The following is a 72,089-nucleotide window of genomic DNA, read 5'->3' as shown; positions in this document are numbered from 1 at the left end:
CATTCAATTAAAAATACTAAAACAAATATTTCTTATATTATAGAATCATTTGAAAAAAATTATTATTATAAAAAATATTATAATTTATTTGTAATATAATAATATCACATGATATATATGTAATAAAGCACACACGCACATATCAAAAATTATAATAATAAATAATATATAAATTTAAATTATAATTAATATCATTATAAAAAATATAAATATATAATATTTTTATTAATTAAAATATTTTTAAAACTATAATAAATTTATTAATGGGCTGGTTATTTGGTAACTGTAAGATGATATCTTTATTGTTCTAAGGATAGTTCTGTTCTATCTTAAAGATGGTTAGACAAAATTGGATATTAGGATTAGTAATACTAATTGCGATTCTTCACAATGGTTAGTGTAGACAATAATTTGATAATGTTTTCTTTGTATGGTGGTAGCAATTTTATTTTCGGGATACTTAATTTGAGATTCTCTAAAATTTAGTTGTTTGGAGATTTGGATTCATTCGTTATCCTATATTTATTTCATTTTGATTACACAGTTAAAACACAAATTTGGCTTTCCATTGTTCCTCTAAATGTTATGGATTGAGATGCATTCGGGGATTCAGGATGGGTAGTTACTTTTTAGAACTATTTTAGTATCTTCGGTTTCTATGGATTGGTATGTTCTAATTTTGGTAGATTTTTAAATATATGGATTTTTAGGGTTGTACCTTTCCATCATAGTGGAGAGGTTCACTTTCCTGAGTTTAGTTTGAAATCTAGACTCTTCTCATGACTGCGCACTCTGAAGGTGGCCGTACTGTTCCATAGTCTTGGACTCGTTCTCACCATGCATTCAATTATATATATCGAAGTAAAAGATGGTATTTTAAACTAAATCATTTACAACCTGCCATGGTTTTATCTTTACTAAATTCCAAAACTATCTAAAAGTGATAGAATGGAGGTTTAATCCTATGAAATACCACCTTTCTTAAACTTCACTTGTTTATCAGAAAACCACGAAAGTTTTGTCATCTGGAAACCATTGTTTACATAAGATTCGTTCTTTATGAGGAGATAAGATTGATTCTAGAAGAAATTCAACATACCATTGCATTAACGGTTCTAAGAAGTTGGATAAATAACGTGTAGAAATTTACAATTATGATACTTATCGACTCTTTTGAACACTTCAAAATTAAATAATGGATGCCGACATCCAAAAAGCAGCCGTGGCTCTTGACTAGGTATTTTAAATCAAATTTATTCAGTGCCTTCCCCGTTAATCTAGCGCGAAAAATGACACGTGGCTTCATTTCTTCAATAGTTGTAAAATGCTGCGTTGTCCGTCGTGAGGATTCAAGTTCAGTTTTACTCAGTCGTTTCTTCAAGTAGAAGATTAGTCCCTGTGGCAGCAATACAAGAACAAGATTCCCTGGGTTTTGTAGCAAATAGTCTTGCAACTTATTTCTTACAAACATTTACGATGCTGAGAGGCAGATTGAAGAGATCCGCCGTCTGAGGGACACTCTCGGAGCAGAATGGATTAACATCGATGTTGGAACGAGAACCGTAACGGTTGAGCACGATCAAACCGTTACGGTCACCATGATAGGTGTGTAATCATGTTATGGTTGCTCTCTGTATTTTTGTTCAGTTTTTGTGAAAGCCGAGCCTACTTATAGATTGTAATGGATACCATCAGTTTTTGTTTTTTTGGGGTTTAATTTAGTGTATTATGACGGTGGATTGTTTAAACATCATATATATTAATGTAGTCTAGAAGTGTTAAATAGTACAATTGACTTTCTTTTTTCAAAATTTATTTTTCTCTTAATGTATGATGTTTAATAGTGACCTCTTTAGTTTCAGTCCAATTATTATTTTTTGATCGGTCGAATAGATTGAACCCAAGGCTCACAATTTACCATTGTGTTGTAGGTTCTTGCTTATCGCTTTCAGCCCAATTTATCCTGTACATCCAAACATGGCCCTCTAGAGAAATTTTATTGATGGTTTAGGTTTTCAATTGACTTTCATCAATCAAGTCTTTTGGGTTTTTGATAAAATAAGAGGTATATTTGAGGTGATAGAAATATCTAGATCGTGGTTTAAGTTGTGTAAGATTTTCTTATACTAAATATTTTATCATGGAGAAAGAGAAAAATGATGATTGGGAGTGTGGATTTCTTTTAAATGAAATTAAATATAAGAGATGAGATAGAAGGAAGAGATTAAATTCTGATATAAATTAAACCAAATAAAGTGTTGGGAAAAATAATTATCTAAACATATTTTTTCTTGTTTTCTTTCATTTTATCCACTATGAAAATATCTTATTGTAATCCAACGATTGATTTTGTTATGTTGATTATTTCTAAAACGAAAAATGCTCTACGAAATCTGCGCTTGAATCCTTCCCACCGCTCGACTGTAGAAATGTAATTTACTAGTGGGTGCCTTGGACGATGGTTAGTCATTTACTCTAACACTTCCTTTTGTTTAACACATTAAATTTGTATAGTCAATAGTGGTTTCAAAATTCAATTGCGAAGGACTAGGGTTTTAAACATGAATGTTTAAGAAAATATTTTCTATTGATTGTCAGAATTTAGGTTCTGGTCACCTATCTGATATAAATTTATAAAATAATTTTGGACTATTAATTTTGCAGGAAGGAAGGAATCTGTGATGAACGTGGTTCAAACTTTAAAAAAATATTTTAGCCCTTGGATGACATGCCATAAATAAAATGGGGCAGTTTTTTTTTCTTGTTATTACCTATATAAATTTATTTTTGTTATTCTTAGAGATTAAGATTTTTGAAATGCTGGTCCGACTTGTGGATAAGTATTTGATGCAATGAAATATTTAAAATTTATTTTAAGAGAGCCATCTGCCATACAGTGGTGAATTAGCATGGTTTTCTTTCGAAAGGTCGATGGTTGAAATCTCGCATTGTCAATAGAAAAAAACCGAAAAAAAGAGAGTTTATTTTAGAAACAGAAGCACACAAGAAATCGTATAATGTATGATATTCGTATGGTAATATACCATTCGACCAACAAACATTCACATATTTCATTCTCATTAAATAAATTGCACTGTATTTTCAAAAGGAGGAGAGGATATTCTAACGAAATCCACGTGATGTAGAAAGACGGGTAGCAATTCATATAATATTTTTAATTTTATACTCTTTGACCGGGAAGAAAAATCAATTAATTGAAGGATTCCGTTAATGTGGAGCATAGTTATGAATGATTGATTATTTACAGTCATCAATATTGATTGTAGTGAATGATTATTTCCAGTAGAAAATTATTAAAACAATTAGACTGACTTCATTGTTTATGGGGAAGTGTTTAAAATATTTTAAAAGCGATGTAAATTATGGAAGGTTTTCTTATTTGTTTTTATTCTTCAAATATTTAAGAAGTTTAATAAAATCTTAGTTAAATATTTTATCTATTAAAAAGCTTATTAGTATTCTAAAGTATTCTAAAATTTGAATGTAAATCTATTGTCAAATAATTGATTAATGTTACAAGTAGGCTATGTTGGGTGATGCGACGTGCTCCCCTGGCCCACAGGTGGTTAATTATGTGGTGTTCCATGTTCACTAACAGTCATGGCTTTTGGTGCAACGACAAATGGGCCCCACAATTGGTATCAGAGCCTGGTTTTGGCTTGGTCATGGGTTCAAATCTCCCCGGTGCCTTCCCGACCCGCATAAGCACCTGGTATGCACGTCGAGGGGGAGATTGTTGGGTGATGCGACGCGCTCCCTTGCCCACAGGTCGTTAATTATGTGGTGTTCCATGTTCACTAACAGTCATGGCTTTTGGTGTAACGGCAAATGGGCCCAACAATTGGTATTAGAGCCTGGTTTTGGCCTGGTCATGGGTTCAAATCTCCCCGGTGCCTTCCCAACCCGCATACGCACCTAGTATGCGCGTCGAGGGGGAGATTGTTGGGTGATGCGACTCGCTCCCCTGCCCACAGGTGGTTAATTATGTGGTGTTCCATGTTCACTAACAGTCATGGCTTTTGGTGCAATGGCAAATGGGCCCCACAATTGGTATCAGAGCCTGGTTTTGGCTTGGTCATGGGTTCAAATCTCCCCGGTGCCTTCCCGACCCGCATAAGCACCTGGTATGCACGTCGAGGGGGAGATTGTTGGGTGATGCGACGCGCTCCCCTGCCCACAGGTGGTTAATTATGTGGTGTTTCATGTTCACTAACAGTCATGGCTTTTTGGTGCAACGGCAAATGGGCCCTAAAGGCTATTTATGAATATGTTAAAATCTTTGTATTACTTTTAAAGAATTGATAAGGTTAATAAATGTAATAGTTCTAAATAGGTCTTGTGATCATTAACAAATATACAAGAAAAATAATTAAAAATAATAAGGCATAGAAAATGGATGAGCCAAATCTAGATAACCAAAGACAACAAAATTTTAGTCAAAATATGGTTTACAAACATACCAAAAGAACATATAAAAAATAAAGACCTATTAGATAAGTAAATGCTCAAGACTTAGCTAACCAATCTTCTTATAAAACTTTTATTTTATTTTACAATTAAAATGAAAAATAATACAACTATTGAACAAACATATTAAATTTAAAAGTTGGTCTCTTATGTGAACAAGAGTGATAGATGGATCATTGACAGTGGATGTTCACATCATATGACTAGAGATAAAGGAGGTAAAGGTATCTTACTAGCTGAAATTTTTGTTGATGATATCATATTTGGAGGTCAAAATGCATTATCTAAGAAATTTGCAAATGAAATGAAGAAAAAATTTGAGATGTCTATGTTTGGAGAGATCAAGCTCTTTGTTAGTTTGCAAGTATATCAGATGAAATATGGTATATGCATCACTCAATCTATGTATGTAATGGAAATATTGAAAACTTTTGGTCTGGAGGATTCAAAAGCAATTAGTACTCCTATGGTGACAGGACATAAACTTTCAAAGACTGATGATTCTGCTAAAGTGAATCAAACATTGTACAGTTCTATGATTGGCAAGTTGCAATATGTAGTACATAGTAGACTTGACATTGCATTAGTTGATTGTTGCAAGAATTTCTTCACATCCAAAGGAGAATCCTTTGATGGCTGTTAAAAGAATAATGAGATATCTGAAAGGAGTAGAATATTATGGTCTGTACTACAAGAAAAATGAAAAATTTGAGTTAAGAGCCTATACAGATGTTGATTGGGCTAGAAACATTGATGACAGAAAGAGTATAAGTGCTGGAGCATTTTACTTAGGAAAGAGATTGGTCACTTGAACTAGTAAGAAAAAAAAATTGTATATCTCAATGTACTGTTGAAGCTGAATATGTGGTTGCTATATTAAATTACAAAAATATGGTATAGATTAAACAACTACAAGGCATGAAGGAGGAAATTAATGAACCTGTGGTATTTTATTGTGATAATACAAGTGCTATAAACATATCAGACAACCATGTGATACACACAAATACTAAGCACATTGCAATCAAGTATCATTACTTTCAAGGGAGTTGATTCAAGATAAAAAAGTGAGAATGGAATATGTGAATACAAAAGAAAAGATAACTGATATATTCAAAAAATATTTACCTAAGGATGCACATGAATATCTTAGAGGTAAACTAGGGGTGATACCCCTATCCAAAGCTACTTAAGAAGCATGAGTAATACCCTACATCAATTGAGCTAAATGTTGTATCTTACAACTTGATGCAGTGGATCTTACTTTAGGAGCTGCCTAAAGTAATGAAGGCATTGATTCAAAAGATTTATAGTCACATGCAAGGTGACAGAGGGAGAACCTAAATTGATTATATCTGCATGAAAAGATAACAAGCATTTGGCATTGTTGTCAAAGAGAGAGATATAAGAAATAGGGAGATATATAGAGAGAGATATATATGAAAGAGGGAGATAAGTATCTGATAAGGGAGATTGACAAAGCTTACATTACCCTATATAGAGGAAGGACATATACTGACAGAAAGAGAAATTTTAGAGATATTATTTTCTTTTTGGTAGTGTTGTTGGTATTGGTTTGCCATCAGTACCAAAAAGGGAGATTGTTGAAAAGAGGTTGTTTTGAAGTGTAGAACCTATAATGAAATAATCATTATTTTGTCAATGGTTTCAAACCTACTACTTTTTGGTGTAGACAATTGTTTTTTGGTTTGAACATTATCATGTGGTTGATTGATGAAGAGGATTTGAAAAGAGGTGATAATAAGAGAAACTAGAGAAAGATTGAGTTATTTGGTGTATAAAAGGAGGACTAAGACCAACTAAGACATTGATACTATAGTATATTGTTTATCTACTTAAATTCTATAATGAAAGATTACTCAAACAAATAGTGGAAGAAGATCAAGTACGAAAAGTATCTACCAAGCAGAAAATAGTAGAAGCCAACTGAAAATCAAGAGGTGTCGAGAAATGAAAAAAAATAGTACAACCATTGTAACTATCATGACAAAAGGTATAAAAAACACAACAGGACAAAATAGGAAAACCAAGTAAGAAGACTAGTTCATGTACGAATCACAAGTGATCAACTAAGCAAGAAATCAAAGTTTTAAGCTATTGCAGATAGAGAAATGACTAAAATTTTTCAAGCATAGATTAGATTTGGATTGAGTTTTAATGAGGGAGCTTAGAATAGTTCAATGTTTTTGGATAAATTTGGATAGACTCGTGAGAGGAAATGAATTCCAGGTGAGGAAATACAAACAAATAGGTGGGGAAATGCCTCTAGCAAAGCAATTTTAACAGTTTTAGGACCAAATCTCATGAAGATTCACATAGAGCTACACGAGGAAGTTCAATGAACTAGGTGGGAATTTGGAACAACAATTTTCCAAGTGTTTTCTCGTGTGGAAGTGTAGATAGAGTTGCATGAGGAAAGGTTAAATTGAGAATAAAGATAGGTTTTGACTCAAAATTTTAGTATTTTGGCAAAATTTCGTGTGAGGATTCTTAGCTTCATGCATAAGGAAATATAGAGAACCACATGAGGAAATGCAAAATTATAGTTGTAAAGGTGTTTTCTTGCACAAATTTTTGTAGAACTGCACATGAGGAAAGGACAAAATTTACAATTTAAACTGTACTTGAAGAGATTTCTAATGATTTTGGAGATTTTTGATGATTTTGGTAATTTTTGAACTAAGAGCTAATAGTATTGGTAAGTTTCAGGTAGATATGAACATCATTTTCAAATTTTGGACATCATGTTGGTTTGTAAGTAAATAGTTGTTTTTTAGACAAGGGATGCAAATAGTAGTCGTAAACAATCTGATCAATGACAAAGCAACTCAGAAGAATGGGGGAGTCTTGACCTTTTTTTATTTGGATGATTTGGAAAGTTTGCAGACTAGAAAAAGACACTCTTTTATCCCTATAACTAGAAATGGTAGAGGCAGAAAAATCTTTGTCTCACAACTTATGCGCATGCATTAACCTCACATAGCCATGTCACCCCACTAGAGACCGCCCCTATTTTTGGTGTATTCCAAGGAATCAATAACATATATGCTCAATGAGCATCCTTGTGGTAGGGGTCAAGGATGTTACCACCTTCCAACATCCAGGTACATGCCTATTGTGAGGATCTATAGGAGAGATTCTTCTACCTCCTTGCACAAAGATTATGCCCCCTTTCAGAGGTGAACCATGCAGCAACTATCTAATTTTTTTTTACTTAGCTTCCATTCACATTAACCCATGGTGGCTTTGTGAATGAAGTTGTGGCCAACATTCCACACCAGCATGTATAAGTGTGCACACTTGACTAGAAAGCATGGGGGCGCTGCCACACAATGCAATAGACAAAGCCTCTTCTTGATATGCAATATCAAAATGAAGAAGAGGAAATTAAAATGGCTTTGGATTCTTTCTCTCTACAAAGATTCTTTATTAGAGTGAGTTGGAATCAATGGCGAAAGGTGTGTGCTCACTTGGGTCATTACCTGAGGTTGGATCACTCTGGTAGGCCCTCTAAAGGTTGACTCAGACTGTAGCTTGAATTGAAGCATTAAAGTTTTTTATTTTCCAAAAGGGAAAAGTGCATACTTGTCTACCTCGTCACCTTACCCAAACACATAGAACATGTTTTTAACCGAGTTAGTTTATCAATCCTAGCATGTCTTTTTCCAAGATTTTGATTTTCCTAAAAGGAAGTTATCACCTCTTCATAAAAAAAATTTCTTGGGAGAACCACTATCATCTTCCAAAGGCATCTAGGTTTTTGATTTACTCTTGGGCATCACTTCCAAGTAGTAAAGAGCATACTCCCCTATTCCTTTGTTTAGAGTCCTACGAAGTTCACAAGCCCTATTAAACTACATGTGTATGAAAGCATTAAAAAAAACACATTATTTGAGTAGGTTTGAATATATTCTTTGAAAAGTGAATCTTTGACTGAATGTCCTACAATCAAACCATTAGTATGGTTTGTATGTTCATGATAAGGTATCTTTGACAATTGATATGCACACCACTATTAGGCTGTTTCAAAAATCAGAAATAAAAAATGCTGCAAAAACAAGTGTCAGATCAATCAACATTATGTAAAACATAATTTAAAAATTGCAATCTTCCTTTACTAGTGTTGAATTTTGCACGAGATTCTATAGAGTTCTATGCAAGAAAGTACTATGTACTACATGAGAAATTGCTTTCTGCATGCAAGAACACATTTTTTTCATGTGAGAAAGTATAAAGCTATAGGTGAAGATTCAATGTCTTTGTGCAAGGATTGATCTTATCATGCAGTAATTCTCTTAATTGTATGGATAGAAATGTCAGAATGTCAAAAAATGATTAAAAGTTGAGGCCAAAAAATTGATTTTTCTACCCCATGGTGGGTGCCTGAAATGTGAGTGTTGATTATGGGTCTCTAAACCCACACACACTTCAACATGATTATTATAAGCTAGGAACATCCCAAAATGAACATGGGATTTTTCATTGGATATGACACACCAAAGTGATTTGTTAGCTTCTAACTAGACGAGGTTTTTCTATTCACTCTCAAAATTGAGAGATCAACAACCAGACCAAACTAGTACAAAGGATTTGAAAGCACTGCAAAATGCAATCTAATCTATATTTTTGATCTTTTTCAAATGAAAAGATATTAGATTAATATAAATGAAATTAAAACTAATCTAAGAACAATTAAAAATAGAACTAGATGAATGCATTTTAAACTAAATGATGAGCATATGAAAGCAAGAGAAAATTTGAATGCAAGACACTTGAGTAATCAAATTAGCATTAATTCGATATTATTCATGTGCATCCTCCTAAAATGAGAGATCATTTTATATAGAATCATGGAATTTGATCAATGGTCAAGATTGAACTAAGTGTATTGTCCTGACTGAAGATAAGATTAAGTCCTCCATTTTTGATGGAGTTGACTAAGAGGAAATAGGAGATAAAAATGATCCATTCAAATATGTGTTCATAATTAGATTTTATAATTAATTAATTAATTAGTTTCAACAATTATGAGGACATATTTGAATTTATTAATATTATTAATTCCATTTTTCATGTGAGATGAAATAGGAAAGGGTATTGATCCATTTAAACATGTGGTCATAATTAGATTTTTCTAATTAAATAGATAATTAGTTTCAATAATCATGACACATATTTAATTAAATCAAAGTAATTTAATTCCTTCTTTATGTATATTAGCTAAAAGGGTTGATAATTAAATTAAAGTACTTAGGACTTATAATTCAATTAATTCAATTAGTAAGTTTAATTTAGCTAATTCAATTAATATTTAGGAATTAAGAAAAGAAAGTGATTAATACAGATTAATGTTTTTCTGCATTTGATACTTAGGCCAAGTAGAGATTCTCAAAATCAAAATTGCCCAGAACACTATAGGACTTTAAGATTCATAAACTGAAATTGGTTCAAAATACCAATGTGCCAATTTAGGGGTATTACAATAAGTTATGAGATGGATGTGTGGTGAAATTTTTTTATCCAGTGTGGAGGAATTATCTTTTCTGACTTTTTATCCTTTTTTTTTCTGGTGTGTTGTTTTAGTTCCTCGTGTGAGATTGTACTTCCTCAAGCAAGATTGTGGAAGTTTCATGCAAGGCCTTGCATTTCTTTGCATGGCTCCTGACACTTCCCCACATGAACTTAAACATCAGTACAATGCTTTTGGCTATTTAAACTAGCACTTCCTTAGGAGAGATGGTGTTTCCTCACATGGCTTAGTTTACTTTCTCGCACGAAGAGGTACTTACTTATGCAAGAGTGTTAGTTGTTATTCTCTCGCACGAAAAATGGGGGGCATCTCTATTTTTTGGAGAATTCAATTTGGATGTTTGAGTATCCTTTAGGAATGCTAGTGGTTCCATGCTTTGATAGATAAGAGATTTTGTGTTCTAATGTCATATTTGGTTTTGTTCTTCTGTTTGGTCATGTAAGTTAGGCAGTGGCATTTGGAGATCCATTGGTTGCTGGGATTGTTGGTGAAGTCTTCCATTGTGATCTTTGTGATCCTTGTATGATGTTGTCATGTATATTCATACTTTTTAAAAATAATTAGAAATATCTTGGCTTGTATTGAATCCTTGTTCCAAGGGTCTCTGGGCAGGGCATTACATCTGGTATTAGAGCCCATGTTCAAATATTGAGATCTCTATGTATATGTTGCCCATATGATTGATGTTGTGTTGTGTGAGTGCAAGTGTCTTGGTGATAGCTCATGATATTTGTTGCTTTGGTATCTAGTTGTGATGGATTTTCTTGTCTAGTAGATGCAACTAGAGCAATGTGAGGAGAAGGAAATAAGTTTTTCCTTGTTTTGTAGACAGAATCAATGTGCCTTGTTTGGCTGGTTGCATGTGTGACCCTTTTGGATGGAGTCGTTGATTGGTGTCCATGTGTTGGCTTTGAGTGCCTCTTTTTGTTTCTCCTTGTGGATCAAGGTGCATTGTTTCCCTATTTTCTACTATTTATAAGTAAATAAGTGAATCTTATTTGTGATTTTTTGTTATGTCAATATAGTAATAAAATGGTTCCTTTCATTGAGAAATGAGTGTTTATTGTGAATCATTACAAATGAGTAGGTTTTGCATTAGATGATTGCTTCATAAACTTATGGAAATTGTATTAAAATTGATGGATATCTAAATGTTGCATTGCATGGAAAATAAATAAGAAAATTATTGTAGTATACATATGCACGAGGTTATTGATGGTATGCTACTTGATGTGTGTGAGTGTGTTCTCTAATGTTGCTAGGATCATGTATTCATTAGCATTGTGTGGTGGTTTATCCCTCTCATATGACTGTTCTTAGTCATCACATGTAATGTGATTTTATTGATGCCTTATTTTATTTTATTGGAGGTGCTTTCCTCATGTTTTTGGGCTAGCATTGGTTTTCAATATTTTCCTTTCTTGGAATAGTCACCAAATTTTCTCTATCACTCTCTTTGTGGCTATTGTCACACTTGAATTATTGTTCAAATGAGATCTTTTGTGATTTACTACTGGAGTTGACAATTCCCCATTTGGGCTTTTTGTTTTGGTTCATGATGACTATTCTGAATGTGTTTTACTACAATCCAGTTGTGTGTTGTGACTCTATCACATTCATCTCGAACCTCTAGTAGTATGTACAAGGGATGATATCATAGAGAAAATACTAGTGTGTTTGTGATAAAGGTAAATTTATTAGTGTAATTAGATGTTTTTAATGATGATTAATAGTAATTTTATTCTTGAAAGAATTTTGAAAAGAGATGTACTTGTTGTATGGTAAGAGACTCTTGAACCCTTGCTTTGAAAACCTTTCAATTTCATTGTTCATTAATGCTTCTTTTATTTTTAAATAATAAAATTATGAAAGAGAGGTAATGATGGTTTCAGTTTGTGAATTACCTTTCATTTCATGTCTTATGTCATTTTGGACATGCATTCTCTTGGGTTATTTTGGATGTTTTGTCCATTGCTTGTCTTAGTAACCAAGACAGTTTGAGTTTTCCTTTGATATTTTATCTTGAGTGGTGATTAAAAATCTTAGGTCTTAGGACTCTCTAAGATCCATCCTATTGTGGGCCTTGTTGATATCTTTATGACTCTTTTCAAATGGAGTCAATCAAAGTCTAGACGTGAAAGTTATGGCCTTTGGAGTGAAGGCAATTATTGTGTTGCTCTAAAATCTCGCACGACAAACAAGTGATCACACATTTTCTCACTTAGATCATTAAATTATCTCACCTAGTTTGGTGATAAACCTCATGTGAGAGTGTGCTAATGCAAAATGTTTCTAGGGGAACTGCATGCACTCTTTCAAACTACAAAAGGTGCAAATTGATGTTCCAAGTGCCCTTTATCGAGTAGAGGCCAATTCAATCATGACATATTACATTTGTGGCTATTGGATAAGTTTAACCCTTCATGTTATTATTAAGGGAGGATTTAAAAAGCCTTCATAATGTACTAGGTACTTGTTGGGATTCATGCTTGGGTTGTGTGTTCCCTATAACACTGTCCCACCCTTGTGAGAAGAAGTGTGGACTGTGAGCATTCCTTGTTTGAGGTTGATGTTGCCTTGATGTTTGGGAATGAATTAGTCCTTTTGACGAGTCTAGATCCTCCTTTTAGATGATTAATTTTGGTGCATCTTTGTATCCTTGCCTCTTTGAGGAAGTAGGCTAGCGTAGTTATGCCACTAGCCCAATTAGTGTTGAATGAGTATTTTGGTGGTTGGTGGAATTGTGAGTTTCCCTAATGTGTCTTGGGCTGATATAGTACAAAGGTTAAGAGAAACTCCCTCTCAGTCCTAATATTTTGTAATCTCTACCTCTCTAAGCTTGTATCTTTAGGAGGCTTGTCTTATTCAAGTCACTAATTATAGTTGACTTGAGGCTAGAGATTGGCATAGCAGTAGGTTGGATGTAGCATTCCTAGCATATTGCTGGAGGGAGATGGTATCGTTGGACACATGTTACTATCTTATGAGTTGGTATAAAGATACTACATGAATGGGTCCATGGATGAAATTCTTGCGACCTTGTGGAAAGGTGATATCTTGTCTGGTTGGGTTATGTAAATGTAGTATCGAGTGATAGTTGAGCTTTTGTACCATAGAGACTATGTGCTCCTACACTTGGTGGTTAGTCGTGAAGAGTATCCTTTGGAGTGTGCACTTTCGTTAGTAAACTGTCATCCTCTATGTTCAAAGGGTGAGTTTACATGGATTCAAGGATGCTCATGTGTGGCATGATAGTATTCTTGGGAAATTGGGATGGTTATTCTCCATAATTCCATTTTTTTTGTAAGTGCATAGTGTTTTGACCTTGGTTTGTGGTCACTTGATTGGTGCATGTTGTAGTTGGGCACCTATTGATGAGGTAGAGTGGCTCTTTCCTTACCTTGTATTGTTGGCTATATAACTAGATGGTTATTTATAGTGCATAGGAAGTTCCTTGTTGGAGGGCCTTGTGTTAGTGTGACACCCATTATCTCGTGGTTAAGCTACTTGGGGGTTGATATGATGGTTTACGAATGTTAGAGTGATTTGGTTGGACTTGTGAAGAAGTCGGTGAGTCATTCCTATTGTTCAATTTTGATTTCATACTTGGTGTGTTTGTTATCTATTCTTGGATTGTAGGCTTCCAAGAGTAAGCCTAGTCTTTGGGGGGGATGATGTAGTGCCTCTCCCATTTGATTTCTGTAAGTCATCCTGATGGATGCAACCTTAATGATCTTTCTTGGTGAGTGATCTGATTGGGACCACGAGTGGTTTTATAATTTTAGTAATTATATTTATAAATAAACCATTGGTTAATGTTAATTACACTTAGAATGAATAGTGTACAATGAAGGGCTAGTGAATGTTGTTGAGGTAATGATTACACTTAAAATGAGTATAAAATGAATATTATGCTTTAGAGTAGGTTAATAGTTAGAAATAGGACATCAATTTTATACATAATTTAATGATCAACATATTAATGATACATCTCATGTAAAAGATTTAATATTACAAACATAAAGGTAAAGGAAAAATGTTTCAAATATTTGAGAAGAATTTGAACTAAAAAGTAAATCGTTTATTTATTATTCTAATACAGAGATGAAAGGAGAACTATATCTCCTTGTATAATTATTTAGATGAAGTAATAAGTGAAAAATTGAAAGATGTGGAATCATCATATGGACTACATGTACAGTTCTCCATAATGATGTAAGTGTAAGAATTTGGTATAACTCTGATACCATGTAATCATTTTCCTTAGGGAAAAATTCACCAAGATCAAGAAGCTCAAGTCAAAGCACAAATATGAACTAAATGAAGTTGTGAAAATTGGGATTTGCAATTTGAAATTTTTTTTAGGAATAGAGATCTCAAACATCCTACACCAATGTGTAGATCACAAAATTCTACCCCAAAACAAAAAAAAATTGCTCAAAAAAATGAGTTCGTATGAGGGAGATATTGCTGTTTGAAAATCACCTCTGTAATTATTTTTCTTGAATCACTGCCATCATGCCTCCAAAAATAAAATGACTCATAATTTCACCTCAGATCTTCAATTTGGATAAAACAAAAGTCAATTTGGGGGTTTTTTGACCTTCTGAATGTGATGCAAATATTTGATTTGCACCAGTAAGCTCCAATATTCACCTGGAAAAAATCTCTCCTACTGGCCAATGGCTAAATTTTTTCTAGAAAATAATGTAGATCAGAAAAAATGTAGAGATGAAGATGAAAAAAATGCAGATCTATAAATTAAATGTACAGATTTGAAGTGATCATACCAATTTCACAAATCGGTCCTTCGATTGCCGGTTTGCTAAAAAAATTTTGCCTCAATTTTGACTATGGCCTAGGGTAGGCAAATTTAGTCAAAATTCACCAAATCAATGCTCTGAATGCAATGGTGAGGTCTACATTGGCTCTAGACACTCCCAATGATTGTGATACTTTGGATCTGGGTCGAGGTCCTCTGAGAGGTGAAGCAAGAAAATGGTCTCCAATTGCTATATGAAGAGAAATTCCCTCAGCTTTGATACCTTGTAAGAATTTGGTATAGCTCTGATACCATATAAGAATTTTTCAGAGGGAAAAATTCACCCAATACTAAGAATCACGATAACTAGCACAAAATAGACCAACAAAGTATGACCAAAATAACAATATGATATTCAATTGATTGTATAGTACACTAGAGGTGCCTATATATAAAGGCCTCTAAGATGCATACAGAATGTCTCTAGAATGAACTAGGAGGTAAGCATGAAAACTAAGAATATGTCCTCCATTGTGCATGAATATATGTGCATCAATGAGATGATAAGTATGACAAGGTGTCTCTCGTGTAGAGATGTTGTAGACACCATGTGCTAAATTAGAGTTTCTTACTCTTGTGTTGTCAACATGACAACTCATATGAGTACGCAAACTCCTAGGTGTCTAACCTAATAAATAATAAAATAATGCATTTTTAAACCTAAGTAAACTTAAGTAAAGTGTAAATAATAATTATTTGCACCAACAGTACATCACATATTCTTCAGAAATTAAGATTATATTACAACCTTTGTTCATAATATGATCATCATAGACCTCTTTCATCATGGGCGGAAATGCATATACTTTTGCAGATGTGTTGCATACATATTCCATCTCCATTATCCCTATCTCTTGTACATGATCAATTCATAAAGGTGTATTTTCAAGTGCTTTTACCATAGTTGTACAACATTGTTTAATTATTCATACAGCCTTCTAAAATTCTATCTCAAAGAAATGATTTGATCCTAGAGAAGAAGTTGGGCTCATGTCGACAATGCTTAACTATCTATCAGAGGCTACCATGCCTGAAACAAATCATGGAAAATAATTTAGAGAGCATTAGCACCAATAAAAAAGAAGAAAAAATGTATACTTAATTAGAGAGACATAAATTTTAAATTAATAATGGTTTTAAAAAAACAAAATAGGTCACTTAGTATAATCAAGTGTGGAGAAAATGAATATAGAAACCAAATTGTATTAAAATTTGTAATGAAATTTTCAGTATGGAAACATCATAATATTATGACCATTCATAGATAGTGAAGAATAGATAAACATACTATTTAAATATTGAGTAGCAATGTATTGGTTTAAAGTCATGAAGCACAATCATTATGATTTATTTCAATTGAAGAAGGTCTTCATAATTTGAATTAATGTTATAGCTACCTTAAATTGAGGAACCAATTGATGATCATAGTTAAATTTACAAATTAGAAAATTAGTATAATGAAATTTCAGCCTAATGGTACTTGCAACCATTAAAATGTGCAAATAATAAGGTTATAATGTTGCATTGAGCATATCCAATTATAGTTGCATTAACTGTGGAATATGAACTATCAATGTACATAATAATAATAAAAACATAATAGTTCATGATGATGATCACATAATGTAGTACAAAAAAAATATATTTATTATTAAATAATATGTTTGAAAACATCAATAATTTTCAAGACTTCTCAATCTACATTCTTCTACTTCTCTCTTTGAAAGATGTTTCCCACTTTTCATTTTCTCATAATGGTCATATTTAAATGGTGGCATTAACCTAAACCCTTCTAGTGACTTAACATGAGATACAACAAAAAGTGTCAATCCTACTCTTTCTCTTGGACCTATGTCAATTGTGGCTTTTGAAAGAGTTAGCCCTTGAGATTTGTGAATAGTCAACGCCCATGCCAACCTTAATGGTAGTTGGAAGGTCCTACCCCTTTGCAATGGTGCTATTGGTATTATGTTTGGATGATGATGATCAAATGGTACTCTAGAGTAATTATCAAATTCAATTGTAACATATGATGGTGCCTCAGGTAGAGTAGTTCCTGGTTTGTACACAATATTTCTAATATATTCCAACGATCCATTCACAAGACCATCTTCTTTCCTTAAATTTGTAGTCAGCATTACTCTTGCATTGTGATTGATCAATAACTTAGTATCAAGTTCTTCGCTTGATAAATCTTCATTTCTATTACCATTCCTTGACTTGGTTGCAAGGCTACGTGCAACTGGATGTCTTAAAGAATACAACATCCTCATGTTATGGTTATGAACACTGTCATTTGTAGAGAATAAATGCATTATCTTATCAAACTAATCATTGCTTACAACATCTAATCTTATAGGTGTTCTTTTCATTAGCAAGTTTTAGTCATCTATTGCTGGATTCACATCTCCCACATTTGTGAGAAGCTAAAAAAATCTTTTTTGTTGGATATTTTCTCCATCTTGCCTAAATACTTTATCTAGTGTAACCACTATCTTGAATTCCTGCCATAATAACTTTTCCCACTTATTTCTATCATATGCTGGTCTATCATTAATAGGAGGTAATTGTCCCAAATCACCAACTAAACTAATAGATACACCTAAAAGATAGTCATAACATTTTATGTTATGAACATAAAGTAAAATCAAAAGATATGCCTTCTATATGACCAATGTTAACAAGAATTAGGAGACATTAATAGCACCATATGTTGCAAGGAGAGAGATACTCCAAAGCTTCTGTCTATTTTATGTGGGAAGGCTTTTCTAAGTTGACTATCTATATTTTCTAACATATTCTGGCCAATGAAGCTCATTTTATCAATCAAAAGATATTTGATATTTTCCATCTCTTGTTGAAAGCTTGTAAGTCTTGTCCCTTGTAGTTGGGAAAAATCTATAATTGGAATCCACAACTTTGAATGAATGATAGATGCTCCTATATTGCAAGTTGCAAGTCTAGTTGGTACAAGCAATAGAAGTGAAGAAGGATTTTTCATTGATGCCATCTGAAGAGATTGATTGATGGCACCAATTAGATAAGGCTTTCCCATTCCAAATGTTCCTTGAATTATCTTAAATAAAGGATTTTCCACTTCATTTCTATAGTAGTGTTTCAAAATAATGTCGACTTCCTATTGTTGCTTGTGACTGACAGTTGTAAAGTTGATGGACTATGGAATGTCATCATACATAAGACATCCACACTTTTTCATTTCAGGTATGAATTTTATTGCTTGGATTGTCTCTTCTTTAGTCTGATATTCACTGTACCAATTTGTATTTCTACCAATATCTCTTCTTCCTAACATGTCAATTTCAGAAACTGGCATATGTTGACCATAGTGTAACCCATATATTATTTCCCACTCATGTTTTGTAGTATTTTCATGAATGGTTCCCTTATCTTCTATCTCTAGATCACTTGTAGGCTCATCATTTTGTGCATGTTCTTGCCTTTGGACATGCCAAAGATTATAGTTGAATGAGTTCCAATTTGCTACTATAGTATTATCATCATGACCAATATCTCTCTCAACATTATGAAAATTTTTGTATAGTATTAACTCAGACAAACAAAAGTCCACCCACTTATCAGAATCTCACAGAGTAATAGTTAATTACCTAGGAAAAACTCTGACAATAGTTTCTTTCTTTCTTGGGACCCATTTGTTATCTCCTCTTCTTTTAGGATTATACATCCAGGACCTTGCTACATCAATCAAATAGATACCTTCCATACAAAGTGGTCTTGTTTTATAACCATCAATAAAAGATTTTGTGAGTTCTTCCTCATTTCCATCATCATTGATTACCATTGGTTTGAAAACTTCATGTGAGACATTTAGATTAAAAAACTCTCTGCTACACTTCACCAACAAAAGTTCTAATAACATATGACATGTTTCTTAAGCTCCAATATCTCTTTCTATAACTAGCTCTATTAAAAGCTTTCTATATGCCTATGATCCTAAATCATCAGGATTTTCAAGATTTGAAAGACAAATCAACATTTATTGATATGTTTCAGAGCTTCTATTTGCTTTTGTTGCATACTTTGTAATATATTTGATAACTGCATGTCTTGAAAGGATAGGTTGCCAATCAAAATTGGCCCTCCAAAATTGTAGTATGTACTAATTGTGTGTATTAACTCTATCACCATTTCTTGTTGGTTCAAATTTTTTCTCACCTGAATTTGCATCAGCGTATAACTTTGACCCCTCCAAATTTAATTGCCAAGGAGCATTATACCTGAAACATTGGTGAATTCATATCTTATTAACCCAACTTGTTGAAAAACGTGAAATAGATAACTTCTAAGACATATTTTTTTTCAATTTGATTAACCTAAAAACCATTAGTCCTCTTTTTTAATGAAGGCCTACTCGCTCCTTAAAGACAATGTGTCTTTCAACATAATTGAGTATCTATTCATAATCTTGATCTATATCCATCTCAGCGGGTTGTGTTGTATTCTTGAGGCATGGATGCTGACCAAAATTATGGAAGACCTAAAAATGATAATTCAAATATTATCCTATTGGATAGAAGTGAACAACACATATTAATATTTATCTCATTTATAATAAGAAACTTACATGTATATTTCTTTGATGCGGATCAAGTCTAGGATTCCATGCATGAATAATGGAGTCAAAATATCTCTTTGTACTTTTTTTGTTCATCCTCATTTCACCAATTAATAGTGTCCATATTTGGTGCCACATTGAGCCATAAGAAGCTATGAACATGACGTGAACCATGATGTTGCCACTCATAGCTACACCAAAAGTCCTTTATTTTCATACCTCTTTTCAAGTATTTCTTTCCTAAACATTGTATTCCTTAAGTGCATGTCATAAGTGACTATATGTGGGTAGTTGATGATATTTTGCGTTATCCATTGTTGAGCCTCTTGTGGATTAGTAGGTGGTGTACCAGGCATTAGTGTATGTAAATCAAGGCATTTAATATTTTCTACAGTTAATGTGAATAAAATTGTAGGTGTGCCAAGTTGGTCAAACATGCCAATTAATTCTTCTTTAAATTTTTCCCAATATGATTGTGTTCCCTTAGACTTGTTCCAAATCCCATTAGCCTATCTACAAGATTATTATGTGGCATATTCTCCATATTTTCACACAATTCATTAACAGTAATTGGCATTTCTTGAAAGATCCTTTTTGTAAAAATAGATGCCAAATTTTGTGTGCGAAGTCTCATTACCATGTTCTGCACAAAATACCTAAACTGTGGATGTTTTCCAAAGCCATGATCTCTATATTTGATCAAATTCTTTACAAATTCATGCAAGTATACTCATTTCATTCCAGGTTCAAACCAATCACAACTTCCATTTGGAAATAATGTTGGGAAAGCCATATCCAACAAGCCAGATGTGACATACTCATTGATAGGTGATGCACCTATAGATGAACACTCAATTAAAGCAGACATAACTACATTAGGATTATTAACCCAAGCATAAATTGATTCCATTTCCCTTTAAGCATTATATCACCTTAAAGCCATAGAGTTTGTGTGCTCAATTATGTTACCTTCGTCTATCTCCATGAGAGGACTTAGGAGTACAACTTCATTTGCATCAGAATAAAACTCCATGTGCACCACCTTTCATCTATGAAAAATATTCTCATCCATATTTCTAGACTAGACATTAAGAGAACTTTCATCTATCCCGACATCTGCATTAAAATTTATCATTTTCAACTTTGTATTTCAATGCTCTATAAACATGATTCCTATTCATAGTAAAGTTATATCGTGTACTATGTTGACCTCTTCTTCAAAAAATAATGATTGGTAAATGATCAACTCTATGTGGCAAGACTTTTAATTGTTATTCAACATGATGGGGAAAACTAATGGTATCTTCTTTATACTTATATTGAACGCCAGTTGCATGTGTGATCATGATGAAAATGAAAATGTTAGAAATGCTTTAGAATAACTGAGAGGCGGGGGGGGGTGTTGGTGAATCAGTTATTCAAGGTCCAAATTTCCTAGTCAAACTTTTCACTAAGTATAGTGAACCCATTCAACCATTCATTCATCCATGCTTTAACTTATCTAATTAGAAATTTACTATAAATCAACATGCAAGCATAACACATAAGAAATCAACACATGACACAGTGATTTATGTGGAAACCCAATTTGGGAAAAACCACCAATAACATGCTACTCAATTCTCACTCTTCTAAAGTGATGCCCTGTGAAAGGCATGCCCTGTTAAAGGCTTACAACACACTGTTAAATGTGACCTTGTTAGAGGATTTATCCACCCTGTTAGAAGTGGGCCTAGTTAGAGGACTTTAGAACATTGACTTGGAATATCACCCTGTTAAAGGATTTACAAATGGCTGTTAGGCCAACCTAAGTCCATAGGATTTTCAGATCTAATACAATTGCTAGAGAGTACTAGAGAATCTTGACTTGACTAAAACATACAACTTATCTTGCTTATCTCAGATCACTTCTCAGCTCATACCCTTGCCTAGCCTTCAATCTGTACAACTCTTGAAAGCTTGCCCTCCTTTCAAGCTTAGTCTCCTTGAGTCTCCATGCTCAATGTACCAGTGCAGTCATCTCTTCATGACCACTCATAGAAGCAAAAACTCTATGCTTTCCCTTTTCCTAGATGTCTCCTCCTTGACACCCTTCTAACCACTTCATAGATTTGGCTCTTCAACAGCAACAGTATTGGCAGCTCTTTGCTTCTTGGTCTATGAATCTTTAAATAGAAGTCTTGGAGTTCCTTTTCCCGCTCAATTCTTCCATTTTTTCAATTTCAATTTGCATGGATTAGGTAGGATTCATTGCATCTAACCCATATTTTGTTTCCTTTAGAAACTTCTTGAATAATCCATTAGAATTTGCCTAAAAATAGTTTACATAGGATTTTGTGCCACCAACTCATCATCCTTATCTTCCAACTCATTCACAAAATTCAATGTAATGACTCCATCGACTTAGATTTGGCGAATCTTCATCATTTGAAATAATGTAGTAGCTTGACACTATTGAAATATCGGTGCTTGACACATACTTATTACTCAACATCCTCTATGTTTTTCCTGATGCTCGACATTTGAAGATCACTCGGCACCAACTAAGAATTTTTTAATGCTCGACACTTGTTCTATACTCGGCACTTGAAGATCACTCAACACACACTAGAATTTCCTGTTACTCAGCTCCAACTAGGATTTTTCTCAGCTTCAACTAACTTGCCTCGCACCCACTAAAGATCTTAGTTTAAACTTTGCAATCAACCTTGTTACAACTTCTTCCCCCAGTGTTTCTAAGTGTGACCATCCTCTGTATCCTTGAGTATGTTATCAATACATCATTTAACCATTGTCTTAACCGATCCTTGCACTTCATTACAACATCATAACTCAACCTTTCACTTAGGTTCTCTTGTTACTTCGTGTTGATCAAATCCTCTTCATCAATAAACTAAGTGATAGTACTTGGATCTTATAAGAAAATGTCATTCCTAAAAATAGCAGGTTTGACATCAATGACAAAACAATGATTCAAAACAACAATCTTCTTTCTTTGCAACAATCTTCCTCTTTTGATCTTCACAATGAGATTTTCAATCAAATTTCCAACAATATCCCTCTTTGGCATTGATGGAAAACCAAACTGATCAACCATCAGATTAAACTATTCAACCACAAACTAACTAGGTTAGAATAGTAAGTCAAATGCCAAAAAGTAATTGTAGCTTCATATCTCCTTCTACTATTTTGATTGCTTTATTTCAGCTTCTCCCTCTTTGCTACTTCTTTCTTTGCAACAATCTTCCTCATTTGATCTTCACAATGAGCTTTTCAATTAGATTTCCAACAATCTCTCTCTTTGGCATTGATGGCAAACCAAACTGATCAACCATCAGACTAAACTATTCAACCACAAACTAAGTAGGTTAGAACAGTAAGTCAAATGCCAAAAATTAATTGTAGCTTCATATCTCCTTCTACTATTCTGATTTCTTTATTTTAGTTTCTCCCTCTTTTGCTGCTATATCCTTGTTCTTTGTCTTTTCTCCCTCTATATTTCTCATCTTCAGCTATTCTGATCAATCCTCTAATTATTTATGTTAACTTCTCTTTCTATCTTCATTTGATTAGTATCTCACATCTTCTCCCTCATACTATTGATTAGTTTATGTTTCACTTCTCCTTCTTGATCCTGCTCCTATTGATTAGTTTCAAACATCTTCTCCCTCTTTGACAACAATGCCAAAGACATATTAGCATCTTTAATATGCAAGTGTAGCTTTGCAGGTTCATTCAATTTCTCCCTCTATCACCTTGCTTGTGACTAGTTTGGAGCTTCAACACTTCTACTACTTTAGGCATGAATCCCAAAGTAAACATCCTCTGCATCAATGTGTAATGTCTTTATGAATCAGCTCATTTGATGCAGGGCATACTTGCTTTTGCTTCAAGTGGCCTTGGCTAGGGGTATCACCCCTAATTTACCTCTAAGATACTCAAAAGAATCTTTAGGTAGTGCCTTTATGAAGATGCTAGCAATCTCTTCCTTTGAGCTAACATATTCCATCTTCACTTGTTTGTTTTCCACTAATTCTCTTACATAGTGATACTTGATTGTGATATGTTTGGTTTTAGCATGCATTACATGATTCTTTGATATAATGATAGCACTTGTATTATCACAATAAAGTATCACAAGCTTAGTTACCTCTTCCTTCATACCTTCCAACAAGTGTTTGATCCATACAATATTGGTGCAGTTTATAGTAGTTGCCACATATTCAGCTTCAATAGTGGACTATGAAGTGCGATTTTGTTTTTTGCTAGTCCATGTAATCAACCTTTTCCTTAAGAAAAGTGCTCCTCCACTAGTAATCAATGTAATCAATGTTACCTCCCCGATCTGCATCATTGTAGGCTCTTAGTTCAATTTTGTCACTCCTCTTGTAGTACAAACTAAAGTCATTAGTTCCTTTCAGGTATCTTAGTATTCTCTTCACTGCCATTAAATGATTTTCTCTTAGATTTGTAGAAAATATTGCTACTATTCCAATAGCTAATGCAATATCTGGTCTACTATTTACAACATATTGTAGTTTTCCAATCATTGATCCATACAATGTCAGATTCACTTCAATAGACTCATCATTCTTGGACAGCTTATGACTTGTTGCCATTGGTGTGCTAACTAGTTTTGATTCTTCTAACCGAAATGTTTTGAGTACTTCCTTGATGTATTTAGATTGGGTCACAAATATGCCATGCTTTAACTGATGTACTTGTAATCCAACACAGAATATGATTTCTCCAAACATTGACATCTAAAATTTATGCTTCATTTGGTCAGCAAAATCTTTACATAAAACATCTTTTCCTCCAAAAATTATGTCATCAACAAAGATTTCTGATATCAAAATGTCTTTGCCTTCTTTAGCTTTGATGTACAAGTTACTATTGTCATCTATTCTTTCAAATCCAATCTTCACAATATATTTGTGCAGTCTCTCATACCATGCTCTAGGTGCTTCCTTCAATCCATAAAGCACTTTGTGTAGTTTGCAGACCATGTCCTTGTTCTTCTCATCTAAAAATCCCTCTAGTTGTTCTATGTAGACTTCTTCTTCTAGTATACCCTTCATAAAAGCATACTTCACATCCATTTTGTAGACTTTGAAACCTTTGTATGTAGCATATGCAAGCAATGTTCTTACTCCTTCCATTCTTGCAACAGGGGCAAATGTTTCTCCATAATTAAACCCTGCTTCTTGTGCATAGCCTTTGTAAACTAGTCTGACTTTCTTTCTTGTTATCTCACCCTTTTCATAAAGTTTGTTTCTGAACACCCATTTGGTACCAATCACATTCTTATTAGCTAGTTTAGGAACTAGAGACCATGTTTTTATTTTCTCAATCTGATCTATCTCTTCTTCCATGGATTTATACTAGTCATCATCTTGTAGTGCATCTTTCACTATTTTAGGTTCAACCTTGCTTAGTAGACATGATTCACTCCTGATTCTATTCCTTGTCATTGGTCTTGCATCTTTGTCACCAATAATTTTATTTGCAGGGTGATGTCTTCTCAGATACTTGGCCAATCATGGTTCTGTCCTTCTTTCCATGTTTGATTCTTTAGCTTCAGAATCATTTTGTTCTTCTTCATCAGGTACTTCATCATTCCTTTCCTGTGTACTATTTTTAGAATTAGAATGTGTATTTTGTACATTCTGTAGCTTCGCTTCAGAATGCAGCTCGACATTCACAGGCTGAGACTTAGTAGATACTGAAGTTTGTTGTTGATTCCCAACTTGATTTGCAATATTGTCTTCAAAAATCATTCCTTCATAGAAGTATACAAAGGATCTATAATCCTCTGATTGCTTGAACTCATCAACCTGAACTTCTACATGTTCATCAAAATTTACATTTGCACTCTCTACAATCTTGTTGGTGTTAGTGTTCAAACACTTGCATGCCTTACTTCTAGTGAAGTATCCAAAGAATATGCCTTCATCACTCTTTGCATCAAACTTTCCATTTCTAGTGTCTTTGAGAATATAGCATTTACAACCAAATACTTTGAAATGTTTAATATTAGGTGACTAACCATACCATAGTTCAAAAGGTGTTGTATTTGTACCTTTCTTGATTTGAACTCTATTCAGTGTGTATACTATAGTACTTACAACTTCTCTCTAGTACTTTAGTACAACATTTTTTCTCCATCATCAAGGTTCTAGAAAAGTCAATCACTAACCTATTTCTCCTTTCAACAATACCATTCTATGGTGGAGTTCTTGGTGTTGATGTTTTTCTTTTGATACCCTTGTCGTTACAAAATATTTCAAATTATTTTGATGTAAACTCACCTCCTCTATCTGATCTTAGGCATTTCAGGTTCTTTCCTATTTCTTTCTCAACTCTGGCCAAATACCAATTAAAATTTTGAAAAACATCATATTGCTTTAAAAACATGACAGTCATCATCCTAGAATAATCATCTACAAATAGCATTATGTATCTGTCTCCTAGGTAGCTTTGTACTTCTATTAGACCACATAAGTCTGTATAGACTAATTCTAGTACTTCATTGGAAGTTTATGTTTTTCTTTTGAAACTAAACTTAGTCATCTTCCCTAGTTGACATTGTTTGCACATTGTGTTTTCAGGTTTCTTCATTTTGGGCAACCCTTTGAGCTTCTTCTTCTTGCTGATACTAACTAGATTATCAAAGTTGACATGACACAGCCTTTTATACCATGACCACACATCATCAAGTCTAACAACAAGACATGTTGCATCTTCCATATCTAGGTAAAAAAAATTGCTCCTAGTTTTTTCACCTTTTCCTATTAGATTTCCATTAGTGTCATAGATCTTGACAGTTTTATTTTCAAATTCAATTTTGCAACCTACATTGCCTATCTGTGCTACACTCAACAAGTTGTAGTTCAATCCTTCAATGTATGCATTATCACATGAAATATTTTCTATGAGCTTAATAGAACCTTTTCCTTTGATTTGACATGGGGCATCATTACCAAATCTAACATTATTTCCATCATACTGAGTAAAGGTAATGAACTTATTTTTATCTCCTATCATGTGATGTGAACATCCACTGTCTATGATTGATTTTTCATTCTTGTTCACACAAGTAACCAATGCTATTGCTTTGTCTTCATCTTTGTCTGATTCATCCTTCATGGCCACATAGACTACTTCATCATCATTCTCATCAGAATCTTCTTCAACAATGTAGCATCTCTTGCCTTTCTCCTTGTAATCTTTGTTGTCATCTTCTCTCTTATTCCTATGCTTGTTTCCTTCTTTGTAGTTCTTTTTATGTGGACATCTTGTAACAATATGACCTACTTCATTACAATTGAAACATATAATAGGGAGCTTACCTTTGAATTTACCTTTGCCTCTATGAAATCTCCTAGCCAATAGTGCTTCTAACTGTTCCACATCTTCCTCAGCTGTGTTGCTATCACTGGATGCATGTTTTCCTTTTCTTCTTTTCTTACTTGATGTTTCCTCCTCAATGTCTTTCATTGTCATCTTAGCCTTGAAAGAAAATTCAAGTTCTCAAGTCTGTAGTTATCAAAATTGGATAGCTCAAATGCAGTAAGTATTCCCACTATTCCTTCAAAGGTTAGTGTGTTCCCTTGTACACACCTAAGCTCTTCTTCCAATTGACCACCTAGACTTCTTATTGCACTTACCACTTCTTTCATTCTTGTATCATATTGGGCAACATTTTTACCTTCCTCTATTTTCATGTCATCAAACTTTCCTCTCAAGCTTTCTCTTTTTTCTCTTTGAATATTCTGATCTCCTCCATAGATTTTTGATAAGGTTTTCCACATCTTGAATGTAGTGTCATAGTCTTTGATGTCATCATATTCTGCATAGTTAAGTGCAGAGGCAATTTCTAGCATTACTTGTTGTGCTCTTTCTTTTTGTTCAAATTATCTATAGTCAAAGGTCCTGCTGGAGTTACATGTTCTATTCCAATTAAGGTTTGTGCATAGTCACCTATTGATCCAAGGTGCAATTTCATCAGACTCTGCAATGCAACAAAGTTGTCTTTTTTGAGCTTAGGAACTTTTCTCTTGGACATCTTCATCTTCCTGCTTCTAGTACCTTGAAACTAAATCAGCAGATGGCTCAGATACCAATTGATAGAAATGCTTTAGAATAATTGAGAGGCAGGGTGGCGGGGGTGTGAATCAGTTATTCAAGGTCCAAATGTCCTATTCAAACTTTTCACTAAGTATAGTGAACCCATTCAACCATTCATTCATCAATGCTTTAACTTATCTAATCAACAAGTTAATGTAAATCAACATGCAAACATAACACATAAGAAATCAACACATGACACAGTGATTTACGTGGAAACCCAATTTGGGAAAAATCACCAATAACATGCTACTCAATTCTAACTCTTTTGAAGTGATGCCTTGTGAAAGGCTTGCCCTGTTAAAATCTTACAACACACTATTAAATGTGACCTTGTTAGAGGATTTATCCACCCTGTTAGAAGTGGGCCTAGTTAGAGCACTTTAGAACATCCACTTGGAATGTCACCCTGTTAAAGAATTTACAAATGGCTGTTAGGCCAACCTAAGTCCATAGGATTTTTAGATCCAATACAATTTCTAGAGAGTATTAGAAAATCTTGACTTGACTACAACATGAAACTTATCTTGTAGATCTCAGATCACTTCTCAGCTCATACCCTTGCCCGACCTTCAATCTCTACAACTCTTAACAGCTTGCCCTCCTTTCAAGCTTAGTCTCCTTGAGTCTCCATGCTCAATGTACCAGTGCAATCATCTCTTCATGACCACTCATAGAAGTAGAGCCTCTGTGCTCTCCCTTTTCCTAGATGTCTCCTCCTTGACACCCTTCTAACCACTTCGCAGATTTGGCTCTTCAGCAGCAACAATATTAGTAGTTGTTTGCTTCTTGGTCTATGACTCCTTAAATAGAAATCTTGGAGTTCCTTTTCCTGCTCGATTCTTCCATTTTTTCAATTTCAATTTGCATGGATTAGGTAGGATTCATTGCATCCCATATTTTGTTTCCTCTAGAAACTTCTTAAATAATCCATTAGAATTTTCCCTTGGAAAAATAGTTTACATAACATTCTATGCCACCAACTCATCATCCTTATCTTCCAACTCATTCACAAAATTCAATGTAACCACTATGTCAGCTCAGATTTGGTGAATCTTCATCATTTGGAATAATGTAACAGCTCAACACTATTGAAATACTAGTGCTCGACACATACTGTGTTACTTAGCACCCTCTCCATTTTTCCTAATGCTCGGCACTTGAAGATCACTCGACACCAACTAAGAATTTTTTGATGCTCGACGCCTATTCTTTACTTGGCACCTGAAGATCACTCGACACACACTAGAATTTCCTATTATTTGGCTCCAACTCAAGACCCACTAAAGATCTTAGTTTAAGTTTTGCAATCAACCTTGTTAGAATTTCTTCCCCTAGTGTTTCTAAGTGTGACCATCCTCTGTATCCTTGAGTATGTAATCAATACATCATTTAACCATTGTCTTAACTGATCCTTGCACTTCATTACAACATCATAACTCAACCTTTCCCTCAGGTTCTCCTGTTACCTCTTGTTGATCAAATCCTCTTCATCAATCAACTAATTGATAGTACTTGGATCTTATATGAAAATGTCATTCCTACGAATAGCAGGTTTGACATCAATGAATGAACAATGATTGAAAACAACAATCTTCTTTCTTTGCAACAATCTTCCTCTTTTGATCTTCACAATGAGCTTTTGAATCAGATTTCCAACATAAAACCTATGAATTCCTATCTCTTGATGACACCTATTTCATATTGGACCCTCACTGGTGCGATATACTTTCATTCTTGCATATGAATCATGATAAAAATAGCACATATTTGGTGTTTTAAATCTATCTATCTGATATCTAAACTACATTTGGAATCTTCTAAATTCAGATATAAGCATACCATTTGGGTTGGGTATGTTTTCTCTATCATCTTGAAGAATACCATTTGGCTTGGGCATTTTCTTTATCATTTTACAATTCTAAATCAACATGTATGTCACTTCCATGTTGTGGTGGTTCTAGTACATGTTCTATGGATGGCAAGCGTACATTCTCAATATTTAGTTGATTGTTTGTATTTGGAGGATGGTCATATATGTGACTTGGTTGGGCTTGAGGATATTCAACTTGGAAACTTTGTGCATTTTCAGGAAGGACCCTCTCAAAAGTACATCACCAATGGTTTCTCTATGCATTTTCCAAATCTCAATTTTTAGTTTCCAGTTGTTCAACCATTATTGTTGCACTTCTTCTAACATATCTTCACCTACACCCTTTATTTTCTATTACTCTTTGTTATTCTCTTTCAGGTTCTATCTATTGTTCTTGTTGAAGTCTATGATATTCTCTATGATACTCTCTTTGATATTGTCTTTGTTATTTTCTCCTTTCCTCCCTTGTCTCAAAATTCAACCTAGGTCTTACCATAACTAGTAGTAAAAAAAATTAATGAAGTAACATTTATTTATATATAGATGAAAAATATTTCACCAATAAATATTATTAAATGTGAATTATTATTTTTTATATAATGTATGCTTGAATGAAGATAAATAACCTTGGAAAAGTAACATATGTTTGTATATAAATGAGAAATACAAAATGAATGAACCTTACTATTAGAATGTAGAAAAAATATGAGAGAAAGCTTATTAGATTGTTAAAAAATATATTAATAAAGAAGAAAAAAGAGCATGAAGAATGTTTTTTTTTAAATTAAAAGATTTATGGAAGTGTAGACTTTTATAATGAAATATACAACATCAAGATAAATAGTCACAAAAGATTATTACATCATGGAAATCAATAATCTTATTTATTACATCATTTTGTTAAAAAATGGATAAGTACATGATGTACCATTTTACAATACAAAATTCCAATTCCAAAAATAATAGGAAGTTCATTTTAGAAGACAGTAAATGTTCACTTTCTAATAGAGTAAACTAAGTGCCAAAACATATCTGGGTCTCCACACAAAAAGAACCAAGAGTATATTCAATACCACTACCTTAATATCCACCTTCTATTAACCCAATCGTGAGATTGATGCAAGCAAGCTCGAGAAAGGCTTCAAGAGTTTGGGTATATGGAAAGTAGATTTCAAAAAACTGTTGTTGACTTAGTGAGGACTAAAAATTGTCAACAACCATGCCAGACCACCAACAATCATTCTCAAAGACATCTACAACCAAATCTAATGGAATTTATCCTGGTAGTGAAACAATTGGTGGCGTAGGTCTAATATGATCAGAAAAAATCTCCTCTATAAGATGTTCTTGAGTCAGCTCATCTATAATAAAATGATCATATTGAATAAAAAATGTTGGCCTTTGAACATTTTCCACTCGACATATTATGGTGCTAGGGAACCATGCTCCCTAGAAGCCATCATCGCCACAACAAACTTCCACTTCCATTCCATAGTTAAAATTCATGATGTGCACCTTTAACATAAACAAAGTACATAAAATCTTTTCAATTACATGTATTTAGTTCAAAATAAGTGTATAAAGAAATAATTAGTATTGAAATATGCATTAGAAAAAATTACATTCTAATGTTTGAAAATGATGGCATTGCCTTCGAAATTTCAAACATTAAATTATTTATGCATAAAAATTACATTGTAATATTTGAAAATGACGGCATTTCCTTCCACATTTTAAACATTAAATCTATTTATTCATAAAAAATGCATTCTAATATTCTACGAAAAATTTACATTCTAATGTTTTAAAATGGTGACACTACCTTCCACATTTCAGACATTAAATTAATTTATGTCTATATACTTTCCTCAATATATCTATCAACTTTAGGATCACTATATACTTCTTTATCAGGTAGATCACCATCCCTTTCATGTACACTTATCTCAAAATCAAAATGTGCCTCAAATTTTATCCACAACTTAACTCTTGAATGCAAACCGGTTCCTGAATGTAACTTGACATCCATTGTATGTGACTTAGTAGTCATTAGTACTTCATGTTTTTGATTTACAACTTGGATTACAACACGTTCATATATAGACATAACTTCATAAAAATATACAAAAGATTTGTAGTCTTTAGGTTCCTTCATAGGTTCAAGTTCATGTACCTCTGTATATTCATCAAACTTCAAATTTGCACTTTCCACAACTTTCTTGACTTTTACTCAGTTTAGGGTATAGAGAGTTGTACTCATAGCTTCTCTCAAGTATTTCAAAGCAACATTCTTTTCCATCATGAGTGTTCTAGCATAGTCCATTATAGATCTACTCATCCTTTCAATAATCACATTTTCTAGAGGGGTCCTAAGTACAAAAGTATGTCTCTTGATTCCTCTATCATTACAGAATATCTCAAACTCAGTTGATGTAAGTTCTCCACCTCTGTCAGATCTTAGATATTTCAAACTTTTTCCTATCTCCTTTTCAACTCTAGCCAAGCACCACTTAAATATTTGAAATGCATTAGATTTTTGTTTCAGAAACACAATTGTCATCATCCTAGAATAATCATCAACAAATAGGATAATTTACTTGTCACCTTTGTAGCTTTTCACATCAATTTGTCCACACAAATCAGTATGAACCAATTCCATAATTTCTTTAGAGGAGTGAGTATTACTTTTAAAACTAGATTTTTTTCATCTTGCCTAACTGACATTGTTTTTAAATCACATTATCATGTTATTTTAGTTTAGGCAAACCTCTAATTCTTTTCATGTTACTGATACTGACTAAATTATCAAAGTCATTATGACATAAACTCTTGTGCCATAGCCACATATCATCAAATTCTACAACAAGAGAAATAGAATCATTCATGTCAAGATAAAATAGATTACATCTAATCTAATCTCCATTTCCAATAAGTTTCTCATCAGTTTCATAGATATTTTCTTTCTTGTTCTTAAATTCAACTTTGCAACCTAAACTAATTAGTTGTGACACACTCAACAAGTTATAGTTAAGTCCTTCTACATAATAAGCATTGTTACACATGATCCTTCCTTTTAGTTTGATTGATCCTTTACCTTTGATTAAACAGGGTGCATCATTACCAAATCTTACACTATTACCATTGTAATAATCAAAGGTAATGAACTTACTTTTATCTTAATTCATATGATGTGAACATCCACTATCAATGATCCATCTGTCACTCTTTTTCACATAAGATACCAGTGCAATTGCCTCATCCTCATTAGAATCATCCTTTATAGCAACATACACAACTTCATTATCATGGTCATCAAATTCATCTTAATTTTTTTCTTCAATAATGTAGCAAGAATTATTTTCTTTGTCTTTATAATATTTTTTGTTCTCATCTCTTCTACCTCTGAATTTGTCTCCACTTCTACTGTACTTCTTCTCTGGACATCTAGCAACAATATGAGAAACCTCATTACAATTAAAGCACATGATAGGTAGTTTACCATTGTATTTCCCTTTTCCTCTATGAAATCTCCTTGCCACAATGCTTCAAGCTCTTCTACATCTTTTTCATCTGTATCATTGTCACTAGAAACACGTTTGACCTTTCTATTTTTCTCTTTAGGTTCCTTTAATGACAATCTAGCTTTGAAAGAAAATTCAACATTTTTCATTTTTGAAATTATCAAAATTAGAGAGTTCAAAGGCAATGGGTCTACCCATAAATCCTTCAAGGGTCAAATTACTACCAAGAACACACCTTTTTTCTTGTATGGTAGAGAATCTAATAGCATAGATAGGAAATAGTGTTCTCAATACTTTTCTAAATATAGTCTCATCTTCAATAATACCATTAACTCCTCTGATAGAATTCACAATATCTTTGATTCTTGTGCAATATTGGATAATGGTTTCACCTTCTTGCATTCTTATGTCATCGAACTTCCCTCTTAAAATTTCATCTTTAGCTCTCAAAATATTTGTATCTCCCCCATAAATTATTTGTATAGCATCTCACATCTTCTTTGTAGTGTCACAATCTTTGATGTCATTAAACTCTGAGTATCTTAGGGAAGAGGCAATCTCCAACATTGCTTGATTGTGTTCTTTTTTTCTTTTTCAGATCATCAGTAGCTAGGGCTCCAATAGGATCAACATTCTAAATGGTAATGGTAGATTGTGCATAGTCTCCAATGCCTCCTAGATGTAGCTTCATCAAACTTCAAGTCATGCAGAAAACTTTTCCTTGTTCTGTACATCTTGATCTTTAGCTTTTAGTACCTTCAAACTATTTTCTCTCAAACACTAGTGCTTTGATACTAGTTGTTGGACTTTTTTACAATATTTTTTTGGGAGGGGGAGGGGGGGGGGGGGGGGGGGTGGGTGCGCTGAATTAGTTATCCAAGGTCCAGATGTACAAATAAACCTTCTTAGTGCTTAACGGATCCATATCCATAAAACCATAACATGCATGCATCCATTAGATCACACAATACCTTAACTTAGTAGGTTATTGTTCTAGGTCAAAATAACTTTGCGTAAATGTAGACATGAAAAGCCATAAGCACATTCACACAATTTAACACAAGGATTTTACGTGGAAATCCGATTTGGGAAAAACCACTAGTAACATGCTACCTAATTTCAGGCTTTTGAAGTGATGCCTTGTAAAAGGCCAACCCTATTAAAGGTTACAATACACACTATTAAATGTAACCTGGTTAAAGGATTTCAATCATCATGTTAGGAGTGAGCCTTGTTAGAGGACTTTATAATATTCCATTCACATGTCACCTAGTTAAAAGATTTACAAATGACTGTTAGGTCAACCTTAATCCAAAGGGTTTTATCCACATTGGTATAGATGTTAGAAAGAAACAATAGGACTTGATCTAATAAAAAATTATAGGTCACTTGAAAATTATAGATCTCTGGTTTAGTCCTCCATTCTACTTGACATTCATATTCTTTAGCTCTAATAGCTTGTTCACCCAAAGAAAATAAATAAATTTAAAAGATTATATTAAAGTTCCAAGTTTTATGTATTTATATTTATTTAACTTAATGATAATTATTTAGGAGTTTTATTTTAATAATAAACTCTAAATAATGCTATTAATTAAGTTAATAAATATATTATTAAAAATGTCTTATGAATTAATTAAATAAAAAAATGAAACTTAAAGATAAAGTTATGGTTTTAATTGTGGCATAGTTATATTTATTTAATTTAATGATAATTATTTGGGAATTTTATTTTAATAACAAACTCTAAATAATATTATTAGTAGAATTAATAATTTATTATTAAAACATCTCGTAATTAACTAGAGAGAGAAAACATAAATTTAATAAAGTTTATTTTAATTAAATTGCGTAAAGCTTATGCATGAAATTAAAATATAATAATAATAATTTTTTAAAAAGAGGGGTAAATGCTTTGACCTAGAGCTATGAACCAGTGAAGCCACAAATGGGGGACCTGATCCCCATTAGATTTGAACCTTGATGGCAAGGATAACAACTCAACAATTTAACCATCACAACATGCCACTATTGGCAAATATAATAAATTAATTAAAGAGAGAAAGAAATTATTTAATTAAGATATTTTGTAATTAAATATGTAAAAGAGTTGTGCATGAAAAGGTAAAAGGTAATAAAATAATAAAAGAAATTGATCAATGAGTTCCCTCGGGTGATTGCACAATTAGAGCCCCAAATTTAGGGGAGAACTCTTTATCAAAGATCTAGAGCTCATTATGCAATTACACAGGTTTAGAGGAGGTGATTTTCAGGAGGAGGGTTTTCTAAAGGAAGGAAATTGCTTACAAGTTTTTTATAGTTGATTGTTTAGCATCAGATCTAGGTAGGATCTTGTGGGTTTGTGTTGTAAATGCTCATTCTCTGGTTTCTCTATTTTATCTATGTTTGCAAATCTATTTTTCAGAATTGAAATGAACTTGAAACCCTTGTATGTAATTTATCGTTCTCTATTTGAGAAACCTATAGTTATGAATTGAATTTAAAACCGTTGTTTGATAAAATTAGTTTCTGTTATCAAAATTATCTGTGGTTTTTATTATTATTTTAAAAGCCCCGTGTTGGAAGTACTCTTCTTTATTTTGGAAATATCGGTGAATGGATGTAAGTTTTGATATCCTTGTTTGAATGAGTAGAATTTGGTTGTGGATTTTTTTAATCAAAATCAAGTTTGTGTTATCAATTTCGACTGTATCATTTGGGTTTCTATACCAAGGTTATATTGAAGAATTTATATATATAATAATGTAATTACACAGTAATTTGTAATTATTATGTAATTACATTATTACATATTAAAAATTGAATAGGGGGTCGGGGGCGCTATTTATATTTATCATTTTATATAAATAAAATACAAAATAAGGGAAGGGGCAATGACCTCTCCCTTGCCTCACACCTCACTTACGGCTACCACGGTAGCGTGAGCCACTATCCAACAGCCTCACCCATAGCGTGAGAGGCCTTTGGGCTTTAAATGGATTTTGTGATGTAAGTTTTAATTTTAATTTTAATTTTTAGTTTATTTTTTATCTTTATTAAATGTTAATATAAATATTAGTAGTTATTAAATGATTCAAATATATTAAATTTTATTAATTATAAAACATGAAATGTTATTTAATAATTAATTATTATTATTAGATTAATAATTATTGTATTAATAAAGTAATATAAATTATTTTACTGATAAATAAATAATAATTATTTATTAATAATATTATGATTATCAATTTATTTTTTAATAATATTTAATTAAAGGTCTTAATTAATTTATTATTGAAAGGTATGTGTGCAAGTTTATTGCAAATTGTAAATTGGGAAAAAGGTTATTTTTAGTAAATTCAAATTTTATTTGATGATTTAATTTATATATGGAAATGATTTATGAGTATTAAAATAGATTTGAAAAGTAAATTGATAATTGGAATTTGGGAAATAATTATTTTAAAGTAAACTTAGATTTTACTTGATGGTGTCTTTATGGAAATGATTTCTATTCTATTGAAAGATTGAATATATCTTTTGAAGATGGAAATTATTATGTGTATGTTTACTAAACTCATATGTTGTGATAACGAATTGAACTATGAAATAATGTTTAAATGACTTTATATGAATTATTGAATTACCTGGGATTTTAGTGAACTCAAAAACCATAGTGAATCTAGCAACTAGAGAAATGGAAATTGAAACATTGATTAAGATCAAAGACATCATGAGCTACAATACTTGAAAATGAAAATAAGAACTTGAAAACCTAGAAGTGAAAATTAAACCTTGGTGTTTTCAAAACCTTATGAATTATGAAAATGACTTTTGTGTATACTCTTTATAGCATGTGGTTTATTGATGTTGGGTTTTAGAGTAGACTTATCTTGGACCAGTCAGGATGTTTACCAGAGACTTGGGGGTTTGTTCTGTGATGTCATGATGATATTTTTTATACGATCTTTTATAACCAACCATGGTGATGTGTCATGTGTATTCTATGAAATTTTTTTTCCAGATGGACGTTATTGCTTTCTAGTATCTCTTGTGTAGAACTGAAGTGAATGGTGTGACTTTCTTGATATAACCTTTGAGTCTTTAGTTAGTTATCCTTGGATTGCTTCCTAGTTTTTTGTATAGGATAGACGTGATTATATGATTTATTGTTGGTGATGTCATGTAATGACATGGATTTGGTTTTTGTGTACACTAAATTTTGGATCAGTCCTATTAGGATGATCGTATTGGTGAAATCTATGATTATGATTAGTAATATTTTAGTGCTTTCTAGTTGCTTGTTTAAGAACTAATGTGTCATTTATAGTCATTTGAGATATTTTTCTTTTACTAAGCTTAGGGTAGGTTATCTATATGTCATGTTGGGAAGTGGCTTACAATGGAGGCCGAAGCCCTAAAGAGGTTGCCTATATAACCCATTGTAGGTTGTTTTAATAAGTGATAGCATTTCATTAAATGGGTTTAAAATAAATTTATAAGATATGGTACCATTTAAAGTCATTAGGGGGCTGAACTTTTGAGAGACTACTAGGGTAACCGTAGTGTTGACTAGTTAGTATGCCTTGTCTATACGAAAGGATATTGATGCCATATAGATGTTGGAAATATTCAAGACTAACAAGGTTACTGAGAGGGGAGGGGTGAATCAGTAACTCTGAAACTTTAATTCAACATATTTACCATTCATCCATCTAATCTACTGTATATATGAAAAGATAAATATTTGTAACACATGAACACATAGATTTGGTGACCCAAAAACCTTCCAATTAGAAAGTAAAATCGGGGTGGGGATGATGCCCACAAAACTTCAATACTATAGTATAAATTTGGCCGGATAAGGCTTAGAATGATCACTTCTGATGATCTGCCCTATTGCGAGCAACTAGGATTTCTAGATCCACCTTGTTAGAGGATTTACAAACATACAATGAAGTATGCACTCTATTAGGAGATTTACAAAAGACTGTTAAATCTACCTTGTTAAAGGATTTACAAACTGATTCACCTGTTAGAATGAAGCAGTGGATCTAATTACAACTAATTTCTGATAAGATCCTTTAAGCACTGGTCACCTGATGTGATAGATATAAATTTTTTGCATCAATGTTGACCTTGTTGAATTCTTCTGTTCTGCTACTGATTCGCTTTCCCTCTTCTCAAAATATCGCAATTCAACACAACCAATGATCATATCCAGCATCTCATTACTTCAAATGATATATACCATTCCAATATTTACACTGGCAAGGTCGGGCAAACATAAGTGAACAATCATTACTGAGTCGGCCAGATGGTAGAAAATTCAGATTCCATAAACTGATTCGGTGACCTTCTGATACTTGACATCCACTACAATACACAGCATCGTCATGCACTTGGTAAGAGTAGATGCATGGTCCATACTAATCATTCTGAGTACCTTGGAACTTGGTAACCATTGGTGACTCAGTGAATATTGTGTCACTCGGTAATAACTGAATCCATTGATAACCTTCTTTACTCGGTAAACAATGATTCCTTCATTTACCTTGTTCAATCGGTAAATACTAAATCCTCCGTTTACCTTGTTCACTCGGTAAGCACTAAATCCTTTGTTTACCTTGTTCACTCGGTAAACACTAAATCCTTCGTTTACCTTGTTCACTCAGTAAACACTAAATCCTTTGTTTACCTTGTTCACTTGGTAAACACTAAGTCTTTATTTTACCTTGTTTACTCAATAAACACTAAATCCTTCTGATGACTCAGTGAGCACTGACTGCTTGGTAAGCATTGTGAAGCTCGGTGACCACTAACTACTTGGAAAACACTATTTTGCTGAGTAACCAATGTTCTGCACGTTAACCACTGTTCTGCATGGTAACCACTGTTCTGCTTAGTAACCACTATGAACTTGGTAAATACTGCTGAACTACCCAAATGCTCAGTTTCCAAAGGAATGCTCGGTATCAACTGTTTACCTGTGAAACTTATAAGGTAACTACTGAATGCTCGGTGTGAATTGTAGATTAGGTGAGGATCTCAGTAATCATTCAGAATCGAATAAGTGTTGTAACTAATGACAAATATATCATAATTCCAACAATCTCCCCCTTTGGCATTAGTGAAAAAAACACTTATGAGCCAAAACTTATATACAATATCTGACATATTGACGACTGATTCTGCTGAATATACATGGCTTTCTTACATATGACTCCCCCATACAATATACACAAGGTATTTACATGAGTTATATGACTTTTATTTAAAGTATCTCTTTGTCCCTTTTGTACATTTATCTCACCAATAACTCTTTCTGAGTATCTCTTTCTCCCCCTTTTTGACAATAATTCCAAAGAATAAAAAATATAATGTATTTACATAGAAACACCAAAATGTGAGATAAACTCTAAATGTACCTGAAGAATGAGTTGCAGAGTCTTATCCCAATTCTCTTGCAGGATTTTGCATGTGGATAGAGCTATTTGAACTTCTGCAGAGAGTTTAATCACATGGTCTGCAACAAAGAAATTGTTGTCATGGATCAATGTTTTTCAATGAGCAATGTGCTTCTGCATTGTGTCCATGATGGGAAGGATCATATTCTAAATATCTAACAATGTAGATCGGATCCTTGACTCTTCTCTCAGCAATTTTGCTTGCTTTTCTAACAAAAATTTGATCCTGAGGTGATGAGATGAGGTTGAACTAGGGTCAAGCTTCAAGTTTTGTGCGCTTGCCTTCAGATCCTCATCTATCTTATTCAATTTCTCTCTTATTTCCTTAGTATACTCGGTAACATCAAAAAGCTTAGCAAAAAGAGATGTTACATTATTAAAAGAGTTTTCAATATTGGCCAAAACTATCGTTAATTCAACCTGTTTTATTGCTATGTGCTGAGCAATGTGCTCAAGCACATTATTATCAAATTTCTTTTCTGCCTTCTCCATCAACTTTTCTTGACCAGAGGTATCCTCATTGAATTTATTTATAGCCTCTTCTAACTGGATCAAAATGTGTTGAGTAGAATCTACTTCAACACCTATGGCCTCAGTAATTATATTTTTTACTTCATCAATAATTTTAAATTCTCTATCTCTCTCATTCCTTAGTTGTTTCTGCTTTGCTTTCAATTCTATGTGCTGATTGAGCAGTCTTAGTTCATCAACTAAAGTAGTATCCGTATCTATCTTGGGAATGACAATTTTAGTATCCATGTCTACATCCTCATCAATTTTTTTTCCTATAAGAAGAAGTTTTAATGGAGTCTTTTGTTTTTTTGCTGTTGTAACATCTTTGTCTTTGAGAACAGAGACAATGGTTGATGAGGTTGGACTGGCTATCAAAACTGGAATAGGAAGACTAAGAGAGGGGTTGAATGTGTCCAAAATTGATATACTTCCCAAAATTGATGTGCATACTAGAATATTCACAATCGAAGAACTTACTGGTGCAAAAATTTGTGCTAATGTAGCTAAAGTTGACAAAATTGGAGAGCAAACTGGAAAACTTACTGTACATACTGCGGGAGGAATAGATACTTCTGATGTAGTGGTTGCTGCAGTGGATGACTCGATAACTGAAGAAGTTGCCTGTAGCTCGGTAGATGAAGTGGTAGACACTTCTATTGATGATACTTGGAGCTAAGATGTGGCAGGTGCAGATGATATATCTGATGTAGATGTGACCAAACCTACTGAAGCTGACTCCAACCTTGATGTTGATGTTTTAGGTGTAGAGTGAGGAAGGTATGCAATAACTGCTGCTGCAATTTTCATCGGATCATCTTCCTCCTTATCTGCCTCTTTAGCTTCTTCCTCCTTGTCTTCTTCCTCTTTATTTTCCATCTGTGCATGAAGCTCTATTGGTGAGACTGTGATGGATGGAGTGCTATCAAGATCATCATCGTTGCTGATGTCATCATCTTTGATTTCTACTGGGTCTTCACTGGGCTTATGTAGATGATAGATATTTTTCCACATGTTTGTAGCATCATTTACAACATGCTCAATGTCTTTGATCAAAATCAAATAGGTGTGAAATCTAATCATCATTTTACCTTCATGGTTTTTCATTTCAATTTTTACTTCTGCTCTAGTGAGACTTGGTCGAAGATTTTTCAGAGATTGCTCATAAATATCTTTTACCATTTGGGTGGCTAACTTCCATCTCGGTTGTAATCTCTCTAGTAGTTCTTTTGAGATTTGAGGGGCAATCTGGTCTGGGGAGTATTTCCATTTACCCATCTTACTGAGTACCAGTTCCTCAATCTGCATTTTCTTAGCATCAGTTCTAGTTTCAAATTTCAATGCCTTGAAATTTGTGATGCGAGCTCCTTCCTCCAATTGTTTGAGCCTTTGCTCGAATGTGGGTGCAGGCCTAACTAGTATAGGTTCCTGCTTACCTTTCTTGATTCTTCTGGTAAACACTGCAGTAGGCTTCTTCTTAGGTTCCGTAATGATTACCTTACCTTTCTTTCTTGGCTGTTCTTCTGCATATTCTTTTTCTCCTTCTTCTTCTCCTTCTTCTTCTGCTCCTTCTTCTTCTTCTTCACCTTCTTCATCTTCACCTTTTCCTTGGTGAGCATAAGAGGACCGGTAGAAGTTTTTAATTTGGCTATTTTCCTCTTGCCCTTTCTTATGGCCTGTGGTAGCTTGATTTCAAGCTCAATTCTGGCCTTAGCTTCATCATAGGTTCCAAAAATTTATTGCCTTGGGTCTACTGGCTCATTTACCAGTGCTTCTATAATGTCTCTGGCTTTATCAATATTTACCTCATAAGGAAGAGGTTTCACCCATGCAACTCGAGGTCTGACTGCCTGAATGTATACCTTGTCACAATCAACCATGAAGCACACATCATCTTTGTAGTCCTCAACAAGCTTAGGAGGAATTTTGAATCTGTTATTCATCCTTTCTTTGAAGTCTTCAAAATAATTATCCATAATGCTATCAAAATTTTTGCCCATCTCTGCTAAAAACTCGTTTATTTAACACAAAACTGGAATATCTTTTCTCCATACAACTATACCTTTTGAAGGGAAAAAATTTTGTATATAGAAAAATAAACAAACTAAAAAAGAACCAAATTTACAAGAGTTGGTTTTTGAGGTCCTTATACTGTCCATGTTTTTATTAAGCTATTTCAGCAGCACATCTGCTAGGTCAAACTCCATGTTTTTTCTCACAACCTTATAAGCTAACTCTATAGCCTCACAGGGCACACTATTCAATCTGCTAGAACTATACATCTTATATGCAATTAAATAAATTCCAAATCTTAGCTCTGCATCAGATACATTGTTAGGTTTCAATCCTCTACCATCCCATTCGGCTAGGGTTAACTTCTGAAGTTCATCCCGTCTTAGGGTTTTAGTGGTTTTTGATTTTCTTAACATTGGCAAACCCGTGATCTTATGAATCATCTTCTTCGTTATCAGGACAGGTTGATCTAACCACAACTGACCATTATGTGCATGACTCAAAAAGTATTTTATCCATTTCATTTGAAAGTTCTTTGGCAGGTGTGGGATATGGGTCAAACCTTTGGTTTCCAGATGCTTGTGCTTGGGTTTGAGGGTTCCATCCACACACAACTTGGCTAGGGCATTATCCATATCTAGTGTCCCTATCTCTTGAATAGTGCATTTGAAATGAGTATGAATGTCATTTATAAGTAGTACCTTGGTGAAATCTTCGATTGGGCTAAATGTGGGTCGAGCGATTTAGCTATGGTGGGAACAAGCTTGAAGCTGGGTGCTTTCCATTCTATTCCCTTCACAAGCATTTCAGAACCTCTCTTTGCCTTGCTACTGTTGGTGCTTGTGGATGCCATTGCTGATCGGTGAGTGAATGATTTTTTTAAACAAATTCTTCATTCGAAAATCACTTCAAATCGCTTGAACTCACTTTCATGCTTTTGGAGATCTCTTCGCTTTGTATATTCTGAATTCACGATGAAGAATGAGATCAAATTATGCCTTTTTGATGAAAAGTTTCCCATTAATGCTTGGGTATGAAGGTAGCTAAGATGACCTAGGGTTTGTCAGATAGTCATCGACTTACTGGGTAAACCTTGCAACTCGGTAAACAAATAAAACCTTTTTACATTACCGACCTAGCTCAGTTAAGTTTGAAACCAACCTTGCTCAATAAATGCACCATAGTGAACTATGTCTTGTATCTGAAATACTGATTTGTTATTTGCACTTCTACATTCTAAAACTGCTTAGGATATTGCTTTAAATATTTAGTCCCTGGTCTTCCTTGATGAATCTTAATTAGAAATGGTGGAGTCACCCATTTCTTGAGTGACATTACCATCATTTGAACTTTTTGGCTCGGTAGACTTAGGAATCCACTGTTGTCTCATCTATTTTCAAATGTTGTCAGCTCTGGCTTTCTTTTCATCTTCAACTCTTCCTATGTTCATGCAATTTTTGGATATATGACCAAGTTCAGTACATGTATAACATCTTATACTAGTATCTTTCTTCCTTAGGTGATGCCTTGCACAGTTTATTTCGGTGTGTCCATATTCTCCACAATAGTGACATCTGCACCAAGTATTGCAGTCCCAACCAAATAATGCATTGATAATTTGCTCTACTGGATTGAATGATTTAGATCTACATTCAGATGCCTTGTGACCTTGTTTCTTGCATTTGTGACATTTGCCTTCAAACTTTGGTTTCTCTTTGCATTCATTTGCTTTGTGACCATGCTGATTGTAATTGTAGCATTTACCATTGAATTTTCCTTTACCATTACTCCAACATCTGTTAGATGTATGACCTAACTTACCACAGTGATTTCAAGTAGGTCTTTGATTCTTTTGGGTACCCTGTTTGAAAGATTCACCTTCATCATTGTATCCAAGGCCTACTTTACCTTTTTGTCTATGAAGACTCTGCTCATTTTGCTGGTTCAATTGATCCATATCTGCTTGAGATTTTATCATCCTTTCATTGACTTGTTTTTCAACATTTAAGTCATTTTCAAAACTTTCATTGATTTGTCTTTCAGATCTCAGATAACTTTGTAAGCTTGCATTGATTTGTCTTTTAGTTATTAAACCATTTCTCAAAATTTCATTCTTAGATCTTAGATTCATAATTTCTTCATTTGCATCAGATAGTTGACCTACAAGACTTTCATGCTTAAGGGATTGATTATTTCTTACCTCTAATTCTTCATTTGTCTTGTTTCTCTATTCCAAAACTTAACATAGCCTGATGGATTGGATTTATTATTCTCTTTTGAGCTTTCTTACTTCTTCCTACAGAGAACCATTCTTTGCTAGGAGTTCCTTGATTGCTTCATTAGCTTCATTTGAACTGCTTGATGGTAAAAGGTCTTCAATCCTTTCTTCAATATACTAATGATCATTCATTTGTCTTGTAAGTTCCTTCCTTCTTTTCAGAGATTGAGAAATATGCTCCTTTTCTTCGTTGAGTTGAGCCATGGCTATTTCTAGATCTAGCTTTTCATTCTCAATAGATTTGTCAAGTCTGAATATCTCCATTGTCCTAGATCTTTGCTCAAGCTATCAAACTTTATCCTGTGAACCACAATGCTCTGATACCAATTGTTGGAAATATTCAAGCCTAACAAGGTTACTGAGAGGGGAGGGGTAAATAAGTAACTCTAAAACTTTAATTCAACATATTTACAATTCATCCATCTAATCTAGTGTATATATGAAAAGATAAATATTTGTAACACATGAACACATAGATTTGGTGACCCAAAAACCTTCCAATTAGAAAGTAAAACTAGGGTGGGGATGATGCCCACAAAACTTCAATACTGCAGTATAAAGTTGGCCAGTTAAGGCTTACAATGATCACTTCTGATCATCTTCCCTGTTAGGAGCAAGTAGGATTGCTAGATCCACCTTGTTAGAGGATTTACAAACATACAATGAAGTATGCATTTTGTTAGCAGATTTACAAAAGACTGTTAAATCTACCCTGATAAAGGATTTACAAACTGATTCACCTATTAGAATAAAGCAGTGGATCTAACTACAACTAATTGCTGATAAGATCCTTTAAGCACCGATCACCTGATGTGATAGATATAACTTTTTTGCATCAATGTTAGCCTTGCTGAATTCCTCTGTTCTACTATTGATTCACTTTCCCTCTTCTCAAAATATTGCAATTCAACACAACCAACGATCATATCCAGCATCTCATTAATTCAAATGATATATACCATTCTAATATTTACACTGGCAAGGTCGGCCAAACACAAGTGAACAATCATTACTGAGTCAGCCAGATGGTAGAAAATTTGGGTTCCATAAACTGACTCAGTGACCTTCTGATACTCGACATCCACTACAACACATAGCATCATCATGCACTCGGTAAGAGTAGAGGCACGGTCCATACTAATCATTCTGAGTAGCTTGGAACTCGGTAACCATTGGTGACTCGGTGAATATTGTGTCACTCGGTAAAAACTAAATCCATTGATAACCTTCTTTACTCGGTAAACATTGATTACTTCATTTACCTTGTTCACTCGGTAAATACTAAATCCTTCGTTTACCTTGTTCATTCGGTAAACACTAAATCCTTCGTTTACCTTGGTCACTGGGTAAACACTAAATCCTTCGTTTACCTTGTTCACTCAGTAAACACTAAATCGTTCTAATGACTTGGTGAGCACTGACTGCTTGGTAAACACTGCAAAGCTCGGTGACCACTAATTGCTTGGAGAACACTGTTCTACTCGGTAACCACTGTTTTGCATGGTAACCACTGTTCTGCATGATAACCACTATTCTGCATGGTAACCATTGTTCTGCTTGGTAACCACTATGAACTTGGTAAATACTGCTGAACTGCCCAAATGCTCGGTTTCCAAAGGAATTCTTGGTATCAACTGTTTACCTATGAAACTTATAAGGTAACTGCTGAATGTTCAATGTGAACTATAGATTAGGTGAGGAGCTCGGTAATCATTCAGAATTGAATAAGTGTTGTAACTAATGACAAATATATCATAATTCCAACAATAGAGACACTAGGTGGCCGGAGTCCAAAGAGGTTGCTAGGGTAATGTTAGAGTTGGCTCATTCGATGACACTTTCCCACCTCATAGTAGATTTCCTACATGTCTTTTTTGCCTCTGGGATTAGTTGATACTTGTGTCTTGGTACCCTTTGAAATAGTTTTCTTTCGGGTGATTCCTTGAACCTAGATTGTGGTTTTGACTTTTGAGTTTGTTATCCTATTCAAGACTTGGGTTTATGTCCTCAACATAGTGGGAGTGGACCTTTTTTGGTTTCATGAGGTCAGGTGGTAGTGCATTTTTCTTTTACCATTGAGATTTGTTAGTTCGATGCCATGGCTAGAGTTTCCTATTCTGCATTTACTTTCATTTTATCTTTGTGTACTATGATGGATGGTTATTCCTATTGTATTTTATTTTATTTCATGGATCTTAAAGAGATGATGTAATCTATTTTATGATGTATATTCTTTCAGCTTTTCATACCCTGTGAATTGTATAGTGGATGATTGTGCATTCTGATTATTGCCAAGTGGCATTCAAGATAATTGTATTTTTTTTAAATGGATTTGTACTTATAGTTATTCTTTAATGTGGATGTGTTATATATTGGTTTTAGTACTAATTAAACTTGAATGTTATTCAATGTTATGGGACCCTTGAGGAATGTGATTTGTTTTATGTGTATGTTATTGCTTCCACTATATTATATTTGTTGTTATTGCTTTTGCTATTGTATCTGATGTTGTTAAGTTATTATCTTTAAGTTTAAAAAAAGTTTGACAAACTTAGTGAAACTTTATGTTAATTTATTTTAAGATTAGAAGTTCAATAACACAAAAGAAATCATATATTGTGTGCTCATTAAAAGGATTGCACTGCATTTTCAAAGTCTGACAAAATCCAGCGATGTAGAGCATACATGATTCATATACAAAAATTCCCTCTTTGGCATGTGTTCACACTGAAATGCCACTGGTTTCTAGTATAGGTTTAATATGTTCAATATTATATTCTCCCACCAGAAAATTGTTAATTATTTGAAAGATTTGGTCAAATATGCAACATATTTATGAATGGTTGATTTTTTATGTTCATCAAATTGATAGTCCTAGGAGAAGATTATATAAAATTTTATTTTTAATTATTGACTTCCATTATTTTTATGGAAAATGTTTAAAATATTATAAATGTGGTTTAAATTAGGAAATATTTTTTTATTTATTTTAATTAGTCAATTTAGGATGTCAACCAAATTTTTGGTTGATATATTTTATCTATTAAGAATTTGACTTATATAATATGATATTCTAAATTTTGAATGTATGTTTATTTTCAAATAATGATATATAAATAGGTTTAAATCTTTGAATTAATTTTTTAAAAAATTATAAGAATAAAATAATGAGTCTAATCATTTTCTATTATCTTGAATCAAATATGTAAGTAAAATAATAAGGATAGAAAATTGACTAACAAGATTTCAAATCTAATAAAGTTAAAGACAACCAAACAAATTTAAAAAGACAACCAAACAAATTTAAAATATGATACAAACTATACCAAAAGTACATATAAAACTGTCCAAGACATATTATTAGATAAAAATTTTATTTTGACATTAGTTTACACTTGATCAACCATTCATAAATTCATCCAATAAATTTCTTGATTTTTAATTTTATAAATAAAATTAAAAATAATATAAATTATTGATCAAATAAATATAAATACAGATACAGATATATAAAATTATTTAATTTTTAAAAATTAAATTTAAATTTAATAATATTTAACAAGCACTTTTGTTTTCAAATTATCAAAAACATTTGAAAATACTTTAATATATTATTTATTTAATTCTTTCTATATATAGACACTAAGAAACTACTTGACATTTTTAGTAAGTAATCAAATATAGATATAACTTAAATTTTCTACTTTTTTTTTTTTTCAGTTTCAAATGCTTATGTTTTATGAGGAAGGAAAAGAGAGTATAGTATATAATTTTTCTAAACATTCATTACAGCTTGAACTTTGATGGATGGTCTTTTATTATAAACCATCATCCTCACTAAATATATTCAACTAATGGAAATTTTCTTTTCTATTATTTATTTATACACAATATACATTACTTTTATAATGTAAAACCTAGGTTAAAATTTGGACACATAATTCTATATGGAGGGAGGGAGGGAGCCTAACCCTACTAGAATACCTCCATCCACTTCTATCCAATCTCAAAATATATTACCTAGGGGAATAAATATAAATAAATGGGTATGTGCAAGATCATGGTGTGCCAAAAAGTGACAATATGAAAAAGGTGGAGTTTTAAAACATAACATTTCAAAATCTGCTTTAACTTTTTTCCACCCATCCTGATCTACCAAAGAAAAAGGTGACACCATACCTTTTTGTGTATCTGATCCACTATCAGGTACCCAATATGGGACTAGGTACCCGAAACCTACAACCACAAAATAAAATAAAAAATATGAACACATTTTTCATTTGTTTTTTTCGTGTTTTTTAATTAATGTTTGTTGGTTACTAGGCTCCCCATGTTGGGTATATGATCCTAGATCGGGTATATGATTTAGGCAACCTTAAGTAACTACTTTTTTTTTGTTTATTTGATTGTTTTAATTTAATTATATTTTAAATTAGGTTTTTTTAAAAGAAATCATTGATTTTTTAAAATTTTAATTAAAAGCTATTAAAAAATAGTAATTTTTGGATTCTTTGCAATTCAATAGGCATGGCTGACCCAAATGATGTTGATAACATTGACCCATGAAACAATGTTCCTTGAAGCCCTCCAACAAATGATCCCCTACCCCATCAAAAAGCTTCTCAAACTAAAGATTTGATGCAAGAAAATCTTACTGAATTGAGGGATTTTCAAGCCACATATAACAATATATCTAGATTGGCTCCCTATTATCCATGTTAAACATGATAGTAGATAATATTTAGACACTTATCAATCTAAAAACTACTATTCTTCACTGGTGTGAGAAAATGCATGCCATTTCGATGAAGAGTTGGACTATGATGACGTTGTGGCCTTAAACATAAATAAGATGATATAGTTAACCCTTTTGTGAACCCAAAAACCAATAAAAGAGTAGAACACAAAAAAACCCAAATTATCAATTAAATGGTGCACAAATGAGGCTATGCATGCAAACTTTTGAGATCATTGATGGATGGTTTTTCACAAAGTTCCACACAGCAATTTGGAGGTCCCATTCTATTTCATTAAAAAAATGTATGCTAACTTTTTGTTGGGCCTCAAGGTGTACTATAGGAGCATGAGGCCCAACATGGGTGTGGGAGGAGGAGCTTCCCAGGATAGACTCTTTTCCTAGTGGAAGAAAGCTGGCACTTTTGTCCCCCATACTAATATATCCCCCCTCCTCCAGTGCAACATCCTGATATCATTGTAGAAGCTAGCTCTCAGTTATTAGAGAAATCCATAGATTGAGTTGCCTATTGGTATTCTAGACAAGGTAACTGTTGCCTCTCCATAGTACTAATGTTGGAGCAAGTTCATCATTAGCAAGATCATCACATGTTTATGTGGCCTATACTTGCATAATGTACAAGAATATTTATTTGGGTCCCATTGGTGATCATTCTGAGATCGATTTCTATTTGAGGAGGATGATATAACACACATGCCTATAGAGACTATACACCCTATCATGAGAGAGGAGGGGCATGCAAAACCATGTGATCCTTCTATGTTTTTGATTTGGAAAATAGGTTTTATAGGGATCTTGAAACCCAAAGTTTTACAGCATAAAACAACTTAAAGCATAAAACTCAGAAAAAACAAAAACAGCCTCAAAAGGCCAGAAACAAAAAGGCCCGAAGCCAGGGAAACATAGGCTAGGAACAGAGCCTAGCGGGCAGACTAGTGCCCCTTCTTCTCCATTGCCTGCAGGATTTCTGCAGTGTCACTTTCCTTCTGGATGGCCTCTTCCTCCTGGGTCGCTGGGGGGAAATGCATCTGGTCCCCCTAGCTTTCATGGATTCCAATCTCTTTCTGAGGATCGTCCTGGCTGGTTCCATGCTCTGTACTTTGCTCCACATTCCCCACAAGATCGGCATTGGTTAGATAGTCCTCCAAATTAACAATGTTTTCATTCAAGGTATGGAGGGTATCCACAATCTGTTTAGTCACAACCTGGTGGACAGAATCCAGCCTTTGGACCTTCTTTTTGAGCCGAGTAATTCTGTCCTCCTGATTGTCACTGGGGTCCTTGCTTCTGTCTTTTTCCTGGCTGCCCACCTGGTCTTTACTGCCTTTGGCCTCATGATCCTAGACTTCACCCCTGTTGTTGGTCTGGTTGGACCTGTCCTTCAGAGTATCAATTTCCTAAAAAAAGCCACTTAATGGAGTGGAAATTGTCAATCAAGCTGTTCTTTGCATTATTGATGAAGTTCAAACCTATTTCACGGGCATTGTCAGAGAGAACCAGAAGAGTCGGGTCAAGGAGCTCATCATAGTGGGTGCTACTGTTGAGATCCCCCAACAGCTGGATTTTAGCAGGTTCTCTAACGATGCCCATACTAACACTATCCATATTGAAATTTCACCAGGCTCTTCTCTTATTTTTCCTGATGGCCTCCCTGCCCTTTTTAACCATAATTTCTATCATCTCTTTTGGGGGAAAAATGGGGATCTCCAAGGGGGAGGTGGGCGCAGTGGGGCTAGGGGGCAAATCAGCGTTATCGCTGAGATGATCATGGCTGGGATCCTTCTATATTAGTATGTATATACATGTTTTTATTATGACATAGTTGATTTAAAGTTAATCTTTATAATAGAATAATTTTAACCCATACTGACTTATACATGCATGTGATCTTTATTCATGTTTAGTTGATGATTAAAGAGAAGATCAAGCATGTTGATGATGCCACACTTTTGACTATTTCATTTAGCCTTGAGGCATCTGCAGTAAATTATGTTGTAAATTCTCATTTTTTTTCTATTTGATATTAGAACATATATGGTTTCTACTCTTTCTTTTCTCTTACAAGAATCACCTTTTAGTGGGGGCAGAGTGCACGGGTGAAGCACAACCTATTGACAAGGGAAAGTTAATTAGGTATTTTTAAAGTGATTAAATATCGATGAGCATTCTTGTAGGTTGTTTATGTTAATGAAACTTAATTACATTCTTTATTATATAGGATGTGGCTACTAGTGATAAGTCTAGGCAGATTTGGCATCGCAAATCCTCTGGCATTTCCATTCGCATTGAAAGCACCATCATATGTATAACTATCATTTATTTTTTATTTTCCTTATTTTCATAAAAAAAATTAAAACTAATTTCCATGATATTAACAAATAGGCTTTTGTATCTAATACCAAACACATAGTGCATAGGAGGTTGGATGTCAGAGTTTTGTATCTTTGCTCATGTAGCCATTATTTCCAGAGGAGAGGTTGAAAGAGATATGTTTTAACTTGAAATCTTGATTGTATGTTATAAATTTAACATGCTATAAATTATAATGCTATAGTTTAAGTTCTATATCCATCCACTAACCATACTTGAACATATACATGCCACAATCAATAAGGTTTGAGTATTTTTGAGGACATATAAGAGAACTCCTAACTGCCATAGGAGGTCGATGAGAGAGGTGTTTATGATGAAAGTTTAAAACTATAAATCTTCATTTAAAAATAATGATTATGCATTTGAGTAATTCAATGCTAGATACATAGAATCATATAAATTCAATAGGCTAACTTTGGGTTTTCCTTTCTTGTTTATGTAGGAGGCATCCAATCCACCTACTTCAGTGAAGAGACTAAATTTTGATGATCCACCAACAACATAGGATAGTTTAGTTTTCATAGGATGCATCATGAGATATTTTGAGATGACATATACAACATTGAATATAGAAACCTTGATATTATACACATTTTGATGGCATGATCAGTCACCTTTAGTATATGGGTCTATGTATTTTGATATATATATTTTTGTAATTTCTCAATGGATACATGTATTTTGATATATTTTTATTTATTTATGTGCAAAAGGATATACATGATTTTAATTTATTATGGTATTGTTCAATTTATTGTGCATCATATGTATTGTTCATGTTTATCCAGAATATCATTCATTTGGATCATGTTTGTTATATTTGATTCAAATGTAGTAATTTTTGAAGAACATTTTATCTTATTTTATTATCAAATTTTAATTTTTTATTATATCATATATGTTTAATTTGAAATGATGTTTGCAGTCCCTTAAGATGTTTATGATTAGCCAAATCCATTACCAATTTGGTCTTAGGGGACGCTTCAGTATGTAGCGGTTGCAAACATTATAGGGGATTAGTGGTCAAAATCAAGGTGTCTTTAGGGTTCACCCATCCATCTAGAGCTAACAAAAAATATGATTCGATGCCATGATCAATGGTTTGAAAGTAGCGCAATGATGCACCAATGAAGTGGCATACACTGAAAGTTTTGACATCATACATGATCATTGTGCCCGCATGAGCTTTGAATTATGACCCTCAAAAGATCAATCTCTAAACATAATTAGAGCATCTTAGAGACACTTTAGTATAGGGTGGCCATGAGCATTGCATGATCTCTGTTGTTGGAACAAGGGTGTCACTAGTGTTCACCTGCCCATATGGACTTAATGGCGCTGGCATTTTGAACCACACTGCAAGTTTTTCCATCAAGCAACATCGCTATGGAAAATTCAAATGAAATATGATCTCTCCAAACTGAGAAAGGTTATTATAGACCTTATCATCCATCTTGTAGCATTTGATGTTCCATTGATAGCCCTCATAATTTTTCAGTTGCAACCCTCAGAAGATCAATCTTTAAATGCACTTGGAGCATCTTAGAGACACTTTGATATAAGGTGGCCATGAATGTTGTAGGTTCTCCATGGTCATAACAAGGGTTTCACTAAGGTTCACCCACCCATACGGAGCTAACGGACCTAATGATTCAGTGCCATGATCAATGATTTCAATGTTATGTGGTAATGCACCAATGAACTGAGCACACTGCAATTTTTGTCATCGGGCAAGATTGTTGTGCCAAATCCAAAGAGGATATGATCTCTCCAAAATGACAGAGGTTATTGTATACCTTGAAATTGTAAGGAAACTTGGCAAAAATAATATAACTGTTTCCACATAACCCATAATAAATCTGAAATAATCACGGAATTAAAATCCACATGCAAGAGAATAGAAAACATACCCACAAAATTGTGACACAAGATATAACCTAGGAAACCCTCATTGAGGGAAAAAAACCAGCCTCCAAAAGCATCCATCACCATGTATTATTCAGCAAAAAATACCATTTCCATACAACGATGGAAGCCTTCATGGCCATAGCCACAACCGAGAAAACTATGTGAACAAGCATGAATCCACACATCCCATGCCATGCTTTCAACCTTCACAAATCCTCCCTTGGCTAACCTGTCAAGCCTTGTCCCGCTCGACTCTTGCCTTTTGTCTTCTCCTTGTCACTCTTTCTTCTCTCTCACAACAACTACCCTTGTGGCTGCTTATATAGTAGCAAGTCCCACAAAACCACCAAGTGGTATTACATAAACCATGTGCTAAAACTGTGTGCTACCTTACCCACTTACCCCACATTTAATATTGGGCATTTAATTTTTTTCCCCAATATTAAATAATTACATGAAATATTATCACAATGTTACAATACAACTCATCAAGAATATTTCATGGGAATCTTTACATGTTGCACGTCCATCTAGGCACAACATTACATAATAAAAATAAAATAATAAAATAAAAATATTATGCAATGTGTGCAACACCCATTATCTCAACAATCTCCCACTTGTTGTATACATTGCATAGGGTCAATCCGTAGCCACATAAATGAACAAGGGAACAATCCCTCCCAGCACATCCACCATCATGGATCAAAAAATACCAAGTGCTCCATCCTGGTACCCACAACAAAATCAAAGTATCCAGCATCTCGAACATGAATGATCTCACCTCCTATTATGCCAATCCCACTGGACATACATAGAAGCCATCCAAAGAGAAAACCACCCAACCTGTCGCATTAGAAGATCATAAAATCCTGTACCAACTGAAATGCCAAGCACAAAAACCTGATCCAAAGGTAATCACATGTATCTGTAGTTGTTAAAATATCCATAGCTGAAATAGCACCCACAGCAAGTGTCAAACCCATCCAACTATCCATACCTCTAAGGTATAACAAGTGAATCTTATATCACCAACATATCCAATCTGCAACCTGCAATCACAAGCCTCAAGAGCAATACCTGCCACATATATATCAAGAAGCTCCCACTGGAAAAGATAATGTCAAATCTATAACCAATCCACTCACAACATCTCAAAGAGTAGTAACAAGGACTTATAAAATACATAAACTAATATCCTGCAGGAACAACTCTCATAACAAGTCTCCAATGCTCTCCCAAGTTCACCACAACCAACAGAGGAAAGAGATAAAGGAATAACCATGTCATCTCTCACATGACATACATGAGCACAAACCAGTGATCATAATCTCCAACCAATCTCAAATCCAATGTAGGCAAAAACTGAACATCCAAGAAGATAACCAAGACTGGAGAAACCATGCAAAACATGTATCATGTCCTTCTACACACACCTCTAGATGTAAACTGTGCAAGTATGATCTCCTCCATAAAACCCCAACAAGAAGCCTCAACAACACCCAAACCATACCATATAACTCATCGTGGATGTAAGTCTCTCACAAGAAGATCAAACTCAATAAAACCATTCCTAAATCAAGGAATAACAATTCCTAATCCAAGGAAAATGGCCAATATAAAACCACCTCCCAAACTCAACCAGCATAACAACATATGCACATGGAGATAACCAATGCTAAACCATCTCTCAAATGAACCCTCCAGAACTAACTCATGTACCATAGCTCAAGACCCATATCCATGAAAGAGAAGCATAAATATAATGCAACTAAGAGAAACAATGGGCTATACCTCTCAAGTAGCAAACCACTGAGTAGACCAAGAGTGGGGAATGAGAATGCTCATCAAGATATCCAAGTCTCCAACCAAGACTCATCTAAGAACAATCTCCTCTCAAGTCCATATCAGGTGACTGCCCCTCGGACTTTCTGCTGAAACCATCAATCGTCCCAACAAATACTTCTCTAATCCAAGAGAAATCAGCATCACCACTGTCTCTAAGTATCCATGAGCACCTGTAACCAATCAATCCATGCCAACTCCAAATGTAACATAGCAATATCATAAAGTATCCAGCTTATGATTAGTGTACTCAATACCAAAAAACTAAACCAAGATCAATGTCAAAGGTCCAACCATGGCCTTAGGAACATAAACATGACAACATGATCTTACCATCTCAACTAAAGAGATACCATGCTCCACATGAACACACCATAACATGTCACAACTCTAAACACGTATCAAGAGTATACCATGACATAATAATGAAACCATCCTCAAACCAAGGATGACATGTCAAATAAAAGCATAAACCTCACCTTTTCCAAGAACCCTGTGAGCCCTCAAAATGCAACCATCTCCACACACCATGAAGAAAACCATCTCCACACACCATGAAGAAAACCATCTCCACACACCATGAAGAAAACTATCTCCACACACCAGGAAGAACCATCTCCATACACCATGAAGATAACCAAGAACTCCATGATTCCTCAAGATCTAACCATCTTCAAACACCATGAAGATAACAAGTGCACCATGCAAATGTCAAAGACGCTTCTGCAGCAACAGGATCTAAGACAAACCTCCAACATCTGCAAACACTCAATAAATATATCAATGCCAACAACTCCCACTCAACTGTGGTACCAAGTCACCTATGGCATCATAAAATCCATCCTCTCCAAACCAAGAAGATATAAACCAAACCAGGAACTAATCCTGCACTATCACCTCATCACTGTCACAAGCTCCCACTAAATTGTCTATCCAAGATATCCATGACATCATGATGAAAACCCATCCTCTAACCATGAGAATCAACCAAGGCATCAAACCATCAAAGAACTCAAAGTGCACATCATGAGCTCCTCAAAAGAAACCAAATAACCATGATCCTCAACCTAGAAGATATACCACCATAACTGAATCAGAAATCCAAGCTAATGAACATCAAGGATGTACCTATATATCCAATCATGTCATGCCAAAATCCATGACACCATGATCACATCCGTGAACCGAGCATTTGGCTCTCAAAGTGTCCAACCTGTCAGCATAGTCAACCACAATCTTCCACCATGACTGTACCTGGTAACAACATCTCATCCCTTCTACATGAAGATAAAATCATAAAATCATGTGACTTAGGGCATAGAAAACCCAAATCCAAGCCACCAATCTGAATATGCATCAATAATGAAAGATCAATGGGCAAAGACAACCCATAACCAAGCTATAAATGCAACCTGTAAGTATAGACCGCTTACAACACTGCACAACTTGTAGACCCAACAAGTCATCATGCATATCCAAATCCAAACAATGATAACCATATCATCATGAGACCAATCTGAAATATGAACTGAGTATATAATGATATCAAATCTTAAATCTCCAATGCCATAAACTCACAATGTTACCATAGTCAAAATATACCTATAAACTGTTCAGATCAATATATTAACAAATAAATCATGCCAAACCTGCACCAAATCTAAACCAATGTGTAGAGCTCTCCAAGAGATTTCTGTTGACTACTTGAAGTCCAAAATTTGACTCTGTATGCCCAAGTTATGCCCCAATCCGTGCTTAAAATAAACAACATCTAACTTTAGGGCTCTTAAAACCTGACAAAATTTCAAAAGCACAAAACCAAACCTACACCATCTTGTAGTGCTCTAAATTAGCTTTCCAACGCCTATAAGAACTCTAAAATTTGATATTCTGAGAGAAAGTTATGGCCATTTTACTGAGACAATCTTTTTACCATTTTTCAGTACGATTTTTCATTTTTTATTTTTTCAGTGACGAAAATTCCGACGGGATTAAATTTGACGGCCATCATGGGCTGAAACCAAAAAACTCTTTCATTTCCTCTGAACATGGCCAAACTAGGGCATATTATATATAAAAATTTATGAAAATGTCGACTCGGATCCAATGGTGAGGTTTGTTTTTACCTAGGAGGTCATTTCTGCATGCTACCCCCAAAACCCTCATTTAAATGAAACATCCGAAAAAACTCTTTTTGTCCAAAAATTTCCCATGCCCAAATATTTTAACATCCCATCATAACAGCAAACCCAAAACCCTCAGATCTGCAATAAATCATTCATATATCTTGCCATTTTCTTTTATCCTCTCATGCATTCCCATGGATTCAATCTAGGGTTACAATAATAAAACCATACCTCTGATACCACTTGTAAGGAAACTTGGCAAAAATAATATAACCATTTCCACATAACCCATAATAAATCTAAAATAATCACAAAATTAAAATCCACATGCAAGAGAATAGAAAACATACCAACAAACTTGTGACACAATATATACCCTAGGAAACCCTCATTGAGGGAAAAAACCCAGCCTCCAAAAGCATCCATAACCATGTATTATTCAGCAAAAAATACCATTGCCATACAACCATGGAAGCCTTCATGGCCATAGCCACAACTGAGCAAACTATGTGAACAAGCATGAATCCACACATCCCATGCCATGCTTTCAACCTTCACAAATGCTCCCTTGGCTAACCTGTCAAGCCTTGTCCCGCTCGACTCTTGCCTTTTGTCTTCTCCTTGTCACTCTTTCTTCTCTCTCACAACAACTACCCTTGTGGCTGGTATTACATAAACCATGTGCTAAAACCGTGTGCTACCTAACCCACTGACCCCACATTTAATATTGGGCATTTAATTCTTTTCCCCAATATTAAATAATTACATGAAATATTATCACAATGTTAAAATACAACTCATCAAGAATATTTCATGGGAATCTTTACATGTTGCACGTCCATCTAGGCACAACATTACATAATAAAAATAAAATAATAAAATAACAATATTATGCAATGTGTGCAACACCCATTATCTCAACAGAAATCATCATCTTGTAACATCCAAGGTTTCATTGATAGCCCTCATGAGATCTCATTTATGACCCTCAGATGATTGATCTCCAAATATACTTAGATCATATTAGAGACTCTTTGGTATGGGGTGGCCGTAAATTTTGTAGGTTCTCCATGGTTAGAACAAGGGTGTCACTAGGGTTCACCCACCTATCTAGAGCTAATAAATCTATTAATTGGATGTCGTAATCAACAGTTTAAAAGTTACACAGTGATGCACGAATGACCTAAGGCACATTACAAGTTTTGACATCGAGAGAGCTCACTGTGGAAATCCAAATGGAATTTGACTTCATCGACTTGAGAGAGGTTATTGTAGACCTCAAAATCAACCTCTTGTAGTTTTTGATATTTCACTAATAGTCCTCATGATTTTTGAGTTACAATCCTCAAAAGATCAATCTCTAAATGCACTTAGAGCATCTTTGAGACACTTCAGTATGGTGTGGCCTCAAATTTTGTAGGCTCTTTGTGGTCAAAACAAGGGTGTTACTAGCATTCAATCACCCATCTAGAACTAATGAAGCTGATGATTTGATGCCACAATCAAAAATTTGAAAATTAAGTAGTGATGCACCAATGAACTGAGGCATACTTCAAGTTTTAGCAATGGGTGAGATCGTTGTGCCAAATCCAAATAGAATAACAATATCTCATGTCAATTAGTGTCCATTTCTTTGAGTTACATGTCTAATAAGTTATTTCCTCCCATGTTTAGTTGAAGACTAATCATGTCTTTTTTTTTCCCTTGAGGTCAATGTAGGATTCTCTAACATGGAAAATATTTCTAGCTAGAAATTAATCATAGGATACTTTTTAGCTCATAAGCTCTCTTCTTGATGTTGTTTTGTAAATTGGTACTCACCAAGTGTTGTCTCTAATTCATTAGGAATACAATATCATATTTGAAATATCATATCATAGTTGAGCTTAGGTTCTATATATGAGGGATTTCTATTAATGTCAGCTTGAACCATTCTCAATTGAACTTGAATCTAGGTTATTAGTATGAATAGAAAAGGTCCACTAGACACAAGAAGAATTAGGTGTCATATGTGAGAGGTTATCTATTCTGTTAGCCTAAACATGAGAGACATTCTAAACCAAGCTTGAACACTAGTAACTAGCATTACGTGGTCCACAACAATGAGGTTCTAGGTTATTAATTGTAAGAAGGTATTACAAAATAAGTTAAGACATTAGTTTCTTTGTCAAAGAGAAAAAAGAAAGGGTAAATAGATACATAAACCCACTTGCCAAGAAACAAAAGCATATAAGTAAATCCATTGTGAAAAAATTGTAAACAATGTTGGGATGCAATAATTTGAGTTCAAACATTGTGACTCAATATCTTGTGCTTTTTTTCTTGACAATACTTGATGTTATAGATAGCCTTTAATAAAATGCAAAACATTTAAATAGTGATTAAGCTCAATTTAATGTATACTCGTAAATCTTGGATGAGTTTATATATACCCTTTTGTGTATAGGCTTGAACCATACTATTATAGTTTTTAAAAAGTGCTAGACTCAAACATTTGAGATATAGGCTACCCTTTTCTAAGATGAAATTTGATTTAATCCTAGTTTTAGGAATGTTTTCCCCTCTCACACCAAACCTATTGAAAAGAGACTATTTTGAAGTGTATAACTTCTAATGGAAGAATCATTATTTTGTCAATGATGTCAAACCTGTTACTTGCTAGCGAGACAATTGTTTTTTCGGTCTGAATGCTATCACGTGCTTGATTGATGAAAAGGATTCGAAAAGAGGAGATAACTAGTAGTTGCATTTTTGTGTACATGCAACAATAAGCTGATAGAAATATATACATGTCACACCCTAAAAATTGTTAAATAATAAATAGAATATTAATAAGCTCAACAAAAAATTCTATGATTTGTCATTAATAATTATTTTCTATTAAGAATAATATTTTATTTTATTTTTTTTGGCATAAATGTTTAACTAAAATAGTAATAAAATTATTAACATTTTAAAAAATAAGGTAGAATTCAATATCTAGCTTATATAAATATGTTGGTTGTAACTTAAGAATTGAAATTGGATCATCTAAGAAGAAAACATTCATTTGTTGTATATTACTTATTATACATATTTAAAAATAATAATATTTTTATTAGAATTAGAGGTTTAGTAAATACATTAGAGATAAAAAAAAGGTGGTTTTTATTTATTTAAATATTTTTTTATAATCAAATTCTTTATCCAATCTTATGTTCTATTAAAGTTCTACTAAAGTTTTGGTAATAAGTTCTATTAATTTTTTAGGAAATAAATATGTATAAAATGTGTTGTTAAATTTTTTTTATAACAAAAGAAAAATAATATATGCATATCATGTATAATTTAATTTAGATAGAAATTTAATTTATATTAAATTTTGATTTATGAATATTTTAAAACAATTTTCCTTACCTTATCAATTAATTCATTTATATTCTTTACTTTTGAAAATAATTAAAATAATAATGTGAATAACTATATATGTTCCCTACCAATTTTTATTTATTTATATTTTTTCAGTATTCTTAAACTTGGATCTCAAATGATTATGTTATTATAACATTGTGATACATGTTTTCAAATAGAACACCCTTCAAATAGAACACAATATAACTTATATAGATATGTCGGTTGTAATTTAAGAGTTGAATTTAGATGAAAACCGTCATTTTCTTACTATATTTGTTTTTTAAAATTTATTTTTATCATAATTAGAGGTTTAGTAAATATATTAGAAATGAAAAATAAGATTAGAAAAAAAGAGTATAATTAGTAAGTATTTTTTTATATATTTAAGTTTTGTTTTATTCTATGTTGTACTAAATTTTACGTAATAAATTCTATTACCTTTTAAGAAATAAATATGGATGTAATGTTTTGTTAAAATTTTGTATAATAGTCCTAAAATAATTCATTATGTGTTTGCAATATTTATTTATCTCTTTAATTTCCATGGTAAAAGTTAAATTGAGAAAAATATGTAAAATACTTACAAAAGATGTCAAACCTAATTCTTGATTAAAGCACAACATTTTGAAGGAAACAATTTTTTTTTTATAAATAAAAGTTGTAGTGCCTGCCCCTAGTTCGCATTTCTATTATTTTTGTCGAACTCTTTTAGGCTAATTTTATGTTTAATGATTAGTAGTATTGTTTGGTGATTATCAAATATTGTCTTAGATTCAGTTGATTTTTACTCTATATTTCATATATGCATGATGATTATACACTATTTTCAGATATTGATGGTTTATTATCACATGTGTTTTCTGATGGATACTTACCCCATACTTGCTGTGTATGGTGTGCGTGTTTATTTTTTTTTATGTATGGCTTTTCTCATCTAGTTAAGGGAGTCGTAGTCACCTACTAGTCGGGATCTACATGATGCACCACTTCCTGCCATTGCCTGTTTAGCTTAGAATATTGTGTCTATACATGCGTGAATTTTATGCAGGTTGTAGGTACTGGGTATCGACTTCCCTAATTGCCAGGATGAGCGTACCCTATCGCATTATCTCAATGGTAAGAGAGGGGAGATAAATTCTTAAGTCCAAATCCCATACCTTTAAGCCATTTGTCCTGATTGACAATTAGAACAAGTATCTGAGTTAGTACCCTCCGAATGCATCAAATGACATTAATTCGTGATTATAACCCTTTTGTTTCATTTGGCATGTGTTTTTCTATGATGGGTTTTCATATGTTGTTTTATGAGTCTTTGAGGTGTTTTCTATTAATTAAGTCTAATTAAAAGATTAATTAATGATTTAATTTAATGGAAAATTATTATGATATTTTAATATTTAATTTAATTTAATTAATTGAGAAATTAATTAAACAAAAAGAATTATATTTTTGAGATAAAAGTTTTAAATATAAATTTAGAATATGATAATATTTAGTTAATTTAATAATAATATATTTAGAGTTCATTTTTAAGTAAATGCTAAATATTATTATTATTTGAGTTAATAAGTATTTCACCAATTAAGTTTCTAAAATAATTTAAAAAGTGAAAATATAATTATTTAATAAAAAGATTCTAGATCATATGATTGCATGGATGAGATTAAGATATTAGAAATTAATTAAAAAGATAAAACAAGTATATTTAATAAAGATATTTCAATTAATAAAGTGTGCATGAGATTAAAGTAATAAGTTAATTAAAAATAGAAGTTAAGTGAAAATTAAATAAAGTTATTTAATAATCCACTTAATGTGCATGAAAAGATAAAACAAAGATTAATAAAAGCTAATTTTAGAGTTGAGTCTTGTTAGCACGAAGTTCTCTCGGGTGAACTCATAGTTAGTTTTCTGATTTAAGGAAAGGGAACTCCTTATTGACAATTGAAGGTTCATTTTGATGACATGAATTTTTGGACATGAGTTTTAGACATAAATTTTGGAGACATGAATTTCAAGAGAGGAATTTGGGTGTGAGATCTGACCAAATTCTGGGAACAAATTTGGAAGCGAACCTTCCTACAATTTTTGGGTGGTTGCGCATTAGCATCAGGATCAGGTAGGGTCTTGTGTTTTAATCCACTAATTGATCCATGAAATTCAATATGTTATGTCTACTTCGTGCTTGTAGGAAATTGTTTTCTCAGATCTTGATGCATGAATCTTGTGCTAAATGATTTCATCTGTAAATCTAGTTTGAAAAACTATTTAGGAAAAACCTTATTCTTCAACTGAAGAAAAAAAAATCAGAATTAAATCGGGTTTAGGGTTTGAATTAAAACAAAATCGAGAAATTTAAATTTGGAAAGGGTTTAAATTTTGGAGATGAAAATCCTAGATCGAAAATTGATTAGTTCATCTTAATTTTCCTATCAGATTACAATTGCAATCACTTAAAAAAATAAAAAAATAAATTACATATATTTATCATTGAAGATTTGTTTTATTTAAATTTTATAATTTACAAAATTTAATAAAATAAATTTAATTAAAATTGATTATATCTATATAAGAGAAGGCATGGATTTTTTAAAAGGATTTAAAAATAATAATATATATATATCTCATTTATGAAATTGAGGAAAAACATTATATAAAGTTTTTAAATAAATAAATAAATAAATAAATATATATATATATATATATATATATATATATATATATATATATATATATATATATATATAACTTAACTTTACTCCGCTTATCTATTCCCATTGTTGGGCACATGTGAGTACCTGCGATAACCACAGGCAACAATAATGTCACCACACGGCTTTTTAATGGGTGCCGAAAGTTTAATTAAAAACTTTATTAAGTTTTATTTTTTAATAAAAAACTTTATCAACTTGCAAACAGCGATATGAAAATTGCTTTAAAATGTATTTAAATGAAAACTTATTACATGCCCCTTTTTAATATAATATAAGTTGGTATTCGCTTTTTTTTTGCGTTATGTGATAAAAGTTTTGTTTAATATTATAAATTTTGTATTTAATTTTTAATTTAATAAAGAACTTAACATAGTTTTCTTTTAAGAGTTTTAGAATTGTATTACGTGTAATTTAGTGAAATTTTAATTTAAGTTAGTTTGAGTTAATTAAAAGATTTGTTTTTTTAAGATCCCATTTATATATTTATTAATATAGTTATATGGTAAAATATTAATATTTGATAAATGATTTACAAGAATTATTATTAATACATAGTTATAAACGATTAATTGAACGGATATTATATCTCTATTATTTATTAATAAAATATTAGTTGTTTTATTAAATAATTTCAAAATGAGTTATTAAAGGAGACAATGATAATTAATTAAAAAGTATTAATTAATTATTATCAAAATATTTTTGGGAGTAAAATTAAATATTGTAAATTAATAATATTTAATTAGAACACTTAATTAAGTTATTATTAAAATAAACGGGAATCGTAAGTTGTGCAATAATATGAATATGTTATATAATTATTAATTAAGTATGATTTAATTAAGATTAATTAATAATGAAGGACATTTAATTTAAGTTCTAAATGTATTTAATTTTATTAATATCGATTTTAATAAAATTATAGGCTTCTATTTCTAAGATCAATAAACATTATAATTTGAATAAATAATTACTTTTGATTATTTTGAAAGAATTGACTTAAAAGCGAATAGAGGTTATTGTGCAATCTATAGGTATGTAAGAATGGGTTAAATTATAAGGGTAGTTCTGAAAATCTTATTTACTTGAAAACACACATTGAACTAGAACTTTTCCTTTAACTCAACTGTATGTTTTCAAATCAAAACCAATTGTGAGACTATGATGTTTTCTATATATTGTTTATGCTTTGAGTGTTATGGGGTTGGCTTAACGTTGACCAGTCTTAGGTTGTTACCAGAGGCTTGGGGATTATGTGTATGTGATGTTATGATGATTTGTTCTCGATCTCTCTAATCCCAACCATGGCAATGTGTTGATATGGTCTATGATGTTTGTATTTACTGGTTGTTATTGCTTTCCAGATTCCTTATGTGAAGTTGAGGTGTATGTATATGAGATACCTGAATTAACTATTTACGAGTCTTGATTAGTTATATTTGATAACCATTTTTGATTCATCGATCAGTTATACTTGATTTGTTTTCCAATTGCTTTGAGAGGACTGAAGTGTTTGTTTTGATCTTGATGATGTCATTGTGTGACATGTTTTGACTTGACCATTTTGGAGTCTTTGGTCAGTATTGTGAGTTATTATTGGGATAATTTTTTTGGTTGCTCGTTGGAGAACCGTTGGATATTGTGAATTATCATTGATGCCTTCAGCTGCTGATAGAGATCTGTTGTGATCATTATGATTATTATTTGATGCTTTCTAGTTGCTCGTGGAGAACTGATGTGATTATTGTGGATTATCCTTATGATGCTTTCCAATCACTTGTGTATATGACTGAGGTGATTTTACTATGATTTTTTGATTTGTGATTCATGAGCTTAGGGTAGGTAATCTATATGTAGTGTCGAGAAGTGGCTTGCAATGGGGGCCAGGGCCCTAAGTGGCTGCCAGGGTAACTCATTGTAAGTTGTTTTAATAAGTGATAACATTTACACTAAATGAGAGTAAAATAAACCTAACAAGATTAATTGTATGTTCTCACCCATGCCTTGAGTGCTAGTATAGACTAGGATGGGGTAGAGAGAACACTTGGTTATGACCTTGCATTCCGTAGTACGCCTAGTCAATATGTGAGGATACTAGTGGCCGCAGAGATCACTAGGGCCCCGAGATTCCTAAGGGATTTCTCAGATAACTTCTACGTGACTTTTGCGATGACACTCTCCCGCTTATATAGTAGATTTTCTACATGTCTTTGTGGTCCCTCTAGGTCTAGATGTTGATGTATGTGTTGAAACTTTGAGTTAGTATACTTTTAGGATTTCTTGGACTTAGAGAGTATTTCTGATTATGCATTTTGATATTCTGTTTGGGACTTGAGACTATCTCCTCAGCGTGGTGGGAGTGGACCATTCAAGTTTCATGTGGTCGGGTGGTAGTGCTTTTCACTCTTACCATTTGAGATCCGTTCGTTGCTACTGTGGCTGGAGCTTCTTAGGATGCTTGTTCATAATGGTTAGGTGATGTTATCTACTTTGGAGGATCATCTTATGCTTTATTCTTGCATGTTAACTTTCTTTATGCGTATGTGGTAGCATGTAAGATTTCTTTATGCATATGATGTAGTATGTTTTAGGAGTGATGTCCCTATTACTATAGTACCGATGATCTCTTCGGTGATTTGGGATGTTATGCGTGGGGGATGGCTAGGACCCATGATGGTCTAATGATGCTATTGACGGTTGGGAGGAACTATGCACCTAGATTAGTTGTGTTTTATGATTGATGGATAGTTGTATTTCATGTTGGATGTTTATATCTTTATGGTAAATAGATGTATCGTTTATGTTATTAGATTCATTTACCTTATTTTGCTTGTATCATGGATTCGATGAGGATGATGTATCTTTATTATTTCTACATATGTATATTCTCTTAGCCTTTCATACCTTGTGACATGTACAGTGGATGATTGAGCATTCCAAATTAATTTGCCAAGAGGCATTTGGAACAAATGTATAATATGGACTTCGGACTTTTCATTATTCTTTCATGTGGATGTGGTAGTTGTTAGAGATAGTATTAATTAAATTTAAATGTGACTCAACATCTTGGGATCGTTAAGGAATGTAACCTAAATTAGGTATGTTTGTCGATGATTACATGTTATTGCTTCCGCTACTATTGTGTTTGATGTGCATGTTATACTTTAAAAAAAAAAAAAAAAAATGTTTGGCAAACTTAGTAAAACTTTAGGTTAATTCTTTTGGATCCCTTGGCGGGGCGTTACAAAAGCTAATTAAAATCCATGAAACTAGGAGAAAAAAAATTGGAAACAAAACTAGAAATATAGAGTATAGTGTGACATTTAAAAAATGGAAAACAAAATAATAAGTTTTATTATCAGCAAACATATTGGAAAAATGTAAAAAACGAGAAGGGCTAAAAATTTACAAAAACCAGAGCAAAGCTTTGCCCACATATAAGCCTATCAGCTTAACAAGAAAACTTAGAGAAAGATATATTTATCTATCTCAAAGTAAATTATGCTCAATAAATTTACTGTTTGCTAATTTTCCCCGCTCTGAATATTTACAGCCTGCCATAGCTTTTGCACGTATACACATTTATAATATGGAAAGAAAAAATAGCTATTCTGGACATATGGAGGGGAGGTTTAATCTTATCAAATACCACCTTCCTTAAATGCAGCTTGTTTGCTAGATAACCACCAAAGTATCATCATCTAAGAAATGGTTTGTTTTAAAACAAAATTCAGGTTGCGTGCCATCTTTTTCTGAAGATAAGATTGATTCTAGAAGAAATTAACATACCATTGCTAGTTCTAGGGATTCAAATTATCGAAATAACGTGATATTTATCGACTCTTTTGAATAATTCAAAATTAAAGAATGGATGTCTGAAATTCAAAAAGCGGTCGGTGTTCTTCATTAAGTATTTTAAATCCAATGTATTCGCTTCCTTCACTGTCAATCTAGGTAACATGTGGCTCTCATAAAACCTATATATTGAAACTGTGGGGATTCAACACCAATTTTATTTCCTCATTTCTTCATCTACAAGATTTGCAGGGTTTGTAATCAACATATTTCTTAGGGTGTCAAAAAATGTCAAAGAGAAGCAGTTTTATAAGTTAGAAACATTTATGATGTTGAGAAACAAATAGAAGATCAGATCCGCCATCTCAGGGAGACTCTCGAAGTAGCATGGATTGACATTGATGTTGGAACTAGAACCGTAACAATCAAACCGTTACGGTCACCATGATAGGTGTGTCATCATGTTATGGTTGCTCTTTGTATTTTTGTGAAAGCATAGCTTATCTATATATCGAGTTATTTGTTGTTTGGGAGGTTTTAATTCTAAATATTGTTAAATTACCGTCTATTTAAGCTCTGCCATTATGATTATGAGTGGAGTTATTATTTTTGCTTTCACCTAAACTAGAAATTTTTTATTGATGGTTTGGTTATAAATTGACTGTGAGAAATCTAATCTTTCAGACTTTTGATAAAATATGAAAGTGAGAAACTCTAGGTTTTGGGTTAAACTGTGTATTTTTAATTTTTAATATTTTAGATATTACTGATTATATTTTCTTTGTTTATCATGTACACCTAAAATGTTTGTTTCTTAGAAATTTTATTGATGATTTAGATTTTCAATTGACTTTTACCAATAAAATCTTCCAAACTTTTGATAAAATAAGATGGTGGTAGAAAAATCTAGATTTTAGTTTAAAATGTGTATTTTTAAGGTTTTCATTTTTTGGATTTTTCAAATCATATTTTCTTTGTTTATCATGTACACCCAAAGTTGCTTCTCTTTCAGAATTTTTATTCATGGTTTGGGTTTTCTATTGACTTTCAACAACCAAGCCTTTCAAGCTTTTGATGAAATAGAAATGTGGTAGAAAATTCTAGGTTTTGGTTCAAATTATCTATTTTTAAATTTTTAATATTTTTAGATTTTTGAAAAAATCATTTTTTTAAATCATGTACCCACAAAACTATCTCTAGCATAGAAATTTTATTGATGACAGTCTTTCAGGCTTTTGAAAAATAGGAAGATGAAAACAGAATATAGGTTTTGGTTTAAATTGTGTATTTTTATTTTATTTATTTATTTATTAATATTGCAGATCATATTAAGTGATTCATTGTAGAGAAGAAGAAAATATTGATTTGAAGTTTATAATTATTTTGAAAGGAACTACTAGAGATAAGATAGAAGGAAAGATAAAAATCTGAAATAAAATTAAAATAAGGAAAAATATTTAATTATCTTTACTAATTTTTTCCCATTCATTTAGTTTTCATTTTAAAAAATATTATAAATTTTAATTATTTCGTCTAACGTTATATTCTATCTTTTTTATAAGTTGTTTCTATATTCTAATTTCACTTTTTAAAAAACATATTGTTTTCTCTTTCTAATTTCACTTTAAAAAAAAAATTGATTTGATATATTAAAAAACTATATGATTATTTCCTAATTACTGGCTTCGTTGTGTGACTATATCTACAATAGAAAATGCACTACGAAATATAAGATTAAGTCCCTCTCACACCAGGACTATAGATATTTGACGTAATGGACAACTTGGTCTATGGTAAGCTATAATGCCTAACCCTACTTGACTTTTCTGTTGTATTATCAAATTCTTTTAGGTCATTTCTCTAATTTCTTTTTATGATTATTGGTACTTGGTTACCATATTTTATTAGATGTCATTTCATACTTAGTTAAATTATGTGATGACCTACTTGAGTTATTCAGTTATTTCATATGTTAATGGTCGTTTCGATGATGATATATATGTTCATTTAACAACTTTCAATTATCTCATGATGATTAGTAGACGGATTATTTATATGTAGTTCTTATGGTTACTTACCCCATACTTGCATGTGTATGGTGTATTTGTCTATTTTACTTTATGATTGACTTTCTTGATGTGGTTGAGGAAGGGAGTTGTAGTCACTTGCTAGTTGAGATCTACACGATGCACTAATTCCTGCCATTGCCTATTTAGATTAGAATATATGTGTTTGTGCATGCATAGATTTTATGCAGATTGTAGGTATTGGGTATCAACTTCCCTGAATTGCTAGGATAAACGTACCCTATCATAGTATTTCAATAGTATAAGTGGAGAGATAACTCTTGAGTCCAAATCCTAAACCCTAAGCCAATTGTCCTAGAAAGTAGGACAAGTATTTGAGTTAGTTTACCCGTCTGAATGTGTCAAGTGACATGATTCATGGTTTTAAACCTGGCATTTGATTTAGTTTTATGTTTTGTATGATGGGTGTTCGTATTCAATCTTGTGGGCATGTGATGATTTTATGTTATAATTAAATCAAATTAAAAGATAATTTAACGATTTAATTTCATAAAACTTTAATAAAGAAATTAAATATTTAATTAGATTTAATTAATTGAGAAATTAATTAGTGTAAGATGCATTAGAGAATGAAGACTAGAGTAAAGCCATGAAAGAAGAGATTGATTTGATTACGAAAAACAAAATATGGACTCTAGTACCCAGACTAGAGAACAAAAATGTGATTGGAACCAAGTGGGTGTACAAAAACAAGTTAGATGAGAATGGTGACGCCACAAAAAATAATGCAAAGATTATTTTTCAAGGGATATGCACAAGAAGAAGGAATTGACTATGGAGAAACATTTCCCCCAGTTGCAAGATTGGAAGGAATAAGAACTTTGCTTGCTTACTCTGCATACAAAGGCTTCAAAGTTTATTAGATGGATGTGAAGTCTATTGGAAATATAAGGTAGGAAAGGTTACTGAGAGGTGAGGGGTGAACTAGGAACCAATAAAACTTTATATTACTTTACCACTTAATTATTTATATAATATTCTAATCTAATTGCATGCATGAAAGAATGAAAGCAAATAAACATTCATAATAATTTGGCACAAGATATGGTGACCCAGAAACCTTTCAATTAGAAAGTAAAACTGGGGTGGGGATGATATCCATGTTAGTGTAAATAATTATTATTTACACTTTACTTAAGTTTACTTAGGATAAATGCATTATTTTATTATTTATTAGGTTAGACACTTAGGAGTATGCACACTCATATGAGTTGTCATGTTGACAACACATGAGTAAGGAACTCTAATTTAGCACATGGTGTCTACAACACACAAGTTAGCATCTAACTCAAGCACATGGTATCTACAACATCTCTACACAAGATAAACCTTGTCATACTTATCCTCTCATTAATGCATAGACATTCATGCACAATGGACAATAATCCACTTCTAGTGGACATGTGCTTAGTTGTCATGCTTATCTCCTAGCTTATCTCCTAGTTCATTCTAGATACATTCTAGATGCATCTTAGAGGCCTTTATATACAGGCATCTCTAGTGTGTACACATCATTTTTCATTTTTCATATTGATATTCTGATCATACTCTATTGGTCTATTTTGTCCTAGTTGTTGAGCTTCTTTGTCTTGGGTGATTTTTTCCTACGGAAAATTCTTACGATCCAAAAGCTTTAGTACTGTAGTATAAAGTTAACATGCTAAGGCTTATAATTGACCATTTGTAGTGATTTTCCTTGTTAGGAGAAACCAGGACTATGAGGTCCCCCTTGTAAAAGGATTTACAAACATACAATGAAGTATGCACTCGGTTAAGAGATTTAACAAAGACTATTAAGTCTACACTATTAAAAGATTTGATTGATGCACCTATTAGGATGAACCAGTGGTTGATCACTAATCTACAACTCTAATTTGCTAGTTGAGATTCCTTGTATTACAATGATCATTTGACTGTGATAGATAATACTTTCTTGTCCCTTATACTACTTGTAGCCTTCTTCAATTCACACTTCTACTCATCATATACTCTTCACATAAAATTATTGGATATGATACAATACATTACCTATATATCAATCCAAATTACATCTTACTAGAGTTGGCTACAATACCAATTACATCATAATCCACAAAGTCACCCCAACTGTTGTAACTCAAGTTTTAAAGACAAATGTTACATTCCAATTTTTTTCCTAAATTTTAAACTGATTATAGTCATTATATCAATTTATTCTTTCTTGATCATGTGAAGCAAGTTAGTTAATTATAGCCATTGGATCAATTTATTCCTTCTTGATCATGTGAAGTGAGTTAGTTAATTATAGCCATTGTATCAATTTAATTCTTTCTGATCATGTGAAATGAGTTACTTGAAATATATATATATATATATATATATATATATATATATATATATATATATATATATATATATATATATATATATATATATATATATAGAGATATATATATATATATATATATATATATATATAGATGATAATGAGATATTTTCATGAACATGTGAAAAGAGTTATTTATTTTGACATTGATGAAATATCCAATGGTCACTAGATGATTTTGAATTAACAATTTATAAATCTTGAATTGATGTCTTGGTGAGAATGTTGTTTTGAATGATTACAGGAAGAAGAATGAAGAGAGAGGGGAAGCATTGCTAAATGGGGTCATCAGAAGGGGATGGTCAAATGGTCTAGTCATTAGAATCGACAGGTTTGACCTAAAACTATCTTGGCAAGATTACTAGGACTTGGCAACATATTACATGGTGGAACTGCATGAGCTGTAAAAGGAACATTATAATAAATAATATAAAATAAACATAAATTCTTACCTTTAAAGAATTATCAAGTATTATT

The sequence above is a fragment of the Cupressus sempervirens genome, chromosome 10 (genome assembly GCF_028749045.1).
Source record: "Cupressus sempervirens isolate cs-2001-9-10 chromosome 10, ASM2874904v1, whole genome shotgun sequence".
Lineage (NCBI taxonomy): Eukaryota > Viridiplantae > Streptophyta > Pinopsida > Cupressales > Cupressaceae > Cupressus > Cupressus sempervirens.
This window is presented reverse-complemented; position numbering follows the sequence as displayed.